Genomic DNA, 69,453 nt, shown 5'->3' on the forward strand with positions numbered 1-69,453 from the left:
GGCTGGTTCTGACTGCAGAGGTGGGGAGGGCATGCCCCCACCTCCTGACTCACAGCACCTTACTTTCTGGCAGCACTCCCTGGTGCTACCTTGACATTCTTAAGGGTTTTAAAAAGATATTTATTTATTGATTTGGTTGCTCTGGGTCTTGGTTGCAGAATGCCAGATCTTCGATCTTTATTTCACCATGAGGGATCTAGTTCCCTGACCAGAGGATCAAACCTGGTCTCCCTGCTTTGGGGGTGTGGAGTCTTAGTCACTGTACCAACAGGGAAGTCCCAACATTCTTAAGTATTTTAATCATCTCCTGAACTATAAATTCTGGGTTGGGATCAGGGGTGAGGAGGGCAGACAGGAGACCCCTCAGTTCCAAGCCGCCTCCCCAGGGGTATCACAGAGGAGATTAAATGGGGCTGGGTTACATGTCCCCATGGGAAACACGTTGCTTCGATCTCACTCCAGCCCATGCACTCAACTATAATCCTGTGAGCAGGATCGGGATTTGAATCCTAGGTTCCGACCCTAGAACCATGACAGACTCCAGACAGCATCACTTTCATTCTAGTTCTGCTCAGATTGGCCAAATGCTCAAGTCACATGGCCTGTCTGAGCTTATCTTTTCTTCACTGAAATGTTAGGATCCGTCCTGTTCGGTGGGCGGTGGCTGGAGGGAGCGGTGTGCCCCGAGGCAGGAGCGGATGAAAGGTAGCTCTCCGCACCTGGCCTGCCCTGCGGACTAGTCTCCTCTCCCTGGGCCCTGCTGCCCTCTGCTGGTCGAGGTCCAGCTGCCTGGCCAGTGCCCAAGGGGTGGTCAGGAGCCAGGGCTGGGAGTTCCCATTCTATCCTGCCCCGTGTCCAACTGCCCAGCTCTGCCACTCACTGCTGTGGGTCCCTCTTTCCAACTTCCTGAAACTGTTTCCTCAGCTGCAAAGCGTGGGCTTGGAAGTGCTGACCGGGGGAGGACGTGCGGTATGTCACGTACAGCGCCTGGCCAGACAGGACTCTGTGATGCTGATCTGGTGGGCAGACAGGAGCAGGAGTTCCAGAACAACAGCGCGGCAGAGGCGTGGGTGCAAGAGGTGAGCTCTAGTGTCTTTCGTTCATTGATGCCCCACCCCCGCCCTGGAATCCCCAGCTCCCTTCCTGTTTATCTCAATGGCAGGTGCACTCTGCTCGGCAAACTTGGGACACTCCCCTCCCCTGCTGCTTGTTCCCGTATCCCGCTCACTCCCTCACCCTCCTCTTGGTGTGCAATGGCTGGAACAGGGCCTCACGTAGTAGACAACCAGTATTTCCTAATCCAGAAAAGCTATGACAAACCTAGACAGCGTATTCAAAAGCAGAGACATCCATTTGCTGACAAAGGTCCATAGAGTCAAAACCATGGTTTTTCCAGTAATGTATGGATGTGAGAGTTGGACCATATGGAAGGCTGAGTGCCAAAGAATTGATGCTTTTGTATTGTGGTGCTAGAGAAGACACTTGAGAGTCCCTTGGACTGCAAGGAGATCAAACCAGTCAATCCTAAAGGAAATCAACCCTGAATATTCATTGGAGGGACTGATACTGATGCTGAAGCTCCAGTACTTTGGGCACCTGATGTGAAGAGCTGACTCATTGGAAAAGACCCTGATGCTGGGAAAGATTGAGGGCAAGAGAAAGGGGCGGCAGAGGATGAGATGGTTGGATGGATGGCATCATCAACTACTCAACAGACATAAGTTCGAGCCAACTCTGTGAGATAGTGAAGGAGAGGGAAGCCTGGTGTGCCACAGGTCGCAAAGACGGAACATGACTTTGCAACTGAACAGCAACAATCCAACACATGGAGCGTGTGCCCTGCCCTCAGTCCTGGACCAGGCTCAGTGTCCCCTCAGCAAACAGGAGCCGAGGAGGAAATTCTAACCTATCTTCGGGGCTCCCCTCCGAGGGTCCAGCCTGCCCTGCCGAGAGCCGTCTGCCGCGTACACCACGTCCACTCCCCTCTGAGGCTGCCTGTCCTTGGCATCGGGATCCCTCTCAGGCCTGGGATCACATTGAGAAGAGGGGACAGACACCCATCTAACACTTCCATGCTTGCCCCTGCTTTACAGCCTCTGCAACAATGTTGTATAGCAAATAACCCCCATGAGTGCGTGCTAAGTCGCTTCAGTTGTGTCTGACTCTTCGTGACGTCATGGATGGTAGTCCACCAGGCTCCTCTGTCCACGGGTGGGTTTTCATTTCTTTCTCCAGGGGATCTTCCCAACCCAGGGGTTGAACCCATGTCTGTCATGTCCCCTGCGTTGGCAGGCAGATTCTTTACCACGAGTGCCACCGATCACTCTAGTTAGTAGTTAACACTGACTACTGAGTGAGTAGGCAACAGCTGAGCGACTTCACTTTCACTTTTCACTTTCCTGCATTGGAGAAGGAAATGGCAACCCACTCCAGTGTTCTTGCCTGGAGAATCCCAGGGACAGAGGAGCCTAGTGGGCTGCTGTCTATGGGGTCGCACAGAGTCGGACACAACTGAAGCGACTTAGCAGCAGCAGCAGCAACATTAACTCATATAATCCACCTCCCGGGGGGAGGACCTCCTCTGCCCTTCATTTTGTTCTTCACTTGTCTAGTCGTGTCTGATTCTGTGGGACCCCATGGACTGCAGATGGCAGCTGGCCCTGTCCTTCACTATCTCCCGGAGTTTGCATAAACTCCTTTTACAGATAAGGAAACTGACACAGAGACAGCCCTGGTGACTCCTCCAAGGTCACAGAACTGGTAAATCACAGAATCAGAATTGAAAACAAGGGAAATCCCTGGCTTTCCACAATCTGACCGATTTATCAGAGGCATGGAGCTTGGAGATCAAGCCCAGGAATGTAGGGTGGGTGGTCAGCTCTTCCACTCTGCTTTGGATCTCTCTGCCCCTCTGTCTGGTCTCAGGCTCTGTTGGAGCCCTAGCTAGTGGCTTCGGGGTGACTCCCGGGGAACTGTGAGTTTTCGATCCTCCAAAGGAGGGGCCCCCAAGAGCAGGAGGCAGGAGAGAGCAAAGAGGGTGGCCTGAAGTGGCTGATCAGCCAGCCACCAACCCCCTCCCACGCCCAGATGTGGGGCCCCGGGGGCGTGTCTTGGGGGGGAGCGGAGAGTAAAGCTACGTGACTCAGAGAGTGTGCCCCACCCTCCCTGCCCAGGGATGCCAGGGAGTGGCCCCTCCCGGGGAATATGACTTGGGGTCCCCACCCCTTCCCCTCGCCTTCCCGGCAGACACCCCCAAGGCTGGGTGGAGGCAGGGTAGAAAAATGAAGACACTTGATTGTCTATGGCTCCTGGCCCCAGCTGGCCTCCGGGCTGCACCTTCCCCAGGCTCCCACTCGTCTGGCCGCGCCCACCCTGCCAGGCGGGTTGGGAGGAATTGAAAGCCTGGCTTGATGGGTGAGGAGGAGAAAGAGGCGGACAACCCACAACAACAACCCCGGCTCCAGGGATGCCCCGCACCCTGCCCCCACCCCGGGACCCCTGAGACGGCTGGCGGGCTGAAGCTAGAAACCAGCCGCCCGATGGTTCCCACCTCTGGTGGTTCCCACCTCTGGCAGCCGCGCAGGTGTCTCAAGCTGAGGGTGAGGCCTGCATTCTTCCCTAGCTCTCAGCATCCCCACCCTCCCCGTGGTCCACCCTCCTGGCAGCCATGGCTTCCCAGCCCAAAAGTCCCCCGGCCTTGACTTGTGGTGGCTTGTTCCTCGTGTCTGGGTGTCTGCAGCTGCCCAACTGGGTCCTGCTCCCGCCTCCGCCCTCCCGGCCACCCTGCCTGGTCCCGCCACCAACTGCAGGATCCTAAGGCATCCAATCTGGCCTCTCCCACTGCATGGGGAATGAAAACCCAGTTCCTTCACCCAGGGGCCCACGCACAGACAGCACACGCTCTGGTGTGCAGGCGGGTTCGTTTGAGTGCAGTGAAGCAGGAGCCGGGAAGCCAGCAGGTCCACCGGTGTTCTGCAGAAGGTGGCCTCTGAGCCGGACTCTGAAGGATCTGGGGGTAGAGGGGGGCTTGGAACAAGCAGTGACCGGGAAGAAGGGTGGGCCAGGGTGGGGAAAGCGCTCCAGCAGGAGACTTCGAGGCTGGGCCAGCTATCGGGGTGCGACTGGAGCATCAGGTGTGCTAGGCATAAGGTGGGGAGGGTGGGCTTCGGTCGGGTGCAAGCAACCTCCCACGTCCCCACCTAGGAAGTTAGACCTCCTCTGGGCAGGGGTGTGCAGAAGGCTCAAGCGACTGGATCCATGCTTTGGAAGGTGTGTGGTGGTGAGGAGGATGAAGGAGGCTGAGAGGCTGGAGGCTGGGAGATGGGAGAGGTCCAGGCAGGAGCAGCTGAGGTCCCGAAGTGGGGCATTGCTTCGCGGCATCCGTCCATTCATTCATCATAGATTTCTTCAGTGCTTCCTCTATGTGAGCGCTGGTGTTTTTTACTTTTTTTGAAGTTTCTTGGCTGTCGCTGGGTCTTTGTTGCCGCGGGAGGGCTTCTTGGGGGTCTCTCATTGCAGGGTGCAGGCTTAGTTACAGGCTTAGGATCTTGAGGGCTTCCGAGGTGGTGCTAGTGGTAAAGAACCTGCCTGCCAAGGGAGGAGACAAGAGACGTGGGTTTGATCCTTGGGTGGGGAAGATCCCCTGGAGGAGGGCATGGCAACCCACTCCAATATTTGCACCTGGAAAATCCCCATGGGCAGAGAAGCCTGGTAGGCTCACAGTCCATAGGGTTAAAGAGATTTGGACATGACTGAAGCGACTTAACACACACACAAACACGTGGGATCTTAGTTCACTGACCAGGGATGGAATTCACGTCCCCTGCACTGGAAGGTGGATTCTTAACCACCTGACCTCCAGCAAAGTCTCCTTGTAAGGCATTGTTTGAGGCACTGCATTGTGCTGAGTCGTTCAGTCGTGTCCAGCTCTTTGCGACACCATGGATTGTAACCTGCCAGGCTCCTCTGAACCGTGAACTTCCTGATGTGCAAGCTGGTTTTAGAAAAGGCAGAGGAACCAGAGATCAAATTGCCAACATCCGCTGGATCATGGAAAAAGCAAGAGAGTTCCAGAAAAACATCTACTTATGGTTTATTGACTATGCCAAAGCCTTTGACTGTGTGGATCACAATAAACTGTGGGAAATTCTTCAAGAGATGGGAATACCAGACCACCTGACCTGCCTCTTGAGAAATTTGTATGCAGGTCAGGAAGCAACAGTTAGAACTGGACATGGAACAACAGACTGGTTCCAAATAGGAAAAGGAATATGTCAAGGCTGTATATTGTCACCCTGTTTATTTAACTTATATGCAGAGTACATCATGAGAAACGCTGGGCTGGAGGAAGCACAGGCTGGAATCAAGATTGCCGGGAGAAATATCAATAACCTCAGATATGCAGATGACACCACCCTTATGGCAGAAAGTGAAGAGGAACTATAAAGCCTCTTGATAAAAGTGAAAGTGGAGAGTGAAAAAGTTGGCTTAAAGCTCAACATTCAGAAAACGAAGATCATGGCATCCCGTCCCACCACTTCATGGGAAATAGATGGGGAAACAATGGAAACAGTGTCAGACTTTATTTTTCTGGGCTCCAAAATCACTGCAGATGGTGACTGCAGCCATGAAATTAAAAGACGCTTACTCCTTGGAAGGAAAGTTAGGACCAACCTAGGTAGCATATTCAAAAGCAGAGACATTACTTTGCCAACAAAGGTCCAGACGTCTAGTCAAGGCTATGGTTTTTCCTGTGGTCATGTATGGATGTGAGAGTTGGACTGTGAAGAAGGCTGAGCGCCGAAGAATTGATGCTTTTGAAATGTGGTGTTGGAGAAGACTCTTGAAGAGTCCCTTGGACTGCAAGGAGATCCAACCAGTCCATTCTGAAGGAGATCAGCCCTGGGATTTCTTTGGAAGGAATGATGCTAAAGCTGAAACTCCAATACTTTGGCCACCTCATGCAAAGAGTTGACTCATTGGAAAAGACACTGATGCTGGGAGAGACTTGGGGCAAGAGGAGAAGGGGACGACAGAGGATGAGACGGCTGGATGGTATCACTGACTTGATGGATGTGAGTCTCAGTGAACTCCGGGAATTGGTGTTGGACAGGGAGGCCTGGCGTGCTGCGATTCATGGGGTTGCAAAGAGTTGGACACGACTGAGCAACTGATCTGATCTGAGGCTCCTCTGTCCATGGAGTTCTCCAGGCAAGAATACTGGAATGGGTTGCCATGCCCTCCTTCAGGGGATCTTCCCAACCCAGGGATTGAGCCCATGCATTGCAGGTAGATTCGGTACCATCTGAGTCAGCAGGGAAGCCCATTGGAGGCACAGAGGATCCCAACAAATCCAGCCTGCGCTCTCAAGGAGCTGGCAATTCAGTGAGAGACCCGATTGCATCAGTGACGAGCTCTCCAAGAACACAAGGGAGTGCAACCCAGGGTAGGGGGCTGGGGTCTGGCTGGAGAGAAGTGGGTATATGAGCTCTGGACCAAACTGCTCCCTGGCAGGGACCCTCCTCCCCAGTGGCCCCATCAGACCAGGCACGTGCCCTCTCCCCTCTCTCATCAGGCCAGGAATGTGCCCGCTCCCCCCCTCTCATCAGGCCAGGTACGTGCCCACTCCCCACTCTCATCAGACCAGGCACGTGCCCGCTCCCCCTCTCATTAGGCCAGGAACGTGCCTGCTCTCCCCCCCATCAGGCCAGGTACGTGCCCACTCCCCCCTTTCATCAGGCCCGGCACGTGCCCGCTCCCGCTTTCATCAGGCCAGGCACGTGCCCGCTCCCCACTCTGTGTGGTGTGGCCCCAGGAGCCCTTCCCCTGCCTCTGCACACCTGTGGCTCTCCCACCTCCTTGACCCCATTCTGCTTCTGCTCTGCCTACGGAAAGCAGTTCTTCCCAGACCTTGGCCTCCCAGCCCATGTCCTGGGCGAAGTGCAGCAATGGTCTGAGATGAACTTCAGTCCTCTTCTGGCCATGTGACCCTTTTCTTCAGGAAACCTCAACGTTTGAAGGCCTTCCACTGATTGGATGAGGCCCACACAGGTTATGCAAAGTAATCTATTTTACTCAAAATCTACTAACTGAAAAGTAATCACATTGAATAAATACCTTCACAGCCTCTAGACTGGCATCAGCCCTGTTAACCTCATCAAGTGGACATTTAAATTTTTGCTTTCTGGGTGCACCGAGCAACATGCGAGATCTTCATCCCCTGACAAGGGGTCACGCCCGGGACCACAGCAGTGAAAGCGCCGAGTCCTAACCACTGGACCGCCAGGGAAGTCCCAACACTGATTATTTAAAACGTTTTGTAAATTGTATTAATTTTCGACTGTGCTGGGTGTTCGTCGTTGCTCAGAGTGAATCTCTACGCTGGGTCTTAGCTGTGGCCTGAGGGGTCTATTCTCCTGACCAGAGATCGAACCCAGGCCCCTGCATTGCGAGCGCTGAGTCTTATCCACTGGGCCACCAAGGATGTCCTAACAAGGCAGAATTTATTCTTCCTATTTATCAGGTGAGAAGGTTGACTCTCCAGGACCAAGCCCATCAGTCCATCATCTTCTTTTTAATACTCTCAGCCTCCTTGTCCTGAGTCTCTTGTCTGCCTTGTAAAACTTCACACAGCATCTGATGGACTCTCAAGGGACCACGAGGCACTCATTGCCTCCATGCTCACTGGGCAGTCTCTCTTTCCAGGGAAGTGCCTTCTCTCTCTTGGTAGCTTCCCAACCACCCTGCATGCTGGAGTTAAGATGCCGTTCTCCATGGCATTGCACACAGACTTGGCTTTAAGGGCACAAACTGTGGGTTCCCTGTTACACCCGTAGTTCTTGTCATGGTGCTGGGTACCTCATAGAGCTCCCTGGACACCAGGCTGTTGAAGGCATGGATGATGGAGCCTCTGGTTATCCGAGGGAGGGAGCATGATCCAGACATCTTGTTCAGTATCTCGCTGTCCCGTAAAGAATATACTGGGCAGCCCCACCCTACTCCACACGATCAGTCCATGTTTCCTCATTCCTCCTTTATTCCTGGCACTGTGCTAGGCATCTGACAAGCATTTTGCCACTTCACCCCCACAGCAACCCTCTAGGGTGGGCAGGATGCTCTCTGGCTGCCAGATGGAATTGTTAAGGCTGGAGGAGTGTCACGCTTATAAAATCACCTGGCTCTGGAAAATGATGGAACTAGGATTCGAACCCAGATCTGAGACTGACTCCAGAGACAGAGCACTCTGCCCGTCTGCAATGCCAAGGGGCCAAGCCACATCCCCAAGAAAGGGATGAGGGAGACAGACAGCCTTCTTCAGGGATGCCCAGGTCTGGTGCAAAAAGTCAGTGTGACAAGCTTCTTTGCAAAATAACTACCAAGGGTTGCAGGGACTCACATTTCGGGAAATCAGAAATGTGCGAGCTGGGCTTAGCTCACTGGGTTGGGGAGGGCAGGAAGGGGAGAAGAGAAAGAACATTCTGGGCTGGAGTGGGCTTGGGGGAGGAGCAACCAGGCCAGAAATCTAGGCCAGGAACAGTTGTTTCCTACTCCTGAGCAGCTTATGTTAAGACCCTGGAGTAGAGCCTGTAATCCAGGTGGGGTTTTCTGAGCAGATCCCTAACATCACTCCCCCTGTCTCAGCTCAGCTCTGTAACCTGAGCCAGGAGCCCTCACCTGGAGGAAGCAGTCCCACCCCTGGAGCTGTTTCTAATGAAACTGAGCGGGTGGGCTGTTAGTGGCTGGTTCTGTGTGGGTGGACCGCACACAATCAGTCAAAGGTCTTAGAAGGTCTTAAGAGAAGAGACTGAGGTTTCCCAAGGAAGAAGGAATTCTGCCTCAGGTCAGCAACACAGAAACCCTGCCTGAAATTTCCAGCCTGCTGCCCTTCAGAATTCAGACTCAGGACAGCAACATCCAACATCGACCTCCAACCTGTCCTACAGGTTTCGGACTTGTCAGTCCTCAAAATTGTGTTTTTAAGCCGATTCCTTAAAATCACTCTCTGAATATATATCCCATTGGTTCTGTTTCTCTGGAGAACTCTGTACAATATTATAGACTGTACTATGTACATTACACCCATGGAATAATATCTATTGTATTTATCATAAATAAAAGCGATACTTGTGAACCTTTTGTGAGCACCCTCTGTGTGCCAGGCACCCGCCTCTTTCACAGGCAAGAGGCCCAGGTAACTTGCCCAAGGTCCTAAAGTGATAGCCTGGTTTGGATCCAGGTAGTCATACTGGACCCAGTGCCTACACAGGGTGTGCTTTTATCCCCCACATGGAACACGTGTGTAAAGGCATTTCAAAACAAGAGGCATGATGCAACGGACAAGTGATGTCATCTGAACGTGTTTACCGCTGGGATGGGCAGGGTGAAGGAGGGGGTGGGTGGGGTGGGTACAGCCCTAAGAAGAGCCACAAGGTGGCGCCAGGGCACACAGGCGGCTCCAGGATGTGTGGTCCAGGGCTGGGAGATGGGAGTGAGTCAGGGGTCTCCAGGACCAGCCCTCCATAGGACTGGTGAGCCTCGGACCCCCCTTCCTCAGGCCTCAGAGGGGTTTTGCTGCAATCCAGGATCCCAGCCCCAGGGTCAGGGGGGCTGGCCTCAGGGGTGCCCATCTGTTTGAGGTATAGTTCGGTGGTCACAGCCTGGGGACTGGGTCCGGCCCAGCCAACTGGGCAGAAGGTCAGCAACCAGCTCCTTCCTGTGCTGCCAGGGCAGTCGGGCGGGGAGGGCCCCAGGCCCTCAGGTCACCACACAAAAGCTCCGGGTGATCCGCCTCCAGAAGTTGCGACCGCGGCTGCTGAGGGCCACCTCGGCTGCCTCCTGGAAGACGGCGTGGACGTTCTCCTGGAGTAGAGCCGAGCATTCGAGGTAGGCCACGGCGCCCACGGCCCGCGCCATCTCCTGGCCCTAGCAGAGAGCGCGACAGGGCTGCTGTCAGCTGGCCACTGCCGGGGGCCTCGCGTCCAGCCGCCCCCTCCCCCACCGGGCCCCTTGCCACCCTAGACGTGCTCTCCTAGGGCGCCCTCAGCTCCTGCCCCCTGGCCTGACCAAGCACCCTGATGGGTTCACACAGTTTCCTGCCTCAGTTCTCGGCCAGGTCTCTGCCTCTCCAGGTACCAACTAATTACCTTCCCAGCCTGACCCAGGCGCGCCACAGAGAGGGGCCTGCAGACTAAAGAGTTGGAGGGGTCCCCCTGGCTGTGAAGTAGGGGGGCAGGACCATCTGATGTGCACTCCACTTGCTCTCCATCCTCACTGGAAACTTCTAAGCCTGGCAGTTCTTGACCACGTCTGCTTCCCAAACACCCCCCACCCTGCTCCACATCCTGTGTGTGCTGAGAGGCTGGGCCAGAGTGGCATCCTCCCAGGGGTGCCCTCTCCTGCCCCCCACCCCACCCCACCCTAGGCTGCGTCTCCTACCCTGTGGTAGGTCACAGGTTCCAACCCGTTTTTCCGCAGCTTCTTCACCAGCATCTTGTCCTTGCGCAGGTCGGTCTTGCAGCCCACGACGATGATGGGCACCTCCTTGCAGAAGTGATTCACCTCTGGGTACCACTGTGGGGAGAGGGGTGGTGAGGACACGTGTGTGAGCCATCAGGGGAGTGGGCTGCTGTCCTGAACTCCGGGTAAACTCTGACAACGATACTTAGCACAGCCAGCTTAGGGAGCACTCTTGGCGCTAGTGGTAATGCAGTGCCGATGCAGGAGACATGGGTTCAATCCCTGGGTCAGGGAAGATCCCCTGAAGAAGGAAATGGCAACCTGCTTCAGTATTCTTGCCTGGAGAATTCCATGGACAGAGGACACTGGCGGGTTACAGTCCATGGGGCTGCAAAGAGTCAGACATGACTGAGCGACTGAGTAAGGGAACAACTCACTGGCACTAAGAAGACAAGGTACTCCAAGCCAGGCTAAGACTTTACACATAATGAGCACACGAAGCCTCTGTCTCTGTGAGGCAAGTTCTATCATCAGTCCCACTGCACAGATGCACTCACTGAGGCGCAGAGAGGCTCTGTAACTTGGCCTTGGTCACAAGACCGGAAGTGTTAGAATTTGAACCCAGAGGTTAGCGCCCAGAGCCCTGTCCCCACCTACTCTAGAATCCTACCTCTGCAAGGTAAGGGGTCCCAGGACCGTCTCCCCAGTGGGGCAACATTCATAAATAAATAGTGAGGCTCTAAAACTAAAGCAGCTCACGAAATGCTTGCAGCAGCTGTTGGCCTTTCGGAGGGGGCACTCCTGTCCTGCCAGCTGCTCTCTGGAATGCGAGGCCTCACGGCTGGGTTATTTCAGTCTGGACTATAACCCAGGAGCCTGGAACCAGCAGCGCACGCCAGCTCAGTTTCGGGGAAAACCGGCATCAAACTGTCTGGCTTCTGGAGACATATGGGGCCTGTTTGGGGTCCCAGCGACCCTTCCATCCGCAAAACTGCCCTTGACAAGGGTCTTCTCTCTGACGCTGCTTTGCTAAGTCCAACAGGGCATCTCATCAGACCTCGTCCTAGCTAAGCCCTGGCATCAGCGATCATGCCATCCTCCGAAAGCTGGTTGGCATGGTGCCCCAGGGCCCCACACTCCTGGTTGTCCTCAGGTCTCCAGGTGACAGCTCCCCTCCGCCTCCCACCCCCAATCCACAGCTCTTCCCCACCAGCAGCTCCTAAATGGATCTGCCCAGCCCTGTCCTCTCTCAGGAACCGCAGACTCAGACTTCTGCCTGCCCCTCCACCGGGATGTCCAAGGGGCCTCCACTGCCCACCTCCCTGCCCTCAGCCTGCTCCTCCTCGTCTTGGGAAACGGCAAGTCTACCTTCCAGGTGCTCTGAGCAAGTGTCTCTCTCCCACCCATGTCCAATCCATCTGCAAACCCTGGTGGTTTGGTTCTACCTTCCAGATTTGGTACCCACTCACCTCTCACCATCCCCTCTGCCGGTACCCTGGTCCCAGCCTTGGTGCCTAGAACAGTCCTGGCACATAGAGGTACCTTCCAAATGCATACCAGTCTGCATGGAGCAGACTGGTTCAAGTCCCAGGGTTACCACCTTAATAGATGCGTATCTTGGAGCAAGGGCCCCAATCTGGGAACGATAGTATCTGCTCCATAAATTGTTTGTTTTTGTTTTTTTCCACTTTTTGGTTATACTGTGGGGTATGCAGGATCTAAGTTCCCCAACCAGGGATTGAACCTGCGCCCCCTGCAGTAGAAGTGCAGAGTGTTAATCACTAGACCACCAGGGAAGTTCCTTTGTAACATTTCTAGGTTAGCTGAGTAAGTATGTCAGTGCCCAGAACTGCACCTGCCCGTATTAAGTCCTCAGTAAACACTGCCATCGTTGTGGTTATTGTTACTACAGCTGTCACTGGTTGTGCTCTGATGGACCCTGGAGCACGCCCTTCACACACGCCTGGAGGCGCTGGCGGTAGGAGCTGCTGGCTGGAACAGAGCAACTCCAGGGACCATGTCCCCACCACCTGTGAGCAGCCCTGGGGACCTCTACCGTGATCAGCGGATGTCCTGGGCGGCCACTGGGAGCCAGCGGTCACGTTGCGGGAGGCTGGCAGTTCCTGTGACCTCGGACAGGCCGGGGCTGGGGAGAGGCAGGGGTCTCTGGGTTGCCCTGCATCCTTAGGCAGAGTCATGGTGGAAAGGCCTCAGCATTTTGAGTCTGCAGCATGGGCAGGCAGGAAGTACTGGATGGGGAGTCAGAGTCTCGTCCAGACCCTGCCACCAGATCCCCGTGGGACCTTGGGTAAGCCGCTCTGGACCTCCGTTTCCCCACGGTTACGCCAAACACATTGGACCACACATCATCCAGGGCCTGCCAGGTTCTGACAGTCAGCTGGGTCCAGGGCAGGGGCGGAGCGGAGTGGCCTGGCTATGGGGCTTTGCCTCCCTGTCCATCCCCACCTCCACCCCGCTGCCACCTACCCGGTTAGAGATGTTGTCGAAGCTGTGTGGACTGGTGACGTCAAAGCAGAGGAGCAGGACGCTGGCATCAGGGTAGAACAGGGGCCGCAGGCGGTCATAGTCCACTTGCCCTGGTAGGGTGGGGGCCGGTCACTCCCTCCAGATCTCCTGCCCACTGTCAGCACGTCCCCAACATCAGAGCGGTCACCCCAACCAAGACCAGGGGAGGGTGTGAGCTGAGCGGGTGAATTAGACCAGGGCCTAGTTCGTGCCTCGGAGTCCAGCCCGTGAATGATCCCCTTGGGGCCGTGTCCCCCTGGCTGGCCTGTGGGATGTGCCAGCCCCCGCCTGGGTGAGACCACTTGCTGAGAGAGCCCTGCTCTGGCAGAAGTAGGGGGTTTCTGAGGCCCCCACTCAGAACCTGCTTTGCCCTAGGCTTGGGGGAACTGGGGGAGGAGAAGAAAGAGGCAGGCGGGACCTGGGCCAAGATGTCACAGCCCAACAAGGTAAGGGGGTTGTGGGATTCCCTGAGTTTGGCTTTGAATTCTTTTTTTTTTTTGACCTGTGGGATCTTAGTTCCCTGACCAGGGATCAAACCCAGGCCCTGCAGTGGAAGGCACAGTCGTTAACTACTGGCCTGCCAGGGAAGTCTCCTAGCTTTGAGTTCTGATGTACTTGACTCTGAACCTTCTTGTGGGCAAGGTCAGGAGGCTGGGGGTCAGAAGTCAAGGTCGAACAATCTTATAGGAGCTAAAGCCAGGGTGGAACGCTCAGGAGGCCAGAAACAGTCTGCCTCTTGAGAGCCAAGAGTTCCGCCTTGTCTCCAGGACCCCGTTGGCTGCTCTGGGTCAGGGGGCTACAGTGAGGAGGGTTCAGGCCAACACCCGTCCCCTGGAGACTGCTTGGCCTCCCTGGTTCAGAAGGAAGGGGGTGGGGTCCCTCCTGCCACCCTGCCCCTCCCCCAGCCCTGCACCCACCTGCCGTGTCCCAGATTTGGAGGTGGACGGGTTTGCCCTTCACCTGCAGATTCACGCCGAGCCGCTCAAACACCGTGGGGGTGTAGCTCTGGGGAAGAAGGGGTTGGGGGTGGTTAAGAGGGCAGCTTCTGAAGGGCGGTGGTCCTGGCAACCAGGTCAGAGCCCACGAATGCGCGCGGCACAGCCCCTTTGGCAGTCAGCAGAGCGGATGGTTTCTGGGAGGGAGCTGGCTGGTGGCGTTGCGGCCACTTTGCAGCTGAGTGCCCCCTGCCCCGTCGAGGCACTGAACCTCCCTGGGCCCCTCCGAGACTGTAGAGTGGGTCTCCTGGAGCACCCACCGCAGGTGCTGCTGTAAGGAGCTTCACATGGAGCCCCGAGCCCAGGGCCTGGTACAGACTAACATTCTACAGGTGCCAGGACCGCTATTTTTATCTTTGTCCTTGTCCAGACTGTCCCATTTCCGAGCCTTCCTTCCTGCTGTCCCCGCCTCCTAGAATGACATTAACCTACGTTTGTTCATTCACTTATTCATTCATTCATTCACAAGCACCTTCTCCGGGTCTGATTCTGGACATTCAGGAACAAGTAATAGAGACTCACTGCCTAGCCTGGGGAGCTCCTAGCTTTCGGGGGTGGGGGAGTCCCCTCTTTTGCCTCTCAACCTCTCATAATCCAACCAGGATGCTCCCATTTCTGTCTCTCTTACCTGCCCTGCCTGGCCCCAGGTGGAGGTCACCCGCCAGGGGCCCCTCCACCCCAGGCCCGCTAAGCCTGAGCTCGCCCCCTCCCCACAAAGGCCAGATGAGTGGGAGCAGGAGGGGCTTTTACACAAGTGCAGGAAGGAAGAGGGGAGCTTGTGCAGAGGGGAGCCGAGCAACAGGGGGCAGGTTTTCACACCACAAGCCCTCTGCACCAAGCGGCATGCTGGCCCCCTTGCCTTCTGGGTAGCCAAGTCTTGCCCCCTTGCTCAGGGCTGGGCAGTGGGACCATAGCCCGGGGGGACCCTGTTTTTCCCTCTTCCCATGCCAGGTGGGGCCCCCACCTGCCCGTGACTCAGGAGGACTTCAAGGCTGCCTGCGTGCTGGTCCTCTGAGTCAGGGCCTGGCCACTGGGAAGGGCAGTCCCCTAGCAGAGGGTCAGCAACGTCCTTCAAGGGCACTTAGGAAGCGGTGGTGGGGAGGGTGGGAAGAAAGGTGGGTCACAGAGCAGGCAACCAGGCAGGATGGAGAAGTCAAGGATGGCCCTGGGGTCAGCCACCCTGGACTCTAGTCACTGGCACTTCCTCTACTCAGATTAGGGCTGCCCCCTCCTTCCCATGCCCCCTCCTTGCCCCCTCCTCTCAGGCCTGGTAGGGGACAGTGTGACATGTGCCATGGTGGCTATGAACGCTGGCTTTCTTTTTTTTTGGCTGTGCCACACAGCATGTAGGATCTTAGCTCCCCAACGAGGGATCGAACCTGCACCTCCTGTGATGGAAGAGGAGAGTCTTAACCACTGGACCACGAGAGAAGTCCAAGGAGCACAGGCTTTGGAATGAGATGCACCTGGCTTAGGACGGGCTCTGGCACTCACTGTGTGACCTTGGGCCAGTGCCCTCGCTGGTTAAAGGAGGCGAGTATCTGTGTGTGACAGCGAAGGCCGGCTGGCAGGCGAGGTCAAACGCCCACCGCTTAGGAAACTGGGCGCCAGGGGCAGCATCCACCCCTCCAGGAGGTGCCCCTTCCCCAGCCCCTCCCCAGCCTGTCACCGTGGAGGTGCTGACATCTGTAGAGCTCCCAGCTGGGCTGCCCACCGTGGCAGGACCCCTCCTGATCTGAGGCGCAGGGCGACCTGCCGTGAAGTTCTTGGGAGCCACGCTTCTGGACTCTGCAAGTGTCTGTGGAGATAACACCGTCACCCACATTCTCGAGGGATCTGCTCTGCGAGGCTCTTTACCTGCACCATCTCTGATCCTGGTAACCTTAGAAAGTCGACACTATCCCCATTTTCTCTTTTTTGGCCTCACTCCACATGTGGGATCTTAGTTCCTTGACCAAGGATTGAACCTGCGTCTCCCACAGTGACAGCGTGTGGTTCTAACCACTGGACCGCCAGGGAAGTTCCCCTCACCGCGTTTTCCTGTTGAAGACACTGAGGCCCAGAGAGGGGAAGTGACTGGCCCACGGTAACATACTAGACAGATGGCTGAGGATGGGGCCAGGTCTCTCAGGCTCCAGGAGCTAGGCTCTGACCCTCCTTACCTGTCTCTCCTGAGGTCACCCACTCTAGCCCCTGGCACCAGAGCTGAGCAGGAAAGCCCCATTCACGGAGTGGGACTGGGTTCTCCCCTCTGGAATGTCATCCCGCAGACTCCATCGACACCTTCTGTCTTGTTCTTTGGACCCCCCCAGGCAGGGTCACTCTCTGCCTGCAGGACCAATAAGCACCTAATCTTATCTGCGGCGTCCTCCTGCAGAAAGACAGGGCTGGACCCAGCTAGACCAGGGCAGATGACTCATGCTTGGGTCTGACCGCACAGCGTTCACAGACAGACAGATGGACCATTATAGCATGGGAGACACAGCTCCAGAGAGGAGACCCAGGAGTTTCCCCGGGGAAGCACACTCATGGGAGTCCCTGCCGGGGGCCAGGAAGAACTCGGCTGGCCCTGGAAGGTCAGCTGGTGTGCCCTGCCCTGTTCCACCCTGACCCTGCTGTGGGGGCCCTGGGCTTCTGGCCCTGTGGTTGTGGTTGTTGCCCTAAGTGTCAGGGGCCAGTGCCCAGCTAGGAGTCCCCCTGCCTCGGGAGCTTTCTCTCTACTCTCCAGCCCTGAACTCAAGGTCAGGCCACAGCCAGACAAGGCTCACTGAAGCCCTCCAGACCCCCGAGGCCCTCCAGATCCCAGCCTGCTCTTCACTGCAGGCAGGAAGCCTGGCACGTGGGATCCCAAGTCTCCTAGCTGTTGGCTCCCCGGGCTTGCAGGGCTGTCAAGAGGAGGCGTCCAAGGCCAGGACAGGAGGAGGCTGCTCTGGCTCGCAAAGCTCTGGGCTGCGGAGGATATCCTGATCACGGCCAGGAAGACCTGGGTTCTAGGCCAGGGCTCTCACAGGCGGGCCCTGTGCCCCGAGGCCAGACTCTTCTCTCCGGCCACTGTCTTTCCAGCTATAAACTGAAGGCCTTTTCCGCTCTCAGATCTTGTGCTTCTTTAAATGAAGTGTTTCTCTTGTGCCTGGAGGCAGACGGGTCCCTGGGAATGCGGGTCTCCAAACGGGAGGACCGGTGGCAGGCCGGCCCCCTGGTGACAGGCGTGTGCTCCCTTTCCCTGGCCACCCCGAGTGTCCTTCACCCTTCAACACACACTTCGTTCACATCAGCCAGAAATGCCTATTTCCACACTGCAGCCTCTGCAGTCGGGATGGGTCTCACCCTTGAGGATGTCTCAGAGCCCAGGACAGTGGCAGTGAGGTACCCCCACCCCCTCACCCCCATCCATCCAGGCCCCTCTCACAGGCCCCTTTCCCAGGCCTCAGGTCGCCCAGCTTCTCTGTGGAGCTCCCCGCAACTCTGCCATAATTGTTGGGTTTGGGTTCTCACAGGCAGCATCTGGGGGCCCGGAAACACATCCCTCCCCCCAACTAAAAAAAAAAAGTGAGTGGCCAAAGGACATGACGTCAGCTCCCAAAACCACACAGCAAGAGTTGGCTTGATGCTGCCACAGTGGAAAGAAAGGCTGACTCCGTTAGCAGGCCCGGTCTCCTCAGCCTCCCCCATCCAACTCCCACCCCCCTCCCCGTCCCCCCGGGTCGGAGGGTGCAGGGATCCACTGGAGGGGGCGGTGGTGCTGCAAGGGGACCCATGGGCTCCAGGGGAACTGGGCTGAGGGGGCGCACAGTGGGTGGGTCTCACCCTGCCCTGGGGCTGACAAATCCGCCTGGACAGGCAGTGGGCATGCTGGTGGGGGAAAGACAGTCCACGTGCCCAGGCATCGACGACATGCCAGGTACCACCCGGGGCCATGTCTTAGCCTTGCCTTAATGCTACCTCACCACCACCCTTGGGTCTCTCCACCCAGGGAGGTCTCATGAGGGATTGGAGGCTCACAGAGGCTGAGCAAGGCACGGTGGCCCCCAGCTGGGGGAGACTGAGGTGCCAACCCAGCTGTCTGACGAGGTGGTTGTGTTCTGACCCTCTAAGGCTGAGCCCACAGGACAGCCATCGTAGGGGCAAGAGCTGGGTGAAGACGTGATGTCTCCCAAGAAGAACGTTTGCCACTTTTCAGTGGGTCCTTCCTGCTGCAGCTCAGCCCCTGACTTGTGTGAACTCACTCATCGCTGCGACCCTGAGAGCTGGGCACCACAGCTATTCCTATTATGCAGTTGAGCCAACAGGCACAGAGAGGGTAAGGGGCCTGCCTGAGGGCACACAGCTGTGAGTCCCGAAGCCAGGATTTGAAGCCAGGAGATCTAGCTTCACCACCCCAGAGTGGTCAGTCCTCTTAGCCAAGGGGTGCCACCGAGGGTTCTCTTAGGACCCACAACGTCCCCAGGCCGCCCAAGTCATTCCCCCCGCACACCTCCCCCGGGTAGGTGCCGTTCTTGGCACTTTACAGACGATGCCACTGAGTCACTCCTGGGGCCACGGTGAGAGCTGCCTTGGACCCCAGGCTCTGCGGGGAGGCAGGATGGGCGCCTGTCCCTCCCTCCTCGGGGGGCAGGAGGCGCCGGGGGCCGCACTCACCTCGGGGAAGGCCCCCTCCGCGAAGACCATCAGCAGTGACGTCTTCCCGCAGCCGCCGTCGCCCACGAGGACCACCTTGACCGACCGCGCGCCGCCCGGCGCCTCCTCGCTCGGGGCCTGGGCCGCCTTCATCGCGGGGCGCGGAGGGACGGAGGGAGGGAGGGAGGCAGGGCCGGGGCGCGCGGAGCGGCGGCCGCGGGGCCGGCGGGGCAGGAATGTGGAAGGGGCGGGGCGGCGGGAGGAAGTGCGGGCGGCGGGCGGCCCAGGTGAGGGGCCGGCCGGGCACATTCCGCGGCCCTGCCCCTCCCGTCCCACGGCCCGGGACCCAGGCGGCCCGAGACAAACTCTTCTTGAATCTCTGCTCTGTGGGGCCCTCAGGGTGCAGGAAGTGGAGGACCCAGATCGGCCTAGGTCCCTCAGGAGCGCACCCCGGTCTGATGCGGAGAAGACTCGTAGTTGGGCAGTGACCCCATGGACGGGGACAGACGAGGCTCCTGGCCCACTTCTCGCCGAGCAGGGAGGTGGGGGTCAGCCCTGTTGGCCCACCAGCTTGGTGGGGGGCAGGGACGGGGTCCCTAGTGCCTAGTCTCTGCGGGCCCGGAGCAGGAACTGGTGACTTTTGGTGGATGAATGAATGAGTGAATGAATGAATATGCATCCCTTCCCCCCATCTCCCTGGAGACAGAACACCCCACAGCCCTCCTGCAGGTGTTCCAGGAAAGGTGGGAAGGGGGTGACCCGGGCAGGCCCTTATGGGCGAGTCCGTGGCACTGCCAGCTGGACCTCCCCTCCCCCAGCCAGTACCAGGAAGTCTCACTAGCAGTGGGTCTCCCCTCTGCCTGGGGCATGGCCTGGTGAAAGCGATGGAACCTTCCATCTGTAAAGTGCTTAGAGCAGGGTCCGGTACATGGTGGTGATGCCATGTATAATTCTTGCTATTTCCTGTGCTCAAGGGCTTGGGGACCCTGAACTGCAGAAGCTCAAGTCTCTCACAGGGACTTCCCTGGTGGTTCAGTGATTGAGAATCTGCCTTCCAATGCTAGGGATGTGAGTTCAATCCCTGGGTGGGGAACTTAAGATCCCACATGTGGGGCGACTAAGCCCCTCGCGCCACAACGAAAGACCCTGCATGCTGCAACTAAGACGTGATGCAGACAAAAAAAAAACGTCTCTCACAGCCTAGAACGGGAGACAAGCGGGACATATTAGTGTGATGAGAGCTCCAGCCGTGGCAGGGACAGGCAGTGGACGAGAGGAAGAGGGGCCCCACACTCAGGCTGGGGGTGGTTTGAGAGAGGGGCCAGAGTCTTGAGGAAAAAGCGAAACGCAGTTAGATGGGGGAAGAGAAGAGGGTTCCAAACTGAGGGGACAGCATGTGTAAGGTATAGAGGTGTGTGTGGGGGGTTGTTTGCAGTGGCCGGGGCGGGGGGCAGGGGGTGCTGCAGTTCTTCCCTATGATGAAGGGTGAGGTTGGATGAGGGAGCTGGTCCTGGGGGTGAATCTGAGGATTAAATGGGGCCTGGATAGTGGAGCACTTTGGGTGCCAGGAATTAATACCGAATTGAACTGGAAACTCCCTGTCACCTGACCGCCTACTCCAGTTACGCGTGCTCAGTCACTCGATCGTGTGAACCCATGGACTGTGGCCCGCCAGGCTCCTCTGTCCATGGAATTTTTCAGGCAAGAATACTGGAGTGGGTTGCCATTTTCCTCCTCTGAGGGACCTTTCTGACCCAGGAATCCAACTGCGTCGTCTTCTGGATTGGCAGGTAGATTCTTTACCACTAGTGACATCTGGGAAGGCCTCCTACTCCTATTAGCAGCCAGAATTGAAATATATATTTATAAGATGGGCACAAAGGCCGCCCCAGATCATGGACTGTTTCCACTGAAGCTCAGAGAAACAGAGGGCAGGAGTCTCGGGGTTTTTCACCTTCCCCCACACAGGTCATGACATCATTCCTCAAGCAGTTCAAAGCCAGGAGGTGAAAAACCACTCTCAGCCCCCTTAAACCTCACCATGGCCCAAAGAGGCAGCTAGGTCAAGAGTCACCACCCCTCTGCTGAGCAGCAGAGTCCAGGCCGCTGACTCCTGTTCCAGGCTCAGCCAGGGCCACAGTCAGCAGGCCAAATGAAGCCTCACCTGGATGGAGCGAGCACCCCAGGACATCCCCTCCCACCTGTCAGTTGCCCCTTCCTCCCCGAAACTGCCAAAGGGCTGGGCAGTGACTTGGCACCGGACTGGGTGTGTAGCCACTGATCAGGGCTCCCCGCCCCAAGGAGTGGTGGGGAGGAACCCCACCCCCAACAATCAGCTGTTGGCCTCGTCATCCCCTAGGCTCCCCTGATGACTGCTGTCATCAGGCGTTGGGTGGCAAGGCTGGGAGGCAGGTGGGGCCAGACTAGGGGTGGAGGGAGCTAAGAGTCAGGCAGAGGTGTTTGGCCTTTGTTGCTATGGGGATAATCACTCTAATGACACTCTTGATGTGTGTCATGCTTTAGAGTTTCACTGAACATTTCCTAATAGTAACAGCGCCCATCAATGGACTGCCAACCGTGTGGAGGCTCTTCTGTCCCCTAGCAGGTGGGGAGTGTTAGCCCCATTTTACAGATGGGGCACTTGAGGCCCAAAGAAGTTTAAGCTCTTGTCTAAGATCCACAGCCAGTGTGAGGCAGGGCTCTAACAAGAACCCGGTTCTGACTGCAGAGCCGGGCTTTCTCCCAACATCACACCTCATATGCATCATTTCCTCTAGCGCTCAGACTGTGAGCGGGGCAGAGTGAGGGATTGGATTCCCCCATTCTGCAGATCTGGGAACTGAAGCTCAGAGAAAGGCAGTGGCTTGTGTCAGGCTAGCACGATCCTGAGCCAAGATTTCAACCCACGTCCCCTGATGTTAAACCCAGGGGTTCACTCTCACTCTATGCTCCTGCTTCTGCCAGAGGGAGATTTAGTCACTGGCCAGAGAGTCTGCCCTGCTGCCAGGGAATTTCCCCAAATCTCAGACATTGCTGGACCCAGGATGGTGCTGTTTTCTTGGGGCTTGTTTTGGATGAAGAGGTGGCCCAGGTCACAGTTGGCCTGAAAAGGGTACTGTTTGCTGTTTTACAGTTTTCTGTGGCTGCTGTTCACCACCAGCTTGTGGGTGACAGCCCTTTGAGGCCCAGCAGTCCCAGGCCCAGAATCCTCCAGCACCCTGCTCAGTGGGTCATTGACCTGCAGACCCCAGGTCCTCGGCCTGAGGCGGAAGTCCTTCCTTCAAATGTAATAGCCAAGCAGGCTCTCCCAGCCGAGCCCTGAGCACCTCAGTGGCAGGGACTGAGGCCCACCCACCTCTGTCCCCTAGATGGGAGTCCTGCCCCAGACTGGAACCTAGCCGTGGCTCAGGATGTTATGTCCAGTTGACTGGCTGGACAAACAGGGAAAAGGAAGGCAGGTGAAGGAGCAAGGGAGAGACAAGGAAAGGAAGATGGGCTGATGCAAAAGAATAAACCAAAGAAATAAATGAAGGAACAACAGTTGCTTGGCTGAGTGAATTCAGAACATGACCTGAGCGCGGGGTCAGCAGACAGGTGACTACCCTCCGGCCCCCATCTGCTCCAAGGACCCCCATGGCCCTGGCCCATCTGCCCCATTTTCCGACGTCCCACCCCCATCCTCAGTGAGACCGGAACTCCCTGCTGTCGGGGCCGAGTCTCTGCTGCCCCCGTGTGGCCACTCTGCTCCCTGCACCGACAATACGCAGGGCTGCGGGCACTGCTTGGTGTTCCTGGCTTGCAGTGTGGGGCGTTCATGGAGCCGGGTGGAGGCACCTGGAGTGGGTGCCAGAGGAGGTGGAACTTCAGAGGCGTGGTCCTGCGTCCTGCCCTTTGGGATGTCTTGGCAGGGGACACAGATGCTTTGCTCTTCAAACCTCCCAATGTACCCCCCGCAAGTCCTTTTCATCCCAAACACCAGATCCCAGAGCTCCAGGACCCCTTCACCCAAAGCCTTGGTCTCAATGTTTACTGAGCATCCACTGTGTGCCAGACACTTGACCTGTCGCATTTCATGAGCTTCCTATGTGGCTCAGCTGGTAAAGAATCCTCCTGCAACGCAGGAGACCTGGATTCGATCCCTGGGTTGGGAAGATCCCCTGGAGAAAGGAAAGGCTATCCACTCTAGTATTCTGGCTTGGAGAATTCCTATGAAATGTGTTTAATTCCTATCCTCCTTTGATGAATGAGGAAACTGAGGCCCAAAGGAGACAGATAATTTGCCCAAGATCCCACAACTGGTATGTGGGGGTGCGGGTGCCTTCAGAGACCTTCTTGACCAATATGCCCATTCTTCAGATGGGGTAATTGAGGCTCTTGAGGGGAAGGAATTTGTCTCACAACAAGTAAGCAGCAGACTCAGTCTGTGGCACGTGGAACCCAGAAGGGCTTCTTGTCCTAAGTTTCCTTGGGTCTGGCCTCCCCAGACCCACACAATTCCGGTCGCCATTTAACTGAAGCTCAGGGCTGGAGGCACAGGCCTCTCGTCCCTGCTTTGCTATTACTGATCCCTCTGGCTGGGACGGGAAGGTTGATAGTGGGGTGGGAGGGGTGGAGAGTGAGGCAGCCCTGTGGCCCAGCCCGAGTGTGCATTTGGCTTTTTGGTCTGCCCTTCAGGTGTCTGCAGGCGTAGGCGACAGGGCGGAGAGAGGAAGGGAGAGTCTGAGCCGCTGTCACCCGTGGCTGCTGCCGGCTCCTCCCGCCCCTCCCACGTGCAGGCCTGGCCCCCCACTGCCGCTGTCAGGCAGGCGACCTGCACACCTGGCCTCTTGGGTGGGGCTCGGCCTATCCCTGAGGGCTCCCAGACAGAGGGGGCTTGGCACCCTTGAGGCCTGGGGCTGGAGGAGCAGGGGAAGGCGGGGTGGGAGGGGAGGAAGGGGCAGGAAGAGACAGGAGGATCGTGGTTTGGGCCCTGCTGAATGACCTAAAAGCAGTGGGGAGAGCAGGGCTTGCTCACATTCCTCTTCATGACCCCCAAAGCTGCTTAGGGTGCCCCGCCCCCGCCCCTGGTCTCCCTCCCTCTGGCCCGCTCCCGCCCAGGACCTCACTGCCAGCTGGCCAAGGACATTCAGACTCACCCTGGACAGGAAGCCTCCCCAGCTCAGCCCCACCTGGCCTTTCCAGCCCCAGCTGGCCGTCTGGCTCCCCAGACACCTGCGCAGGTGGTTTCCCTGCCTTGAGGCTCTCTCCCTCCTCCACGCGCTCAGTCCTTCCCACTCTGCCGTCTCCTCCAGGAAGTCTTCCCTGATTTCACTCTTTCTGAGCTCCTGCAGGGCCTGTTACCACTGTCTACTGGGCGTGGGGGGGTGGGGGGCAGGAATTCTACAGAAGCTCTTCACTTAGGCCCTGAGGTGGGCAGGCCTCCTGGGAACCCTCCCCCAGTGCCCCCCTTCTGCTCCCTGGCCCAGATTCTCCTTCTCCCATGCTTGCTGTGATCTTCCAGGACAGGAGAGGGGGAAACCAGAGCAGCCTGGGATCCGGAGGGGCGTCTCTGCTGCCCCTCAACCCCGCCCTTGAGAAGCTGGGGAAGGAGGCAGTGTGGTTTAGTAGTTGAGTCCTAAGTTCAAGAGCCAGAGAGCTTGAGCTCGAACCCCAGCTCTGAGATGCTCTGGCTGTGTGACCTTGGGCTAGTTACCTAACCTCTCTGAGTTTCAGTTTCCACATCTGCAAAAAAAAAAAGAAGAAGAAGAAGCAGACAACAGTCCCTGCCTCTTAAGTCTGCAGGGTTGCAGGCCGGGCACCGGCGCTCACTGAATGCACCTGGCCCATCTCCCCTCCAAGCCCTTGCTCTGGTTCCCTTCTCCCCATTCTCCCTGAGTTTGCTCTAGCAAGGCTGATAAGTTGACCAAGGTTTTTCCACTCCTGCCCTTTTCCACATGCTGTTTCTACTACCAGGAAGGCTCTTTGGGTCTTATCCACCTTTTTTTGGCCTTATTTCTCTTGCCAGGTGGTGCTGGTGGTAAAGAAGAACTCGCCGGCCAGTGCAGGAGACATAAGAGATGTAAGCTTGATTCCTGGGTCAGGAAGATCCTGTGGAGAAGAAAATGGCAACCCACTCCAGAATCCTTGTCTGGAGAATCCCATGGACAGAGGAGCTTGGCAGGCTACAGTCCATGGGGTCGCAAAGAGTCAGACACGAGTGGAGTGACTTGTCCCTCTTGCCCTGAGGGACTTGTGCCCTCTTGCCTTGATCTTGCTGAGACAGCTTAGCGACACTCCTGAGTGGCCTTCCTTGAGACTCCTGACGGCCATTCTCCCGGCCAGGGGGGCTCAGGGCCCCTTCTCAGAGCCGCCCTGACAGCCTGAGGGCATTGGTCCTTGGGATGACCTCCCCATGGGGGAGCCTCCTGCTCCTCTGGCGTCCAAGCAGCAGGGGAAGGCGTGCTTTCAGCAACCCTCACGGAGGCCTGAGTGCCTGATTTCCGGAGACAAAGGTGATTTGGGGCGAGCGGGGCTCCCTGGCAGCCCCCTCCTTCCTGCCCCAGCTTTATTTTGGTTCTAGAATCATTCCAGTCAACATACTTGGTCCCCACCACGCCCATCCAGGTGCAGAGTCAGCATTTCATGCAGTTAGGGGAGGGGCGGAGGGGGTCCAGAAGGGGGGGTACATGACACGGCCTGCAAGGCAGAGCCACTGGGTTGAATAATGGAGGGTCTCCCAGGCTGCAGGGGCTGGCCAGCTGCGTGTCCCCAGGCCCTGGGCTGGCCTGGGGCACGCAGACCTCCACCCAGTGGACGGCCTGGCCCCAGGGCTGGGCCACAGCCGTGTCAGGTGGGGAGAGACACTGTCTGGCCTCCAGTCCTGTGACCACCCCGGGGCCCCCCAGCCTCACTGGGGGCCCCTCAACCTACTTGGGTGAGCCTGGGTCTCCAGAGGCAGCCAGCCGGAGAACCCACCTCTCACCCGAGGGTGGGCCCGGGGGCATGTTTCCTCCCCCTCCATCCCTGTGGCCTGGGGGCCCCTCCCCACCCCTCAGGGCAAGAGGCGCACCCCCCGCCTGCTTCTCTGGGGCTGCCTTGGTGACGCCTGGAAGGCACGCCTCCCCTCCAGCTAGGGTAGGGTAGGGTAGGAGCTAAAGACTCCTGTGAGCCTGTAACAGCCCCACCCTGGCATCCAGGCTGGAGCCCCCTGGGGTGCCATCCACACAGCAGAGCACCCCCTCCCCACAGGGCTGAAGCTGGGCTCCCCTGAAGCCACAGCCTGCCGGCCTCTTCTCTTGCCCCAGAGCTCCGTCCTGGCCTTAAATGTTTCTCCTGATGGCTCTCCCCCTGTCAACCCCTTGCCTGAGAATCTCAGGGTCTGCTTCTGGAGCTCAGCCTTGGACATCTGGTGTTCTGATGGTTTGAACTGGGCTCCAGAGCCACCTCCTTCCTTCCCTGGGCTTCAAACCTGTCCCCCCACTCCATCCTGACCCCCTTCAACGTCCTCCCCGACCACCGCTCCTGCCACCCCTTCTCCAAGGTCCCGCCCCGGGGACTCCACCTCGTCCTCCCAGGAACCTGTGCCCACAGAGGCCTCGCCCAGGCCCCCAGCAGTCTGTATTTTGTCCACCCCATTGCCCCCCAGCCCCTCTCAGCCGAGGCGTCTCTTTTCCCCACAGGGCCTGGCCTGGAGGGACGCCAACCAACATGGTGGAGCCGGTGCCTGATTTGTGTGGGGCTAGACACAGATCTTGGGTTGCAAAGAGTCAGACACGACTGAGCGACTGATCTGATCTGATCTGAAACACAGATCTGGGTTGAAAAGAGTGGAGGGTGTCCCAGGCTGCAGGGGCTGGCCAGCTGCATGTCCCCTGGCCCTGGGCTGGCCTGGGCTGGGGCTGGGCCTCTTTGGATCCCTGGGCCTTATGAGGGTTATGGTTATAGGGATTAGATTTCACAGAGGATGAGGCTGGAGGCGCTGTGCCAGGTGGCCTGCGGGCCACCGCTTGGCCTGGTCCCTCGGTCCCTCCTCCTGCCCAGAGAGAGGCCCTTGTGTCCACGGCAGCAGGTGGAGGACTGCGTTTGTGGCGCGGTCACAATCCTACCCAGCTAGGCCAAGGCTGGGCTGTGGCCCGGGACTCAGCTCTCTCCCTGCCCCTCCCAGTGCAGCTCCCATGTTGCCCCCCACTCCCCCCGGTCCCTCTGAGCCCTCCACAGGTCCTGGTGGCAGGGCCGCCATCTGCACCGAGCAGATCACCGGGGCAGGGGGATCTCGTTCACGTCACCCCAGCCTGTGCCTCGCACAGCATCTGGCCCCCAAGACTCACAGGGTCCCTGTGCATGGCTTCCCAGCAGGGGTGGGGTGTGGGGAGCTCTGAGAGGCCAAGGCCCCTGCAGGCCGAGGGACAGACCTGCTGGGGATCTGAAAATGGGAGCACAGGAGGCCGATGCCTGGCTGTGCTCCCAGGGTCCCTGCCCAGCCACAGCCGGTCCTCAGTGGGAGACAGCCCTGGGTCCCCTGACATCCAGCCAGGCCAGTTCCTCCACCGCAGCCTGCACAGAGGGATCATGATGGCTCACGGGGACTCCACCAGGGACCCCAGCGTTCATAGTTCCAGCCGGATGACAGAGAAGGGTGTCAGAGCTCGGCTCGTGCCGGTCTCCAGTGCCCGCCCTGGCCCTGCCTGGCTGTTAGTTTCGCCGGACGGGGTGCCACATGGACACGGGCCTGCGCAGCGTGGCCAGCATCTGGTTCCAGTGGGTGGTGCCCATGCCACTGGCTGACGGCCCGATGATGACATGGCCCACGTTGTCCCCACGGCCGTCACTGCCGCTCTCAGCCACCGTCACACGGAGAGACAGGTCCTGGGGAGGAAGTGACATGGGTGTTGGGGACCAGGGGCGATGCCAGAGGTCCCCCATGGCCCCCAGACCCCAGCCAGGTGCCAGGCACGGCTCCCCTGAATCTTCACCTCTGACCTGTCTGACCCCACAGCCCCGCCCCAATGCCTGCTTGGTGGGTGACCTTGGGTAATGACTTGGGCTCTTTCTACCTCAGTTTCCCCATCTCTAAAACGGTGGTAATCATAGTTCCTATCCGTTCCAGGAACAAAACGAGTTAAAAGTGTACAGTCAGAGCGTTATGGATGTCTGATGTTGTGCCTGAGATAATATGTTGGACTCATAATTTAGGAAGGGAGGAAAGAAGTTGCTTGAGATCAAAGTAGTGAAGCTGAGACTGGAACCCAGCCGGACTTCTCTCCTTCCTCTCCCCCAGCCCTCAGCACCCCCTCACCCCGCTTTGTCCCAAGAGTCAGCCCGCTCCAAGAGGCTGTGAAGCAGGAGAAGTGTCAGGATGACCTCCCAGGGGAAGCAGGGGGCAGAGGGGTGGCCTGCCCCAGGAGAGTGGAGGGGAGGACCAGCCAGGGACACTGAGATGTCTGCCTGGATTTGAAACACCCAGAGTGAGGCAGAGTTCTGGGTTTTCAAATTCAGACAGTGTCCCAGGAAGGGAGACCAGGGGATTTCTGTATAGCCCCAGGGCCAAGGGGCAGGTTTGGGCTTAAGGCACAAAAAAAGACGGATGGAAGGAAAGAGTAAGAGAAGGTGATGAGCTCCCCGTCCTCTGCGGCAGGCAAGCCAGCTTACCAGCATGGCCCAGGCCACATCCTCTGCAGTCCTCCCACCCTTGGTCTGGGATATCTGTGCTGGGAAGGGGGTCTCCCTGGAGAATATTGCCTTCTGAAGGCCAAGGGCCTCTGGGGAGGTCAGCCAGGCCTCGGTAGGCAGAACCTCAGGAGACTGGGGGCCTGACCTCCGGGCCTTGGCCCAGCCCTGGCTCATCCCTAGGGCTCCCTGGGAACTGTCTTCCCCCAGATCTCAGCTTAGCTATCCCCACCTGCCAAGCCGAGCCTGACTGCCAAGGTCTGGGTGTTCCTTGTGGGCTGGCACTGTCTGGGGACTTCCCTGCTTATCCGCTGTGAGCTCCCAGGAAGCTGTGCCCGTATCCCCGGCACCCACCAGAGGGCAGGTACCTAGCGGGTGCTCAGTACATGCTGCTCGACTAGAAAGGGGATGACTTAGGGCCAACCATCACCGCCTGCAAGAGGCCTGAGGATCGAGGCTGGAGGGAGTGGAGGGCCCCTCCCCTGTGCTATCCCCCCTCACCTGGAGCACAATGGCTGGCACAGAGAAGATCATGGCTTCATTGAACACTGGGTTAGGGTCGTCCCTCTTCACAGCTGTCTTCTTTTTGCTCATCTTCCTCCCATCCTGCAGCAGGTACACCTTGACAAAGGGATCTGTGGGTAGGGAGGGGGTGGGGTGAGGGCCAGTGGCACACTCACTTGGCATAGACCTGCCCATTCACGGCAATGCACTGGTTCCAAACTCCCCAAGCATTCACCATTTTTTTTTAAACAAAGCTCTTTGGCTGTGCCAGATCTTAGTTGCAGCAGGCACGATCTTCAATTTTCTTTGTGGCCTGTGAACTCTGAGTTGCGACATGTAGGACCTAGTTCCCTGACCAGGGATCGAACCTAGACCGCCTGGATTGGGAATTCAGAATAGTAGCTGCTGGACCACCAGGGGAGTCCCCCCAAACCTTCACCATCACCATTCTCTCCTGAAGTTCTGCCATCAGTCCTTGATTTCTTTCCTATTTTACAGATGAGAAAACTGAGGCTCACACGCACGTCAAGAGAGGAGCTGAGCTTTGGACTCTGGCAGCCTGCATCCCAGCCCATGTGCACGCTCCCCTCGCATGATGCTGGGGGAGCTCCTCAGAGCCATCATTTTTCACTCTATAAATGGCCCAAACGCAAACGTCAGCTCTGAGTCACCCGGCGCCCAATCAGTGGAGCCTGACTCAAGGACGTGCGGCTCTGGAATAACGAGTCGCTATCTGCTTGTCACTTACCACCCACTGGGTGTCCTTGCTACACCTGCCGGGACCAAGGGTCCCCCAGGCTCCCAGTCAGGCTCCTGCAGCCCCTAGAGACGTCAGGCCCCGCCTGATACCCACACCGACTCAGTGGCCCTGGTCCCCGTTTGGGATCTGGGATGCAGTCCAGCCTCTGGGATTGCCCACTGTGGTTTCACAACCAGTGCCCCAGCCTCCTGCTCTCAGAGTCACATCCCTCCCCCAGGAGCTCCCTGTCCCCGTCCATGGGTCCCATGTTTCCTCAGCTAGATTAATCTTCCCACCATGCAGAGCTCCTGAGCCCAGCCTAGGCCAGAGATGGTGAGCCTGGCGCTGGGCCCTACACCTGCTGATGCCCCCAGGTGCCCAGGGCTTAGCAGCTAGGGTGCAGCTCCCACCTGCCACACAGAGGAGGAGCCAGGCAGCCAGCGGGGCCTTACCTGCCGTGGTCTTGTCGTTGGCCCAGATGAGATTCTTGGCTTTCACCACGACCACGGTAAGGCGCTCGGCTGTTGGGAGGTAGCTGAGGGACAACAGGATCTCGCCCACAGCGTCAGCAGCCTGAGGACGAGTGTGTGGCTCAGAGGGCTTCCGCCCTTCCTTCTCCATTGAGAAGTTGCTGCTCTTGGGGCTCTTTACCCCAGGGCACCAAGCTGGTGGGATTGAGAGAGGGACCCCTCCCCTACTGCATGGCACCCTCCCCACCTCCCACAGGGTGTGGTCCGGCCTTGGAAGGAGGACCAGAGGTTGCCTGTCAAATGTAGCAACAAACGCATTCCCTCATTCCAGACCGAAGAAATCATTCTGTGGTGGTAGCGCTTAGAGGGTCCCAGTGGACTGGAATGAGCAGATCCTTTGCTTCAATATTGGCTCAGATGGTAAAGAATCTGCCTGCAAGGCAGGAGGCCTGGGTTCGATCCGTGGGTCAGGAAGACCCCCTGGAGAAGGGAGTGGCAACCCACACCAGTATTCTTGTCTGGAGAATTTCATGGACAGAGGAGCCTGGCGGGCTACAGTCGATGGGGTCGCAAAAACTGAGCGACGAACGCTATCACATTCACTTGCTTGAATAACAGTGATGCTCACCAAGCACTACTACACTTAGGAAGTTGAACTTCAGCTTGGCCTGCGTCTGAAATAACTCACTGGAGGGCCAGAGAGCTACTTCCCAAACAGAACCTCTACACGAGTAGAGCTTCTTAAGGTTTGGTGGTAGGAGCAGCAGAAGAGCTGTAAGCAGTGGTCAGGGAGCCATTCATTTGCACGCAGTAACCTGAGTTTCTTTGAATGTTGCTCTCTTTCTCTAATCTCCTAAAAGTGAAAGTCTCTCAGTCGTGTCCAACTCTTTCCGATCCCATGGACTATAGTCCATGGAATTCTCTCAGCCAGAATACTGGAGTGGGTAGCCTTTCCCTTCTGCAGGGGATCTTCCCAACCCAGGGATCGAATCCAGGTCTCCCGCACTGCAGGCAAATTCTTTACCAGCTGAGCCACAAGGGAAGCCCAAGAATACTGGAGTGGGTAACCTTCTCCAGCGGATCTTCCTGACCTAGGAATTGAACTGGGGTCTCCTGTGTTGCAGGCAGATTCTTTACCAACTGACCTAATCTCCTAAAGATGCTGGCACTCAGGCTGTTTTGAGGACAGTGGATTCCCTCATCTAAAGTATACACCCGTGAGGCCATCCTGGCACATGCAGGTGGGCAGACCAACCTTGTTCTGGTCCTGCAGGTAGAGCCAGCCGCTGAAGGGCTGTAGCGGGAGGTCGAGGACAGACAGCTTCAGCTCCACCACCCCCGTGCTCACATTCCTCTCATCTTCATCGATGCCAAACACCGAAAACCGCAGGCTCTTCTCCTCCAGGGCTGCGGGGTCCAACGGGATGGAGAACTTCTCATCGAAGAAGATGGAGTAGGCATTCCTCTGGATCTGCAGAGAGGAAGGGTGGTGGAAGGAGGTCTGATGCTGGGGAAGAGGCGGCAGAAGATGCCAGAGGGGCCATGGTAGGGAGAGAGCACTGGATGGGGGAGTCCGGAGACCTGGGCTACCATCAGGCTCTGTTGACCCCACACCTCATTGTCAATCCTTTCTTTGGTGGCTCAGCCCTGATGATATAAAAGCCCCCTGTCTTCCTCTCAGAGGTGGGCATCTCGTGGGCTTGCATTCAAAGCTTGACAAGCTGACCCCAACTAATTCCCCTCCTCAGTGCCCATGGCTCCACAGAACCCTTGCCAAGTGCCAGCTGAGATGGCCATCTTTTTGGCACATGTTCAAGTCCAGCCCTGGGGCCAGGCATACAGTGAGGAGGGATAACTGTGAAGCTGAGAGCCTTAGATGTCCAGCCCCCATGGGGCCTGGCCCAGGATGGTCTGAATGTCATGGGGCAGATGGATGGATGGAATGATGAGGCCAGGCTGGGAAGACTCTGTTTCTAAGCCTAGTCCTGCCTGGTGGGCGCCACTGGCCTCCTCCCAGGAAGCCGTGGGAAGTCCCCCGGGCAGGTGCATGAGCAGGCCCTGCTCCCCACTCCGTGGGGGGCTGCCTTAGTCACTGCCTGGCGATATTTTAAGAGAGGAGCTGTCATCCCTGGTACCTCGCCTGAAGCCGGGGAGCTGCTCCTCTATTCACTGGGATTGGCTGGGCTGGGGTGCTAAGGCGCCTGCATTTCTGGGAATAAACCTGTCGGCACCTCCAAGTGTCCTAAGCCACACTCTCTGGTCACGCTCTGGGCTGAGGATAGGCTCTTACACCACCCTGGGAGCTACATCCTGACCCGGTCACCTGCTCAAGCATCAAGGGCTCCTCCCCAGTCAGACAAAGCCCACCTCCTGATCCTGACCCTGGCATTCAGGCTCTCCATGATCTTCAGCCCTAAATTCCTTCCTCTGGCCAAACCAGCCTCTTGATTGTCCCCTGCCCATAGGAGTGCAGGCTCCCTGATCACCCATGTACTCTATGGGAATGTAGATGGAGAACTCTGGGGTCGAGTTCTGGATCTCCAGCTCACTTGCTGGGGTTCTCGTGGGCAAAGGACTTCCATGAGCCTCAGTTTCCTCATCTGTAAGATGCCCTCAATCCATCCCCCATCCCTGGGGCTAATGAGAGGGATGCAGATGGGCCGGGTGCTGTGGACTAGGTTCTCAGTGCACATCAGGCTGTGGCGGCAGCTGTCAACCTGTCCCCTCAAGGGATGGACCCAGAACCACCCAGGGTCCTCCAGGCAGCTGAGGCCACAGGCAGCATGGCTCTGGGCTCAAGAGAAACACTTCACGGTCCTGACAGACAATCCATGGAGAGCTGACCAAGGAAGGAAATGACAACCCACTCCAGTATTCTTGCTTGGAAAATCCCATGGACAGAGGAGCCTGGCAGGCTATAGTCCATGGGGTCGAAAAGAGTCGGACATGACTAAGCACTGTATATATTTGGCTGTGCTGGGTCTTAGTTGCAGCGTGTGGGATCTAGTTCCCTGCTGTCAAACCCAGGCCCCTGCTTTGGGAGCACAATCGTAGCTGCTGGACCACCAGGGAAGTCCCAGGACTTTGCAGATATTAATGCATTCCTTCCTCAAACATGATGATGCCCATCTGACAGATGGGGAAACTGAGTCACAGAGTGTTGAAGTGACTCACTCCAAGTCACACTTCAAGGAAGCAGAGAAGCAGGATTTGAACCTAGGCAGTCAGGCTCCAGGGCGCTGCTCCTAACCATCCCCTGGACTGCCTCTTTGAAGCCGGCCTCCCCTTCTCAGCCCTACGTTGGTTCTAGACCCTGCTGGAGTGAGGGGGCAGGGTGGGACAGGAGGGGAACGACAGTCTTCACCGCTGAGCACAGGAAGCAGGACTGGACACTGGGCCCTGGACCTCAGACTCCTGCTGTGGTCAGAGGCCGTGCTGGGCTGACCTTGTCCGCTGGTGCCAGGCAGTATGGCGGCTCGTGTAGACCTCGCTCTCTCTTGACAAGGCAGGGTGCCATCTGGAGCGGAAGCCTGGAGCAGGTTGCTGGGCCCCTCTTCGTGCCCTTTCCAGCTTACTCTGCACCCTCCCCCCCACTGCTTTCAGCCCCAGGAGCTGACCTCCCAGGGCTACATCGGCAGGCTCCCTTGGGGTTGGCCAGGAGGGGTCACTGGAGGGAAAACAGAAGCTGGAGGGAGGTCAGGGTGCTTATTCCCCCAGTCCTTCTCGGCAGGATGGCTACGAGTTGGCCACGCCCCTTAACCAAAGGACATAGTCCTTATCCAGATGGCCCTCGGCACACAGTGGTCTCTGGGTAACTTCCCCTGCCCCCATCCCCTCGGACCAGGGTACCACGCCATCCGGGGTCGCCCTACATACCACCACAGCTTTATAACAGTCCTGTTACCAAACCCTCCCCAAATGAGCCAGCATGAACCTGTCATCCCTTCCCTGCCAGGACCTGAAGCTGACACAATTGACAAATGGACAATTACACTGGATTCCTGTGGTAGGTTTGCTGGAGGCCCCAGACTCTCCGGTCTGTCCTCCCTATAGCCAGCACCTTCCACTCTGGGATCAGCGTCCAAACTCTCTAGCGCCCTCCTCAGATCCTGCCTGGACCAGCAGCCCTGCCAGCCTGGGCCCGACTCCTGCGAGCCCGGGGGCACACCCAGCCCCGCCCCCACCCTTTGCCCCGCCCCCAAGCCTCCACTCACCCGGGAAATGCCCACGATCTGCTCGTCCGGCAGCAGGCTGACTCGCATGAAACAAGACTCGAAGCTGGCTTCCTCCCGCTCCAGGAGGTCCTTGCCTTGCAGCACAGCCACGTGGAGGGTGTGGGAGGCGGCGTCGTAGTCCATGCTCACCTCCACCTGGCCCAGCGTGAAGTCCTGCCCGAAGTTGTTGCTCACGGAGGAGACGGAGTTCAGGGAGTCGGCCGACTGGGATTTCCGGAGGGTGCCGTAGGGGGCCAGGTCCAGCTCCCGGCCCATCAGCTCCAGGGGCCCCAGCTCGCTGATGCTTTCAAAGGTGTCCTCGATGCTGAGGCTGCCTTTGCGACTGGGGGGCCCCCTAGAGCTGGCGCGCTGCGCGTTCCAGGCCGGCACTCTCTAGGGCGAGAACGGGCATGGGAGCATCGGGGGGCAATAGGCTTGGTCTTGAAGACATGTGGTTAGTCCCATTCACGCAAGACACCTCCTAGCTCTCCTTTTGCAAAAACGGGGCATGCCTTAGAAACATCCTTCTTTAATATTATTTCATGTTACTTAGTTTTCTCTCTCTATCCAAGATACAAGAGAGCCTTTTCTCAAAATGTTTATTTATTATATGAACTGAATTTCATTAATAAAGATGTTCACTGAGATGATGTGTATGAAAAGGAAAAATAATTAGCAATCTAAGTGTCCAGCAGAGGGGAATGGAGAAGAAAACTAGACACAGACACTCAACAGACAATGGAGCAGCCTCCAAGGAAGCTGAGAAAAAGTCCACCATAAGAGAAAGCTTTCATGCTGGATAACACTAACTCTAATAGACAAATTTTTCTTTTCTCTAAATTGATCTTGGGATTTGAGAAAACAAAAGCTTGTGTACAGTAAGTATGTCCCTTGGTGGTGGTCCTCGTTACCGTATTTTTTAATGGCTCCATTAATTTGCTGTTAAGTGGGTAGCCATAGTTTATGTTACTATTCCCCTACTGCTGGACATTTATCTTGTGTTTCACAGACGTAAACCAGGAAGCACTGAATAGCTTTCTTAAAATCTCAACTTAAAGGACACAGTCCCTTTGACAGCTTTTGACACATGTTTCCAAAACGCTCTTTGAAAAAGTTGTGCCAATTTACAGTCCTCCCAACAGAGTAAGAGAACATTCCTTCCAAAACCTCAAATGAGTGAAGCATGAGGGGCCCTTGTCTGGTAACAGGTTCTGGCTGTGCTTTCTGGAACTCTCCATGATGTTAGCAAAATCCTCTGCCAAGTGTCAAGTGATGAAATGTTTAGCAATATGTAGAGAGCCCTAAAAATGTTTACACTCCCTGATACAGTAATTTCACATCTGGGCATCTTTTCAAAGTACATAATTCCACACGAAGACAAAGTTTTACATATAAACCACTTACTGTATTATTTATGGTGGCATTTAGTAAATCATGGCACATACATAAAAAAGAATCTTATGCAGTCATTAAAATGATGTTTTTGATCAACAATATGAGAAAGTGCTTCAACTTTAAGTGAGATGAAAAGAGTAGGGTGTTAAATTCTACGGGGAAATGACATCCATTGTATAAAAACTATGCATGGAAAAAAGATTGGGGCGGGGCCTAGATTTAAAATATTGGAAAATAATTCACAGTAGCCTGCCTCTGGGTTGCGGCTTTTGGGGAGGTTTTTCTTGTTTTTATTTTCCTGTATTTTTCACAGGATGGTGGGGAGGATTTGTTTGGGGGTTTTTTGCTTTGCTTTTAAAATTTGGCCACACCGCATCACTTGCGGGATCCCAGATTACCCAGTTTACGCAGGCACGCAGGCCGGGGGAGTGAAGGCACAAACTCCTAACCCCTGGCCCACAAGGGAATTCCCAGGGGTGTTTTAAATGGAAAGCATTCATTCATTCACCAAGTATTCATTGATTACCTAGCTGGGCTCTGTTGGAGATGTGGAGGAGGACAAAGGACCCTGTCACAGGAGGAAATTAACCAGCAGCGAGTTGGGGAGGGAGTGAGGTCAATCCTGAGAGTGGATGGTGGAGGCGGGGGCGGGGGCTGTGCACCCACGAGCACAGAAGCCTCACCTTCTGCCTGGCCTCCGCGTAGGTCTCGCCATACTTCTGCTGAAGGTATCTGTAGTCATAGTTTGGGAACGGGGAGGGGCTGGGGAAGCTCCCCGACGTCCAGAGCTTCCACAGGCTCACGGCTGCAATTCCCAGCAGAGCCAGTGCCCCAGCGGCGTAGACACCCACCTCCCAGTCAGGGGGGCTCTTGATGACTGAAGGCAAGAGCAGAGTAGTCTCTCATTAATGGGCCTTGGGGCCTCTCAATCATTATACATCCCCACCAGGGAGTCCCCAGTTCAGCACCGACTTGCTTATTCATTGAATATATATATATATATATATATATATATATATATATTTAGTCTTTATTGAATTTGTTATGATGTTACTTCTGTTTTATGGTTTGGTTTTTTGGCTTTGAGGCATGTAGGATCTTTGCTCCCCAGTCAGGGATTGAACCTGAACCCCTGCAGGTGAAGTCTTAACCACCAGGAAAGTCCCTGAATAAATATTTATTTATTCAGGTTTCGTGCTGGCTGCTGGGGGTCCAGTGTTGAACGAGATATACACTTTCTAATTCCTGCTTTTGGCCACTCTCCACAAAAACATGTTTCTAGCAGGAGCGACACTTGGTTAGAGCAGGTGAAGAGCTGCGAACAATAGTTAAATATTCCTTAGGCTTTACACGGATAGGGTTGTTCTTGCCTCTCTGAGTTCTCTCAACCTTCAGAGGACTGCTGCTTCTGGATAATCAAAGCAGAGTTTTGGGATCTGGGGGGAAGCGGAAGGGGGCTTGGGGGAGAAAAAGAAATGATTCCCCTTTATGCCTCAACCTTCATCAAGAAGAACCCAATGTCTATCAGTCGATGAATGGAAAAATAAAATGTAGTACCTTCTTACAGTGGAATATTATTCATCAATAAACAGGAATGAAGTACTGATACATGCTACAACATGGATGAACCTTGAAAACATGCTGAGTGAAGGGAGCTAGTCCCAAAAGACCTATGTTGTATGATTCTATTTCTATGAAATGTCCAAAATAGGGAAATCTCTACAGACAGAGAGTAAATTAGTGTCAGGGGCTGGTGGGGGACGGTGGGGGGTGTGGAGTATGGGGATTCTTTTTGGGGTGATGAATATATTCTAAAAATTGATTGTGCTCATGCTTGCACAATAGACTACAGCCCACTGAACTGTACCTTTTAAGTGAGTGAGTGTACGGCATGTGAGTTTCATCTCCATAAAACTATTACTGGAAAACAAACAACATACAAATACAAACACTCCAGCCAGAAGTGAGAGGTGGCTGTAGGCTGTGCAGGGCTCGGGGACAAATCTAGATGCTCAGATGCTTTTTGTGCACTGGTGAGTCAATAACTTTCCTTATCTGAGCCTCACTGTCCCCAAATGGTAATTAACCACCCCCTCAGCTGTGCTGGGCAGGTCCTCACCTAGCACAGTGCTTGGCCCATGGCAGAACCATAAATGTTAAGTCACTCTACTGGGAAACCTGGCTCTTCAATCCCCCAGAGAAGTCAACGAGATAGTAAGGTTCATTTTGCAAAAGACTGAACTGTTGGCAAACACAATCCTCTAAAGCATTCTCAGTGTTGCCTCTACACTGGATTCAACTGGGGACACCCAGGCACACAAGAACTTGCCCAAGGTCACAGAACCAGGAAGGGGTGATGCTGGGACTCCAGTTCTGGCAGCCAGACTCCAGAGCAAGCATGGGTAACCATTGCCCACCCGGCCTCTGCCCGCACAGGTCCCCAGCAGCAGGGTGCAGAGACGTGAGGAGGGTGTTTCAGGAGTGGAGGTTTCTCATCACACAGCTGTTGAGCACTTACTATGTGCGAGCACCCCCTGGAGCCCCAGGCTCAGTCCCTTAAGTGGGTCACAGTCCCCGGGGTGGGCAAATCCATACAGGACAGTGCTGGGTGTCATGATGAGAACAGCCCAGGAGGGTTTTGCAAAGAGGGACGCCCAAGCTGGGACATGCAGGAGCAGCAAGGAGTGTGCAGCCAAGGGACTTCCCTGGTGCTCCAGTGGCTAAGCCTCTCCGCTCTCAATGCAGGGTGCCGGGGTTCGATCCCTGGTTGGGCAGGAGGCCCGTGTGCAAAGCTCAGAGAGTTCAGAGCACCGGGTTAACAGTGAGGGAAGGGGGCGTTTGGGGCGGAATCATGCAGCGCTGGGAGGCCCCAGCCCACCCTCGCTGTGCTGAACCCAGCCAGCTCCACCAGAATTTACAACACTCACTCCAGAGAAGGGCAGGGCCCAGCCTTCAGCCCTGGCATTTATCCAGCTCTCAGCACCCTACAGGGTCCCTTCCTCCACTTTGGGGATCTTCCTGACCCAGGGATTGAACCCAGGTCTCCTGCACTGCGGTCTGATTCTTTACCATCTGAGCCACCTGGGAAGTCTCTAGAGGGGAACTGAGGCTAACAGAAGCTAAAGAACACATCTATTAATATTTCTGGGCTCAAGGCCACTGGGGTGAGAAATGGAGAGTCTGGTGTAGGTGCCTCGGCTCCCGGAGGCCACCTCGCCTCCCTGGCTCCTGTCTCCTCATCCAGAAAGAGGGCATGACACCAAAATCACCCACCATCTGGTGCATCCGGTGGTCCCCCTTGGGGGTGGGGGCATGGTTATTCTAAGGGAAAAATCTCAACAAGTTTCCTGTCTGCAGTGAGTCAGCGAGTCTGTATTTATAACAGCAGAAATCTGAAAACAGCCCCAAGGTCTGACCGAGGGGGCCAGTGGGGGCCGGTGGCGCTGTCTCAGGAGGGACTGTCAGTGGGCTTTGAGAATGACAATTGAGGTCATCAGGACATCGCCGTGGCAATGCAGAGAACTGTCTCAGGCATTGTTAAGAGAAGAAAAAAAAATCAATCCCCGACACGGTATAACCACATGATTTTGATGTAAAAATCACACAGCGTGTAGGCAAGGGCTGGGCAGACCAGAGAGAGGACAGAAGAGGCAGAAGAAACGCAGATGGAGAGACAGCGAGCAAGCCTGTGTGCTCCTGACTTCTGTTGTGAGAATGCAATTTGTGGGATAAATAAAACCACAACAAGGAGCTACGGAGGGCCCAGAGCAGGCCAGGCTCTCAGGGAGTCCAGTGAATGGGGGAAGGGAAGGGGCCGGACCTGGTGACTGGAGGGTGAGGGGTGTGTGTGTGTGTTGGGGTGGGTAGCGGGGGGCGGGTCTCCCACGCAGACGCACAGGCAGCCCAGCAGGCTCACTGGGGCCTGGGTGCTGGCAGGGGGCGGACACAGTCCACACAGGCAGTGGACACGGCAAGGGGGCTAAGCATCACCAGGCTCCCCTGAGAGTGAGGATCCCGGGGGCTGAGGGCCTGAAGCCAGCACCCTGGTTGGCACAAATGGAGGGCAGGACAGACAAATCCCCAGGAAGCTGACATGAAACTATGACAGTTAATGCTCATTTATTTATTAATTTTATTGCGTACCAGGACCGTATGGGAAGAATTCCCCTGGTGAAGTGAGGTCTGAGCTGAGACCAGGAATGAAGAGAAGCAGCCTTAGGAATAATTGTTCCCTCACTTTGCCAGGCTCTGTTCCAAATACTTTCTGTATATTAAACCACTGAGTCCTCAGAACAACCCTGAGAGGATGGTTCTATTATTATCCCTATTTTACAGACTGGGAAGCTGAGAGATAGACAACCTGGCTCCAGCTCTGTGCTCGTAATCTCATACGGGTCTTGAGCACTCAGCCAGGCAGAAGCAGCGAGCGCTCCAGGTGAAGGCACAGCATGTGGGGCGAGAGCTGTGTTTGCACAGTTGGGCACTTCACACATGTTAGCTCACAGAGGCTGGCAGCATCACCCCCAGTTTACAGATGAGTAAGTAGAGGCTCAGAGAGGTTTCATCACTCACCGAAGGCCACTCCAGGGCCTGGGCCAAGGCCTGTGAGCCTGCAGGTGGAAAGTGAAAATTCCTGGCTGGGAGTTGGGAGAGGTGGTCTGCCCTTCAGCTCTGCCCTGGGCTGGCTGGGGACTGAGCTAGGGGCTGAGCTAGGGAAGGAGGTGGAGGGATAGGGAGCTGTGGCCTGGGAGACCTGGGTCCATGTCCTGGGTCTGTTACTTGGTCACTGTCCCTTTCCTTAGCCTCCCTTCTCCCATCTGTAAACGGGCAGGGGAACAGAAGGAGAAAATATGGCGAGTGCATTTCCGCTGTGACACCATCCGCCATCAGCCTGAGTGCGTCTGGTGTCTTGAGGCTGTTCCCAAGGGAGCTGCCTTTGCTCGACAGCAGACTAGACTGGACGACCACTGAGTTCAGTATCCTATGCATCTAATATCAGCCTTCCTGGTTTTCCCTGCATTTGGCTCCAGAAACGGCCCTAGGGCAGTGGGTTCCACACGGCAGGCTCAACCTTAGGGAGCAGCAGGACAGGGGCCTCCTGGGGGATGCCCTCAAGTCCTTCCACAGGAAGGCAAGCGACTGGAACAGACAGAAGAGACCTCAGACTGGTCCCAATCCAGTGTGAAAGCGATAGTGTCAGTTGCTCTGTCGTGTCTGACTCTTTGCAACCCCATCGACTGTAGCCTGTTAGGCCCCTCCATCCATGGAATTCTCCAGGCAAGAATATTGGAGTGGGTGGCCCTTTCCCTTCTCCAGGGCATCTTCCCGACTCAGGGATCGAACCCAGGTCTCCCACATGGTGGGCAGATTCTTTACCATCTGAGCCCCCAGGGCTGTGTGACCTCGGGCAACTCTCTGACTATCCTTGTCAGTAGAACGGGGCTGTTACTGGGGTCCCACTGACACCCCTACCCCTGGCCTGGCGGGAGGGTCCTGTGAGATGGCTCACTGGCCGCTGGGACTCACCGCTCAAGTGATACTCTGCCACGTCCACGGCCATGCCGCCTGCCGCCGGGGGTGAGACTGGAAGGGAGAAGAGAGTCAGTGGAGGGGGCTTCAGAGGGTCACCACCCCCCCGCCACGCCACACATGCCCAGCATCCAGTGCTCACACTCAGGTGGAGGGGGCCTGGGCAAATGTAGTGGGCTTTTATTTATTTTCAACTTTTATTTTGTATTGGGGTATAGCTGATGAGCAAACAATGTTGTAATAGATGCAGGTGAACAATGAGGGGACTCAGCCATACATGTACATGGATCCATTCTCCCCCAAACCTCTGTCCTATCCAGGCTGCCACATCACACTGAGCAGAGTTCCATGTGCTATACAGTAAGACCTTGTTTGTTATCCATTTAAAATACAGCAGTGTGTACATGCCCATCCCAAACTCCCTAACTATCCCTTCCCCCGATCCTTCCACCCCCTGGCAACAATAAGCTCCTTCTCAGCAATGGCAACCCACTCCAGTACTCTTGCCTGGAGAATCCCACGGATGGGGGAGCCTGGTGGGCTGCTGTCTCTGGGGTTGCACAGAGTCGGACACAACTGAAGTGACTTAGCAGCAGCAAAGTCTATGAGTCTGTTTCTCTTTTGTAAATAAGTTCATTTGTATCATTTAAAAGTAGCAGCTTTTTAAAATAGCATTTTATTTCTTTTTGGCCACTCCGTGTGGCTTTTCAGATCTTAGTTTCCAGACCATGGACGGAACCTGGGCCCTCCTCAGTGAAAATGTGGAGTCCTAACAAACCACTGGACTTCCAAGGATGTCTCTAACAAATAGCATAGAAAATGTACCTTAAAAAAAAAAAAAAAAAAAAAAGTAGTGTTTAAAGCACTTTTCAAGCACTCTGAAACCTCATTTCAGAGTTCTTGTTGTTCAGTCGCTAAGTTGTGTCTGACTCTGCGATCCCATGGACTGCAGCACACCAGGCTTCCCTGTCCCTCACTATCTCTTGGAGTTTGCCCAAGTTCATGTCCATTGAATCGGTGATGCTCTCCAACCATCTCATCTTCTACCACCCTCTTCTCCATTTCAGGGCTGCCAGACGCAAAAAATGTAAGATGCCCAGGGACATGTCAATTTCTGATTGATTGTTGGTAAAAGTATGTCTAAATAGTGCATGGGACATGCTTATACTAAAAAAAAAAAAAAAATTCCCTATTTATCTGAAACTCAAAAGCCACCAACATCCCATATTTGTATTTGCTAAATCTGGCAACCCTATTTCATTTCCATCCTACCAACAACAGGCTGACCATCAGCGACTTGGTTACTCATTACAGCGGCCCCCTCAGGTGTTCCCCAGGACTGAGTTCAAATGCTTTTGTTTAAATTGAACCGGAAATACTACATTTCTGCAATATTCTGTTATCAGTCCTTTCTCTGCTTAGGACAGTTTCCTCCCCATCCTTTACTCTCAAGTTTTACGAACCACTGAAGGTTTGATTAAGTTATTCTAGAAAGGTCTAGAAGCTCATACAACCCATTACCTGAAGCCAGGCGACTGATCATGGTTTTATTACTGTGTTTGCTAACAAGTAAACTGGCTCGCAGACAGGTTCTAAATGGGGTGGGGGTTTGGTAAAGGAAGGCTGGGGTGATCTGTAAGGATCTCAGCTCAAGGGACACGGAGGACAGGATAGTTTCCACCCTCTGCGTTCCTTTGGGGTTCTGAGAGGTGGTTACAAGCAGGTGAGTTGGGGTGCCTGCGGGTCGGGGGGTGCGGATGAGGTGGGTGGTCAGACCTTCAGAGTGTCTGTCTACCCAAGGGCAGCTGCTTTTCTGTTCCCACAGGAAAGCCAATCTAGCCTGGCTAGATCTTCTGAAAAGCCAGATAATGGTATTTGTTTAACGTGCAGTTTCTTGATTTTTAAATGTTGCAAACAATTCACAAAAAATCTAAACACCATTCAGTAGAAAGTAAAAGCTCCTGGGTGGTAACCTGTTTACAACTCCTCAAGGATGCTGTGGGCTCCCATTGGGACTGGGGTCCAATCAGGGAGTGAGCATTTTCTAGAATCCTAGGGTTCTCCCCAATTTGTAGCTTTGAAGTCAAGAAGCGGGGTGCCTTGATCCAGACAGGGTATTCCAGCACATGTAGAAGTGCAATGGGTCCCAGGGCAGGAGGCCTAGAGAAGTCGGGGAGGATAGGGCTCTGGGGCGAAGCCTGCCCAGGTCCACAGACAGCTCCTTGGTCCCTCCCAGTTCCCTGACGATGTCCCTACTCCCATGGTGAGATGTAAGTTGTCATGGTGATGGGAGGGCCATAGTAACCAGGAAGGGCTTCACCCATGCCAGTTCAAGTGGAAGCTCATTCCTGGAACCTGGGCTGGAGATGGTGATAAGGACCTTGCCAAGTACTTCTTATACTCAAGCGGTAAGCACTTTGCATATACATTACCTCATTTAATCCTCTAACAACCCCTTGAGGTAAGTACTATTATTATCTCTGGTTTGCAGAAGAGAGCCCTGAGGTAGGGAAGTGAAGTCATTTGCCTAGGCAACACAGCTAGGAAACTGTTCAGTGCAGGCCATTCTGTTCCGCACTTGCTCCCTAACCCCTGTGCCTTGCTGCAGGGGGCATATTCTTTCAAAAGGTGTCTGAGAACCTGCCGGCCAAACCCGGCACTGTGTACACGCCCGAGGTACACAAGAATTAGGTACACGCCCTAATTCCTGGCAGAAGGGGTTCTGGGTATGTTGAAACACACATGTTAATATGAACACTCATGTCCCGGCCTGCCTCTGTCTTGCTGGGAATCTGATCATATTATCGGCTTTAGTTCCCGCTTACCTGGCCCAAGCTGACTTCCTGCACTGGGACAGCCCATGCCAGCAGCATATTAGAGTGAGCTGAGGACATCTTAGTGGCAAGTTCCTATAGTTGGGGACAGAACCCTGTATCTGCCATATTGGGCGTCTGACTGTCAAGAAGAAGTCTTTCTGAGGCTCCCACATGGCCCACCCTTCCCCCTCCCCTAATCACAACACCCCGGGAGCTGTGCATTCACTGAAGGCACCAATGACTCTAGGCTCAGCCAGGCCAGAAGGTCACACACAGAACCCCTGTGAAGGGGCGGAGGCCAAAGCACCTCTGCCTGAGAGGAGGGAGGAGAGGAAACAGAGAGGCTGAGGTTCTTGGGAGGAGGGCAGCCTGAGAAAGCTTTGAACCCCAGATTTTCCCCCTCACTAGCTCTGAGCCTCAGTTGTCCCATCTATAAAATGGGGTTTATGACTGCCTTATCAGGGTGTCAAGAGGGAGGAAGGAGAAGGAAGTGAGGTGGGGTCTGGCAAACCTTAGCTGCTGTGATTATTAGCCTGTAAATCGTCCAGTGAAAGTGAAAGTGTTAGTTGCTCAGTTGCGTCCGACTCTTTGCGACCTCGTGGACTGTAGCCCACCAGGCTCCTCTGTCCATGGCATTCTCCAGGTAAGAATACTGGCCTGGGTAGCCTTTCCTTTCCTCAGGGGATTGAACCCGGGTCTCCTGCACTGCAGGCAGATTCTTTACCATCTGAGCCACCAGGGTCCAAAAGGCCCCCAAGCCCCCTACTTTGAGCAGTGGAATCGTGTGGGCAGCACTGCCAGCCTGCAGATGGGGTATGTTTGTCTCAAAGTGAGTTGGCAGCATTCAAACACTGGGGAGAGTTCCCATTGAAAAATGGGTTTGTTTACAAGAAAATAGATTTTCAGCTTCCCTTTAAAAGTTAGATTTAGGAATAATGGGTCTCAGCCTCCCCCACCCCAGAGCCAGAGCCGGAGCTGAGTAGGCTGCGCCCTTCAGATGGGGCATCTGCTCTTTGGACCTGGCATCTTCTACCCTCGCATTCACTTCCAGAACCTGCTGGCCCCTGGAAGCATCTCAGTTCATGAGCGTGGTAAGCAGGCTTTTGGATGAGTTAGGGAAGGTTCAGAAAGGTTAAGTGACTTGCCCAAAGCTGCACAGCCAAGAGGGATGGAGCTGTGCCTGCCATGCCGTCCAGCACCTTGTCTATTAGTAGCCACAGCCCCGTATGGACTTCAAAGATGCCCTCCCCATGGCCTTGCTCAAAACCCCTAGGGAGCAGAGCCTGTCCTCATTCCCACTCCACAGAGGATGAAAGTGAGGCTCAGAGAAGGTCAGTGACTCTGCCCAAGGTCACCAACCAGTAAGCAGAGAGCTGAGACCGAGCCAAAGCTGGCTCTGCAGCCAGCGCCCTTCTTAGTGGCTTTACTTACCACTCCCAAGACCCTCTGACCCCATCCCACCCACTACGACAACCTCAGCAGACTCCTGCTGGCAGCCTGGAGGTTTGTCAGGCAGAGGGGCTGCGGCTCCAGCTTGGAACAAGATGCTGACACGGCACACCCGAGGCCAGGGCAGCCCGTGACTAGAGCTGCCCTGAGTTCTGACACGCAGGAAATGGGGCACAGCGGGGTGGGTCAGAGCCATTCCAAACCCTCATTTGAACCTCGTTCTGACACCCTTCGTCACTCCATCCATTCATTCTGGCCCCAACTCTCCAAAACCTAAATTGCAGGGAGCTTGCTCACTGAAAACCCCTCTAAGTTCAAATGCAGTCTTAATTATACCTACCCAGCAACACCTACCTTTTGCTGTAAGAATCAGACATAGTCCATGCTAACTGCCTCCCATGGTGCCTGGCTCGTCGTATGCAAGTGATATAAACCTGACCACTGAATGGGTAAACGGATCTCCCTTTGACAGATGAGGAAGCCAGGCTGGAGTCACTCAGCCTATGAGTAGCAACACTGGGACTGACTCCAAGGTGCGATGGATCTGGGCCTGGGCTCCTGGCCACCATGCCACCTCCTAAGCAGGCCTTTCAGGGGTGGAGATGGGTGGGAAGACCTACCACGAGACTTACTGGAATCTGACCACTAGTTGAGGACCCCTCCTGGGCTTATCAAGATGTGGCTTTCCAGGAATTTGGTGACTCTGGCAGGGGAGGGGCTCCCCCTCACCCCATGTCCTTGCTCAGTGCCCTGAGCTAGCAAGCTTTTGGCTCCCTTCACCCGGAAGCCAGCAGGCAATGGGAAGGATCAGGGGGTGGGGACAGGGGAGCCCTCAATCTCTAAGACTGGGAGCCTCTTTAGGAGCTCCAGGCTTGAGATTCTTTTCAGGGGCTCCCTCCCACTTTCTGGAATAACCATATCCTGCCACCGTCCCCTCCCTAAAGCCCACAAAACCACAGTACAAACAGGAGAGGGTGGTGGGAGCTGGCATTTCCTGGGCACATTTGTGTGCTGAGTTCTGTACCAAGGGCTCACCAGGTGTTATTTCAGCACACCCTCCCTGCTGCCCTCTGAGAGGGCTGCTCCTCTGCCCAAGGCACTGGTAAGAGCACTGAAGGGCAGGACGCTACTTGCCCGTCGTCACGAGCGCTGACGAGAAGCAGGGTCCAAGCTGGAACCCCAGGCTGGGAGACCCCACTCTCCCCAAGTTGCTTGGGGAAGGCTTCAGATTTCAGGATGGGGAGGCCGGGGACTTGGGTCTTGACCCTTCTCCAGACTGGCTGTGTTTCTTTTGGTGAGTCTCATGCCCTCTCTGAGCCTCAGTTTCCCTACTTCCAGTAAGAGGCATAGCTGCTGCTGCTGCGGCTGTCCAACCTGTTACCCACTCCCTAGCTTCGGGAAGAGGTGCACATTCCAGGGTACAGGCTTGCCAGGTGCTTTGTGGGGAGGGTAGCCTCATTGGCTGAGGGGGGGGGCACCCAGTCCCTCTGCAGCCCATGGAAGAGGGGTCACTAGGATGGCTGGCTAAGGGATCCTCCACCCACAGGCCTGGCTCCAGGTACCCCTGTTTGGCCCCAGCTCGCCCCCACCTTCAGCCCAAATCTACAGCCCCAGGACCTCGAGACTGGCAGGCTTCCTCTCCCAAAATGCAATGGCATCAAAGGTTGGCAGAGAGACCCTGGACAGCTCCTCACCCAGGCTGGTGATAGCAGACAGAGGCCGAGGATCCTCTTGGTTCCCCGGGGGCCTCCTGGCAATGGGGTGCGACATGGGGCATTTCCTGAAAACCCAGCACCTATGCTGCGGGGACCCCCAGGATATTTGGGGACCGAAGTGTTGGGGGGGGTGACCCTGGAGCTGGGAAGGAGGTGCGAGGCGGGGCCGGGGCAGCGGGGGCAGGCAAGGCGCTGGGAGCGTGAGAGGTGTGCGTGCAGCGCGGGCGCCGGGGAGGCGTGTAAATGGCCGAGAGAGCCGCGTGTGTGCACACGCGGGGCGGGCGTGCGGGGCGCGAGGCGATGCGCAGTGCGCGGAGTGGCCGGGCCGGGGAAGGGCGCCCGGCGTGCGCTGTGCCGGCCGTGTGTGTGCAAGCGCGGCGCGGGTGTGCGATCCGCGCAAGTGTGCAGATGACCGGGGCGCGCGGAGCCCGGGGGGTCCCCGGCGCTGCGAGGGGGCACTGCGTTCATCCGCGCTCGGGGCGCGTACTCACCCGGGCTCTGCGGAGGGGCCGCCGCTCCGGTTCGGGTTCAGGCTCGGGCTCCGGGCTCCGGGCTCCCGGCTCCCGCCGGCCTCCCGCAGCGCGCACGCACCGGCGCCAAGCCCGGCGGTCGCCGGCGGAGCCACCCCTGCAGTGTCGCCCCGCGCCCGCCTGGGAGGAGCGCGGCGCGGGCCGGGGGCTCGGCCGGGCCGGGGCGGCAGTCGGGAACTGCGCCGCAGTCCGGGCACGCTCCCAGGAGCCCGTCGCGCGCTCCCTGGCGCTCGCCCGCCCGCTCTCTCTTTAATTTAAAGTGACAACCCCGAGCGCTCTCTCCGCTCCCGGGAGCTGCGCGGCGCTTCCGGGGTCTGAGCCGAAGATCCCCAAGCGCTCCCCGGATCCCAGGGGTCGTGCGAGGCCGAGACCAGCCCCGCGCTCCCAGGCCCAGGATGAGTCGGAGTGGGGGCTGGGGATGTGCTGACCGTGAGCTCCGGGAGCACTGGGCTCCGAGTCCACAGGCCCCGGTTCTAGCCCGAGCGGCCGCACCCCCAGTTATCCTGTTCCCTTTCTAGGGCCTCAGTTTCTTTTTATGTAAATAGGACTTGATACTGTGCGCCTCCTAAGTACCGGTCAGAAAACAGGAAGCTGCAGGTGGCCCCTTCTCTGAATGGTAAAACGTCATCTCACTCCTCACAATGACCTAATGGGGTCGTGGTCATTCCTCTCTCTCTCTCTCTTTTTCCCCTTTTTTAGCAGAAAGAAACAGCCTCAGAGAGGTGAGATGACCTTCCCAAGGTCACAGAGCCAAGAGTCAGCTAAGATTTGAACCTAGGTGGATGTGACTTCAAAGTCCATACTCTTAGGACATACCACTTAGGGGTCTGTGCTTTCTTTCCAAAGGAATGAATGAATCATTCAGGAGATATTTAGGACGCCCCCGCTGGATGCTAGGCACAGTGCCAGGTGTGGGCGATCTTCCATCTTCCGGGAACAGGGGGACAGGTCCCTCTCTGCCGGCGCAGTCTGGCAGGGAGGCGCACACGCATTAGAAAGGGCTGGGATGTGCGCTGGAAGGTGCCACGTGCTGTGGGTGCAGTAACCCTGAGAGCAGGCTGGGTGCGTCACTGGTGGGGCTTCTCAGGGGATCTGTAGGATCTGGGGTGGGATGGGGTGGGGAGGGGCAAGGTTCTCAGGTGGCAAGCCAGAGTGCTAAGGCAGGAGTGGTTTCTGGATCATCTACCCTCTGGGACTTAGAGACTGAGAGCAACCTGTGGGGTCCAGGAGCTGGGTCTGTGCTGGTTTTGGGGCAGGGAGGGGACACCCTTGATCTAGAAGGCAGGAGGACCCCGGGAAGCCAGGGAGGCAGTTTCACTCTCACTCACAGGGGGCACCCTCTTTTCAGTTCATTTTATGGATTCTGAAGAAAAAGGAGACAAAGGGCATTCATTATGCTCCTTGGAAGGAGGAAGGGCCATGGGCTCTCACTGACATTTCTCATTTAACTTAATCTTCATAGCCAGCCACCTGCAGTTCGGGATGACTGACCCATTTTCCACATGAGGACACTGAGCCACTAAAGGGTTCCCGATTCAGGAGGGAGCATTGAATTAAACACACCATCAGCACAGAAAATGGCATACCCTGATACTAGCTTCTGTTGGAGCAGCAAAAAGGTGAGATTGGTCAACAACAACAACAAAAAATCCAAATAACCCAATTGAAAAATGGGCAGAAGACATTATTAGACATTTCTCCAAAGAAAACATACAGATGGTGACCAGTAGACACATGAAAAGATGCTCAACATCGCTAATTATTAGAGAAATGCAAGTCAAAACTACAGTGAGGTACTACCAATACCTCACACCAGTCAGAATGGCCATCATTAAAATAAGTCTACAAATAACAGATGCTGGAGAAGGTGTAGAGAAAAGGGACCCTCCTACACTGTTGGTAGGGAGTGCAAGTTGGTACAGCTACTATGAAAAGCAGTATGGAGGTTCCTCAGAAAACTAAAAATAAAACTACCATATGACCCTGAAGTCTTACTCCTGAGCATATACCTGAACAAAACTATAACTCAAAAAGATGCAGGCACCCCTATGTTCATAGCAACATTATTCACAATAGCCAAGACAGGGAAACACCTAAAAGTCCATTGACAGACAAATGGATGAAAAAGCCATGGTACGTATATACAATGGAATACTATTCAGCCTTAAAAAAGAATGAAATAATGGTATTTGCAGCAATATGGATGCAACTGGAGATTATCATATTGAATGAAGTAAGTCATAAAGAGAAAGACAAATACCCTATGATATGACTTATCTGTGGAATCTGAAATACGGCAGAAATGAACCTATCTAAGAAACAGGAACAGACTCACAGACACAGAGAACAGACTTGTGGGTTGCAAAGAGAGTGGGGAGGGAGAAGGATGGACTGAGAGTTTGGGCTTAGGAGATGAAAATTATTACATTTAGAATGGATAAACAACAAGATCCTACTGTATAGCACAGGGAACTATATCTAATCTCCTGGGATAAACCATAGCAGCCAAGAATGTTAAAAAAGAATGTATACATGTGTATATCTGAGTCACTTTGCTGTAGAGCAGAAATTAGCGCAACATTGTAAATCAACTACACTTCAATAAAAAGAAAATGTTTGAAAAAGATGAAGGGGCTTCCCTGGTGGTAGAGTGGTTAAGAATTCGCCTTGCCATGCCTGGGACACCGGCTCAATCCCTGGTACAGGAAGATCCCACGTGCTTCCAGGCAACTGAGCCCGTGCTTCACAGCTACTGAAGTCCGAGTGCCCTAGGGCCCGTGCTCCGAAACAAGAGAAGCCACCGCGACGAGAAGCCTGCACACCACACCTAGAGAGTAGCCTCCACTCACCAAAAGTATGCACGCAGTAATGAAGACCCAGCACAGCCAAAAATTTAAAAAATAACAAAAGGTGAGGTTGAAGCTGGTCTGCTTCTGGTGTCAGTGTGGCGGGCTGATGTGGGAACTGGAGTCTGGAGTGAAGTTGAAAGAAGGTCTTGTCAATTTCATGTTAAAAAAAACCTTTCAGTGACCAGAAAAAAACAGAAGTACAGGCACCAAAGACAGGGGTTACAGGTGCCTGCCCACAGGTGAGCATCTAAGTGTGCGGTGGGACAGCCACGGCGATGCACTGCACAGCAAAGAGAGCCACCACCATCTGCAATGGGTGGATGAGTGTTACTTGTAATGTTGAGCGAAAGCAACCAGTCATGGGAGATCACATAGTGTATGGTTCCATTCACAGAGAGCTCAAAAAGCAGGCAGAACTACCCTCTGCTGTTAAAAGTCAGCATGGAGGTTACCCCGGGGGTGGTGGTGCCTGGACGGGGGATTCCAGGGTGCTGCTCATGTTCTGGTTTTGATCTCAGAGCTGGTTCCACACCCCCATCCCCCACTCCTGCTCTGTTGTGTGTGTTTGTGTGTGTGAAAATTTGTGGCACTGCACACTTCTGATTAGTATGCATTTCTTTCTTTTTAAAAATATTTATTTGTCTGGCTTTGCCAGGCCTTAGTTGCGGCCTGCAGGATTTCTCTGGGGCATGAGGTGTCTTTAGTTGCAGCGTGTGGGACCTAGTTCCCTGACCAGTGATCAACCCAAACCCCCTGAATTGGGAACACGGAGTCTTCGACACTGGACCACCAGGGAAGTCCCTGATCCATGTACTTTTCGACATGTGTGATACACTCCAGTACGACTTACAGAAACACCCGAAAACCTTGTGTGGCTGCCCATCACACTGGAATAAAAGCCAAACTCCTTTCTGGGGTTTACAAGGACCTGCCACGCTCTCCTCGCCCTCCGATCTCCTGCCTCTCCGCCTTCTGCTGCTCCCAACACCTGCCAAGCCGTTGCCACCTCAGGGATTCTCACTTGCTGGCCTCTCTGCCTGGAAAGCACTTTCCTTGCTCTTGCCAAGACTGTTTCCTCCTCCGTTGGCACCCCAAAGAAATCACCTCCTCAGAGAGACCCTCCTGACCACCCCACCTACTCCTCCACCCACAGCACACCGTTTATTCCCTGCAGAACACCAGCCATAATTGGCAATTATTTTATTTGTTTACAGTTCATTTTATGCATCTACCATGAGACTAATAACCACAAACACGCAGCACACTTACCATGAGCCAAGTGCTTTTCGAGCGTTGTATTAAGGCATCGAATCTTCACCCCAACTCCATGGGGAGATACTATTCTTAGCCCTATTTTACAGTTGAGGCAATTGGGGTTTGTAATACTTGTTCATGGTCACACAGCTGGAAAGTAGCAGAGCCAGGGCTTGAACCCCCTGGCTCCAGAGTCCTTTCTTTTAACTCTACACTTTGACAGATCTGTTTTATTCCCCTGTAGTATATCTGATACAGTACCTGGCACACAGTAGGTACTTAATAAATGTGTGGAGTGGTCCAGTGGTTAATGATCCGCCTTCTAATGCAGGGGACATGGGTTCGATCCCTGGTCAGGGAAGATTCCACATGCCTCAGAGCAACAAGCCTGTGTTTGTTGGAGCCCACATATGCTGAAACAGGAGAAGCCTGCGTGCCACAACGAACACCCAGCAGCAGCCAAAAGAAGATGTTCTGTGCATGAATGAGTGAATGGAGTGCTAGGGAGAGGCGGTGGCGGAGGGACGGGTGGATTCCGGCGTGGGTGTTGAGGGGAGGGGTCGTGTCACAGAATCCGGAGTCCCAGTAGCAAGATAACCGGGGAACTGACAGCAGGCGGAGGTTCCCAGACAGCTGGAATTAACTGCAAGCAGCAGTCAGGGCCCACGTCTTACCTGGGTCTGGACACATCTCCTGCTCAAGGGCAGCCCACCTTCAGCCCCCACTATAAACCCTACGAGACATATAGTCATTCATGGAGCGGGGTCTGCCTTGAGGGCATACACCTTATCTGGGGTCCCTTGCAAGATGTAAGCCCCCCAGTGAGTGATGACCCACCAGGTGCCCGGGCTGGGGTGGCCCTGGGGAGAGGGACACAGCTCACATAAATCACCTGCCTCTGGCTGGAAACTCTCTGGACCTTAGAACCTCCCCAGGAATGAGAAGGTCCCGTGTGACTCAGAGTCTAAGGTATGGCTACGGGGCCAGTTGGTGAAGGCCACATCCTGCTTCATCCTCCCTTTGCACATCACCCTAAAGAGGTCACCTCCCTTGAGCCTGTCATGAAGTCCCTGCACCCTAGTAACTGGAGCCAGCTGCATCACTGGTTCCCCACCATCTTCTCCACTACCGGGTCCTGAAGGAACTGCCATGGCTGTGGGCTTGCTCACCCTGTCTCCCAGCAGGGACCCTCCACATTCTTCATCAGCCCCTCGGACAATTGTGACCACTTCCTGAAGATCCAAGGGCGTCTTAGTTGAGGAATCACCCTGAGGTCGGTTTGGCCCAAAGGATGCTGCACCTCTGGGATGTTGTGTGTGGAGTCAGCCCGTCTACAGATCAAAGAGCTAAGACCCAGAGAAAGGAAGGACTGGCCCAGGCTGCCCGGTGGGGGAGCTTCGGAGACAAGTTGGAAACCTGGGCCCCGAGGCCAGTGCTCCGGCGGCAACTCCACATTCTCCAGGCCCTGGCCAGGAGCTTGTCTGCTCTGCGTCTTGAGGCTTGTTCCACCTGCAGGCCCAACTCTTCTGTGTTTGGAGGCTCAGCCTAAGTCTCGTAGGCATGAGCTCTGAGGTCAGGCAGAATTGAACCTGAATTTCCATCCCTGACAAGTGGTTTCACATCTCTGAGCAAAATGTCCTGGTCAGTAAAATAGGGATGAAGCTGCTCTCAGCTCACAAGCTTTGTTGTTGTTCAGTCGTTCAGTCATGTCTGACACTTTGCGACCCCATGGACTGCAGCACACCAGGCTTCCTTCACGATCTCCTGGAGCTTACTCAAACTCATGTCCATTGAGTCGATGATGCCATCCAACCATCTCATCCTCTGTTGCCCCCTTCTCCTCCTACCTTCAATCTTTCCCAGCATCAGGGTCTTTTTCAGCTCTTTGTATCAGGTGGCCAAAGTATTGGAGCTCCAGCGTTAGCCCCAGTCCTTCCAATGAATATTCAGGGTTGATTTCCTTTAGGAGGGACTGGTTTGTTCTCCTTGGTCTCCAAGGGACTCTCAAGAGTCTTCTCCAGCACCACTATTTGAAAGCATCAACTCTTCGGCGCTCAGCCTTCTTTATGGTCCAACTCTCACATCCAGACATGACAACTCACAAGCTTGGAGGAGTATTAAAGGAGCTGGTGGCCGGTGCACAGCAAGTCCTCAGCGAACGGGAGCTGCCTCTACTACCCACTCTTTCTCGAGCTCTCTGTTCAGGCCTTCCCTCTTCTGCCTTCACACCGTTGTTCTCCAGCCATGAGCTCTCTGGCCTCCCTTTGGTCTGTCCCACCCAGCTCCCTTCTCCTCCCACCCTCTAGAGGTCCAGAGCCCTTCTTGCCAGCAAAGGAGGTCGGGACCACTGGACACTTCTGTGTTCACAGTTCTTTTTTTTCCTGGTGACGTACAGGAAGGGACTTTTTAAAGATCAGAACATTAGACACAAAGGGATTCTAGCAGCAAAGCCACACAGCTGAGATCTGTCAGGCGTGTTCCAAAACCTCTTTATATTCATTATCCCCGTTGATCCTGCCAGGCTGCTGCTGCTATTGTTTTGCTGATGAGGAAATTCAAGTCCAGGAGAGCTGAAATCACGGGCCATGTCGAGCCCACGAGTCCTGGCCCCAAATCCCAAGCTCTTTCTGTCTCCAAGGAGCCCTTTAACTTCTCTTTGCTTCCAGTGGGGACTCCCATCACCCCATCACCTGAGGGCACCCACGTTGCCTCATCCTACCTGCCTCCCTGATCTATGCCAGGTAAGGAAGTGGCCCCTTGAGCAATTGCTACCAACACAGTTCCTTGGAGAGTTGTCAACTGAGATGCGGAGAGCAAGAGGCAAGAGGCTGGGCAAGTGTTGATGAGGGTGATCTTGTGGGGTGCCTCGTTGTTCAGCCACTAAGTCATGTTCAACTCTTTGTGACCCCATGGACTGTAGCATGTCAGGCTCTCCTGTCCTTCACCATCTCCCAGAGTTTGCTCAGATTCATGTCCATTGATCAGTGATGCTATCTAACCACCTCATCCTCTGTCGTCCCCTTTTCCTCCTGCCTTCAATCTTTCCTAGCATCAGGGGGTTTTCCAATGAGTCAGTTCTTTGCATCCGATGGCAGAAATATTGGAACTTCAGCTTCAGCTTCAGTCCTTTCAGTGAATATTCAGGGTTGATTCCCTTTAGGATTGACTGGTTTGATCTCCTTGCTGTCCAAGGGACTCGTAAGAGTTTTCTCTAGCACCACAATTTGAAAGCATCAATTCTTCGGGGCTCAACCTTCTCTATGGTCCAGCTGGGCTGCCTCCTTCCCCTGCAACTAAGAGCTCCTTGCTTGCGGAGGAAGCTGCCACTGGCATTAGGGCAGAGGAAACCTCAGAAGGAGCTGTAGCTCTGGATGGAGGGGCCCCCGCCCAGCACATGCTCAGGGCGACCTGTCTGCCAGCCCCTTCTCTGCTTCTGGGTCTCAACCTGTCCACCTACCCCTGAGGCTCAGACGCCCAGGGGTGCTGGGATTGTCCCCACCTGACTGTCAGGCCCATCAGCTCTCCGGGTCCACATTCAAGGGCTGAGACGGTCCCTCCATTGCTCCCATCACTGCCTTTGGCAGTCCCAGCCTCCAGGGAATGCCGGGAGGCCACGAGGATCCCAGCTGCCTGTGGGGGCCAGGAGAGGACACTACCCGCATCCGCGTCCTGAGACTCCCAGGTCAAAAGCCTTGTTGCTGCCGCCCCCCATCCTCTCCCCTCCCCCACCCCCTGCTGTAATTCTCCAGCCTGGGTGCTGCCCACAAGGCCCCAGGTTCTCACCAGGTCCCAGTTGCTGGGGGCCAGGCTGAGCTCACAGCTCAGCCTCAGTGCTTAGACACAGGGCAGCCAGGCCTTTCCTCAGTCCTCTCCAGAGAGGCTGGTGCTGCGGGAGGCAGGGATGCTGGCCTGCGGTATCTGTGGTCCCCTTTCATCCACTCCATCCGCCGAGCCCCCCAGGCATCTGTTCTGGGCATACTGTTTGTACCCCCAGTCACTGAGTCCTGTAACCAACACCTTTTCTGTTTCAATGAGTATTTTCTGTGGAGATGTGTAGGTGAGCTTGACACCGTCGCTGACCCCTGATGGGATGATGTGGTGGGATGAATTGTGTCCCCTCCAAAGAATACCCAAAATATATCCAAGTCCTTATCCTGGTACCTGTGACGGCAACCTTATTTGGAAAAATAAGGAAATATATTTTCTGAGGTAATTAAGGACCTCAAGGTGAGATCACATTGGATACAGTTACTGTTGTCCAGTGGCTCAGTCCTGTCTGACTCTTTGTGACCCCAGGGACTGCAACACGCCAGGCTTCCCTGTCCTTCACCGTCTCCCGGAGTTTGCCCAAACTCATATCCACTGAATCAATGATACCATCCAACTCTCTTATCCTCTACCACCCCTTCTCCTCCTGCCCTCAATCTTTCCCAGCATCAGGGTCTTTTCCAACAAGTCGGCTCTTGGCATCAGGTGGCCAAAAAATTGGAGCTTCAGCATCAGTCCTTCCAATGACTATTAAGGGTTGATTTCCTTGAGGAAATCACAGTCTTGTAGAGGAGGTCGACTTATGACCAACTTACAAGATGATGTGATGAAGGGAGTACAGAGCACTGTAGGAACTCAAAAGAAGAGTGGCTCATCCAGTCTAAGTAGGGAGGGCTTCCTGGAGGAGGTGACCTTTTAAGTCAAAACCTGAAAGATGACCAGGTATAGGCTAGGCAAAGGGGGCTAGAGAAGGCATCCCAAGCGGGAGAAACCGAAGATACCAAGGAGCTGCAGCTTGGTAGGCGGTAAACTCCGGAAAAGCAGGGAGGGCATCTGATCTGACCAACCTTGCATGTCCAGCACCCGGGAGGTGCCCATAAATACTTGCTGAGGGAATGAAATTCACTTGGGGAGGGAAAGGAGCCACGTGGGTTTGCGGAGGAGGGGAAGGGCCAAGCAGGGTCTTGTGGGTCCCAGAGTTCGGACTTTATCTCGAGGGCTTAAATGCAAGTCGGAAGTGTTTCTTCTGCTGGGGTGAGACGGTGGAAGCAGAGGGGTGTGGGAAGGAGATCTGGGGGCTTTGCCACCCGCATGGGTCCCTGGGCCTCAGGTCCACGCTCCTAGCCTGCTGACCTGTCCAGCCCTGGGGCCTCCTTCCCGGGGCCCAGGCTTCCCCCCAGCCCGTTCTGTCCCTGAAACTCTGTGCCCTTCCGGTGCTGCGCCCACCCCTCAGCACAACCCCAGACCCCGAGCCTCTGTCCCTACTGTCAGCCCTGCTGCTGAGGCAGTGCGGGCTCCCTCTGTCTTTTGCAATAGGTTTCTTTCTTCTTCTTCTTCAATATTTTTTGTTTGTTTGCTTTTGCTATTGTCACTCTCTGTAAATCCATGAAAGTGTTTATAAGCAATTATTTATTTACGTATCTTTGTGCTGAACTTCGTTGCTTCACACGGGCTTTCTCGAGTTGGGCCGAGTGGGGGCTACTCTTCACCGCGGTGCACCGGCTTTCCATCGCGGTGGCTTCTCTTGTAGTGAAGCACAGGCTCTAGGCGTATGGACTCTGGTAGTCATTAATGCTCGGGTTCTAGAACTCAAACAGTGGTTGCAGCCCACAGGCTTTAGTTACTCAGAGGCATGTGGGATCTTCCTGGACCAGGGATTGAACCCGTGTCCTCTGCATTGGCAGGCAGATTCTTATCCACTGTACTGCCAGGGAAGTCCTGTAATAAATGTCTTGTCACTAGGGATCTGACGTAAGAACCTCAGTGTTCCCATCTGTACAATGGGTGTTCCCCGTCCTGTCTCTCTCACAGGCTCAGCACGAGGAGCAGTGAGACGGTGCATCTGAAATGAACGGAAGCACAGACTACACAAGGTTTTCATTTTTCCCCTCTCACCATTGGAGCAGTCAGACATGTTCATGAGAGAAAAATCCTAAAACACTAGTAAACACGAAAACAAAACCAAACGTGATTCCCTGAAGTCCTGTTACCCAAGCGGAACATCTTGGTTTCTGCCTCGAGTGTGTGTTGTGACCATTCTGAAGGGGGACCCAGCCCCGGGAAAGCACGGGGCAGGTCAGGCCAGCCCTCCCAGCCCCGGGTCAGGTTCTCCCCATCTCTAGACCTTCTTCCAGGAGGAAAGGGTACAGGGAAGCCAGGCAAAGTGCATGTACTAAGCACCCACTGTGTGCTGCGTTAGACTGGGAGACAAGTCCCTCATTTTTAGTGAGAATGTTGACTTCCCAGGTTTGTCACTAAGGGTGGGATCGTGCCAGGGGCCACTGGGAAGCTCAGAGCGGGAGGCTCCAGAAGGCTGAGGGGTTGGGAGCTTCTTTGAGAGGCTCTTCAAAAACAGCCTGGGTTGGTCCTTCCCTGGAGGGGCAGTGGTTAAGACTCTGTGTTTCCACTGCAGGAGGCATGGGTTCAGTCCCTGGTCAGGGGACTAAGATCTGGCATGCTGCACAGAGAAACCAAAAAGATAGGGGAAAAAAAAAAGCCTATTGCCTCCAACCTAGTTTGGCAAGGGCCCTACAACATCTGACACCTGGGAAAATTACTGCCTTCAAAATAAGGAAAGAAAATCAAAGCTAATATTTGATCTCACAGAAATATTTTGTCAACTAGTAAACTGCAGGTCAATATAACATGATAAAGAATTCTATTTACTGTCAAGAGTAGACCCATTTTGTATGATGTGTTGGTATGTGGCCTTCAGGAGAAACAGGCCCTGGGGCCTAAAGTCTTAAATGGGCCTGGTCCTCAAACTCCTTCCCACTGCCCCAGGCCTGGAATTGTCTTGGCTCAGCCTCTTCTGAGGCTTCCCTCATAGCTTCTTCCCTCATAGCTCAGCTGGTAAAGAATCCGCCTGCAATGCAGGAGACCTGGGTTCGATCCCTGGGTTGGGAAGATCCCCTGGAGAAGGGAAAGGCTACCCACTCCAGTATTCTGGCCTGGAGAATTCCATGGACTGTATAATCCATGGGTTGCAAAGAGTCAGACAGACTGAGTGACTTTCACTTTCACAGCCTCTTCTAGGGATTGAGACCAGAAAAACATGGGCACCATTGCCAAGAAGTCCCTGCTAATGCAGGGCAAAAGAGGAAATTCTCTGGCGGTCCACTGGTTAGGGCTCTGCACTTTCAGTGCAGGGGGCATGGGTTCGATCCCAAGTCCTGGAACTCAGATCCCACAAGCTGTGCAGCAGAGCCAAAAAAGAAAAGAAAAGAAAAAATAGGGCAGAAGAACCACAGGAATGCATCTCTTGATCACTGCTCCCCCCACCCCCAGGGCCCTGAGATGCAGCCAAGGCTGCCCTCCCCAGGGAACACCCGGTGAGGGGCATAGGGGCCTTATGGAAGTGAGCAGGGTGTGGGGTAGCTGCGGAAAGCCTTTGGAGGTGGTGGCAGGTGTCACCAGGGGGATACTGGGCAGAAGCCAACAGAGAACTGGAACCGCCCTGGTGAGACGAAAGGGGATGAGCTCAGTGTTGGGCACGGAGCCCAGGAAGGGCTGGACACTCACTGTCCACCTCCAGCTCCATCACAAAACCTCCTGTCTTGACACTGGCTCCCACTCCCCACTTTGCTATAACCTGTCCTGCCCACCCCTCAGAGACCAGCAGTCAGAGCTCCAAAACTATGCCATGCCCTCCCCCTCAAGGCAGCCTGGGATAGAGCTGGCATGGATGCTTCCATGGAGGAGGAATGAATGACTGAAGATTCTTCCTCAGGGTAATTCTTAAGACTTTGCTCTTTCTTTTTTTAGCCTGGGAGGTGGCGGAGTATTTTCTCTAAATATCTCAGTAAGGCAGAAATCAGGTCAGATATTTTCATTGTATTTTCTCACCCATCATTTCAGCCTCTTGTCTAGTCCTCATCATCCCCTCAGGCCACACACTAAGCTTCATCCATGATGCCCTACTATTTCCCAAACACACCAAGGCCTTTCTTGATTCCAAGCTTTTGCTCAATCCAATTCCTTTTCCCTGAAATGCCCTCTATTTGCTTTGCTCCATGTGAACTCCTCTTCATCCTTCAAAACCCTGTCCTGTGAAGCCTTCTATGATTGTGCCAGCAGGTCAGTCAGTCTCCTTGCCCACAGTGCCTGGACCCTCCCTCTACCACATCACATAGAGTGCCTTTCCTGGAAGTATCTCTTTCCATGCCTGTCCCTGCTGGATGCTGGCCACTGTAAGAGTAGAAGCCATTTCTTAGTCATCTCTCAATCCTTCAGGCCCAGCCTATAACCCTAACCCTAACTCTTGTCAATATTTAAAAATCAAGAACTCATATTTTCTAAAACATGTTTTGATGTGGACCATTTTTAAGGTCGTTATTGATTTTGTTAAACAATATTGCTTTCTATTTATGTTTTGTTGTTGTTGTTGTTGTTTTGGCTGCAAGGCATATCCATATCTTAGCTCCCCCAACAGGGATCTAACTCACACTCCTTGCATTACAAGGTGAAGCCTTAACCAGTGGGCCACCAGGAAGTCCCAAGAACCCACATTAAAGAAGGTCTCCAGCGCCAGGCACAGGTTTTGGAGCATTACACGTGTCTACTCATTTAAGCTTCCAGCACCCCTACAGGGTGCTTCCCGGGTGGTGTTAGTGGTAAAGAATCCACCTGCCAATACAGGAGGTGCAAGAGACATGGGTTCTGTCCTTGGGCCTAGAAGACCCCTTGGAAGTAGGCATAAGGAGTGGGAGCGACCACTCCAGTATTCCTGCCTGGAAAATTCCATGGACAGAAAATCCTGGTAGGCTACAGTCCATGGGGTCGCAAAGAGTTGGACACAACTGAGTGACTGAGCACAGAACTCCCCTACAATAAGGACTGCTTTAGCAGTCCCAACTCAGTGTATTCAGAAACACAGGCATAGAGAGGTTAAGAAATGTGGCCAGCAAGATATGGAAATAAGCTAAGTGTTTGCCAAGGGATAAATGATTAAAAATGTGATAGCTATATACAATGGAATGTTATTCAACCATGAAAAGGAAGGAAATCCTGCCATTTGTGACAACACGTATGAAATCCAAGGGCATTATGCTAAGTGAAATGAGTCAGACAGAGAAAGACAAATACTTTATGGTACCACCACGTGTGGAATTAAAATAGTCAGACTCATAGAAGCAGAGAATACAGTGCTGATTACCAGGGCCTGGGGGAAGGTGGGGATGAGCGGGAGATGTTGGTCAAAGGGTACACACTTTTGGTTACAGATGAGTAAGTTCTGGGGAGTCTAATGCACAACATGGTGATTATAGCTAATACTACTGTATTCTATACTTGAAAGCTGCTGTGAGAATAAATCTTCAACATTCTCACCACAAAAAAGAAATGGTAATTACCTGATGTGATGGAGTTGTCAGCTAACTTTGTGGATCACTGGCAATACATGAGTGTATTAAATCAACACCTTAAATTTACACAATGTTATATGTCAATTATACTTCAGTAAAGCTGGGGAAAAGCTATTTTTAAAGAAACAGAATGGTTTCTGACAAATATAAATGAGACCTGATGAAGGCGTTCATGTATTTGATGCTCCTATAATTAGATTCTACTTTTATCTGGTGGGGGGTGCTAATACAATAATTTTTCTACCAAAAGAAAGAAAGGAAGGAAGAAAGAAGAAATATGACCAAGAACAAACACTAGCAAGAGGCAGAGGTGGGATTTCAAAGAGTAACAAGTTGCAATAATATTACAATAAGTCACGAGTTGATGAATGAACACACGGAGTAAACGGACTGAAAGCAGGAGAAAATCAAACAGGAGGCTGACCTCAGGATCGGGCGAAGCAGTCCCCTTCAGATATGCAGAGAAACCTTCTGATCCAAATCCTTTAATAAAGAAATATATTCTTCCTTCTCTGACTCCCTCCTATTATTGCCTCCCACTCCGGAACTGAGAACTCTCATGTAAAAATAGCAAACCTGAAGGAGTGTGAAGGAACTGCTCAGCAGAACACCCCACCAGGAACTCCACTCTCCTATCATGTCATCCACTCCCTACTTCTTGCTCAACCTTCAGGGCTGAGCTGAATACCTCCCCCTCCTCTGTGAACCCTTTCCCAGAAAGTAACAGAAACTCAAGAAAACTACTGGAAAGCAAAAGAGGGTAATTTAAGAAAAAGATCCAGTGTTTCAAGGCATCTCAGGGCATCAGTGGTACCAGAAGTCCATAAAGAACAAGAATCAGAGACTGAAACACTTCTCACAAGCCCTAATGGCTCCCCTCTGTGGCTCAGCATCTGTCTTCCTCTTCTTTCTTTTCTCAGCCTATTTATGGGTGAGAAGACCCACCCACACCTACCTGGTTAACAGAATCTTTAGAATTTCTATCTGGGCCACAGTCTCAGGGAAGAGCTCTGATTGGCTGTTGTGGATCAGGTGATCAGCCCTACTCCAATCCCTTTGGCCAGGAGTGCCGTCACATGGTACAAATATGGCGGCTGGAGGCCTGCCCTCAGAGACTGAGGGGAGGAGCCAAGGGTGTTGAGGACATCTCATGGAGGTGTCTCTGCTGCCTGCTCACTCATCACCCTCACTCTTCCTGAGGAATTACTCTCTCTCTGACTGTGCTTCCTGCACTTCCTCTGTAATTCCATTTAAGCTCTGATCACGTTCTTCTGCTTGCTGAGTTGGTGCGTGTGTAGCTGTCTCTGTGTAAAAACCCACAGGAAGGTGCCAGCATGCAGTGTAGGCTGATCCTCCACCCCTGTGTTACTTTAAGGCCTCCATGCTGATCCTCTCTTCAGGCCCAACTTCATGGGTGTATAACCTGTGCCTGGTATAATATCCAGCTTTTGCCCTCTTGAAATGCTCAATAACTTTTTTTTTTTTTTTTGCACGATAATTTTTGAATTGAGTCCAGGGTTTTCGTGTTGCATAAGGCCCTGCAAATTAAGTTGCTGGGACTGTGTCTCTTCTTGCCCCACCTTGAGCTCTTGCTCCCAATCCATCTAAGTCTCCTTGGGCTGCAATAATAAAATGCCACAGACTGGGTGACTTAAACAACAAAAATTGACTTTGTCATATGTCTGGAGATGTTAAGTTCAAACCGAAGTGTTGGCAGGGTTGGTTTCTGGTGAAACTCCTCTTTCTAGCATGTTTAGAGCTGCCTTCTAGCTATGTCCTTAGTGGCCTTGTGCCTATAGAGAGACAGTATGTGCTAGTGTCTTATAAAGGTGCCAGAGACTTTCCTGGCAGTCAAGTGGCTAAGACTCCACACTCCCAATTCAGGGGTTCATGGTTGACCCCCGCCCCAATCAGGGAACTAGATTCCACATGCTGCAACTGAGTTTGCATGCTGCAAGTAAAGATCCTGTATGCTGCCAATAAGACCTAGCACAGCCAAATAAATAAGTAGATATTAAATATTAGCTACTATATTGAAGGTTTCCAGCCTCTCGGATTAGAGTCCACCCTAGTGACCTCATTTAACTTTAGTTACCTCGGAATACAGTCACACTGGGGGATTAGAGCTTCTGCATATGACTTGTTGGGAGACCCCGTTTTCTAACACAACCTTCTGACGCGTCTAACACGGAGCTTCTTGCGTCCTGGTCCCTTTGCCCGAGCACAGCCTCATGCCTGTTCCTTGGACCTGCTTAGTGACACTGTCCCTTGGAGTTGGCTCTGGCTTTCCTCTTTAGTGATGACCCACCTTCTCTTGGATTCCTCACCCTGGGACAGCACTGTGCCCTATCCAGTCTATTCCTTTTTTTGGACCTACCAAGTAGGCTCTTAGTTCCCCAACCAGGGATGGCACCCATGCCACCCTGCATTGGAAGTGTGGAGTCCTACCCACTGGATCTCCAGGAAGGTCCCTTTATTTTCAGCCTACTCCTGATCTTGTCTGTTACCACCCTTTAGGGCCAGGGGATTCCCCAGGCCTGGAGGAAGGTGGAGTCAGACAGTCTACTCCACCAGGTGGGGGGCACACACACCCTTCAGAGACTTAGTCAACTGCCTGGATGGTGCTTTCCTACTTGCCTAACTCATGCGCAACCTTCAGAATGTGCCGAGAGCCCTCCTGTTCTTGCATGCTATTTCTGCCCACCTCCCTCGGTCCCCATGGCTGGGATCTGATTGGAGTTCAGACCCCATTGGAGTTCCCACCATGTCGCATCACAGTGGTCAATACCTATCAGTCCCTTTCAGGTGTCTTGGCAATGACAGGGACTCTTGTCATCATCTTCACCCTGGTGCCTTGCACAGGTTGGCACAGAGCGGGTACAATAAATGATAAGCTCCACTGAAGGCAAGGCTTAGGCTTGTCACCTTGGATGGTTTCCCCCCAGATCCTTTCTGACTGTACCCAGGAGGTGTGTAGGAAGGATCACGTGCTGGAACAGAGAGGCAGTTGGCCACTTCTAGGTCAGATGAGAGACTGATCTTTTGGATTCTCAATCATTTGGCTTTTAAAAAACTCAATCAGTCAAAACCCCAGATAATCTAAAGACTTTGGTCCTTTTTTCTTTTTATTTCCAGTCATGATAGCCTTTAAGAAATACATGCGTTGTTTTTTTTTAATTAAGGAAGACATATAATCAAATCCTCCCTGTACAAAAATCAAACAAATGGCTGTAGTTTAAGATCTGAAGGGACTTCTCTGGTGGTCCAGTGGCTAAGACTTCACAATGCAGATCCCAATGCAGGGGCCCCAGGTTTGATCCCTGGTCAGAGAACTAGAGCCTGCATGCTTCAATTAAGAGTTTGCCAGCTACAACTAAAGCTCCTACGTGCTGCAATGAAGCTTGAAGATCTCACATGCCTCAACTAAGACCTCTGGTGCGGTTAAATAAATAAATATATATTTTAAAAAATATTTGAAAATTGGAATTTGGAAAATTTGTACCAGTTGAAAATTGGTACAAAAAAACTCTGCAATAACTGAACTCAGTTCCCTAGCCCACAATTCTGATCAGTAGCAGCAAAATCCCCAATAGTGTCAAGTTTACCACTGGGCACTTTCCATGTACACAAGTTTGTCATCTTTGAGAAAAGTTTCTCTACTATCTTTGACCTTGGTCAACAGTAGGAAACTCATTGCAATTTGGAACCCAGTGCAACGTTGGATCAATAATCAGGAGCAAAAGTTTCATAAGATAAAACCTGATCAGAGGGATGGTATGGGGAGGGAGAAGGGAGGAGGGTTCAGAATGGGGAACACATGTATACCTGTGGCGGATTCATTTTGATATATGGCAAAACCAATACAATATTGTAAAGTTAAAATAAAATAAAATTAAATTAAAAAAAAAAACCTGATTTGGTACTCTCTGATATTTTCTATCCTGTTTCTATTTTCTATTCCATTCTGTGTTGTTTTATTTGATTCTAGTCTGTTGTCTGACTTACTGAATTTTAAGAACCACTGATGAGTAATAAGCCAGTTTCTCCCCCTGTCTTTTTCCTCTTCTTCTAGTGTTTCCTGAAAACCAAGTTTGCCTCTTGATGGGGATTGAATCAAAAGACACAGCCAAGCCAAAGATCAGGAGAAGGAAGGATTTATCACTTGCACCAAATGATGAGAACAGGAGAGATCTTTTCCAAAGCAGTATCTCCCTGAACAGCAAAATTAGGGAAGTTGTAAGCTAAGCATATATACATATTCATGAAGGGGGCTTGAATGATGTATGCATATTCATGAAAGTATTTGAATAGAGGAGAATTCAATACAGAATTGAGGCAAAGGTTGACAGAGTCCAAGTCTTAGTTGACTGTTGGAAGGTCAATGTCATCATTCTTTAGGTTCCCAACAGTCTGGTGTCTGGGGTATTAGCGTGTAGTTCACAACTCGAAGATGTGTATCAGAGTGTTGCTTTTCTTTCTTTTTTGTTTTGATTAAAGTACGATTGATCTACAATGTTGTGTTAATTTCTGCTGTACAGCAAAGTGATTGAGTTTTATAAATAAACATATAATCTTTTATATATTCTTTCCCAGTACGGTTTATCACAGGATATTGTATATAGTTCCCTGCGCTATACAGGAGTATGTATTGAGGAAGGAGACAGACGCCCCCCATCCCCCAGGGTAAAGGGATTGGAGGTTCGTTCCCTGTGGATTGAAACTCCAAGATGAGAATGCTGCTGCTGCTGCTAAGTCGATTCAGTCGTGTCCGACTCTCTGCGACCCCATAGACCGCAGCCCACCAGGCTCCCCCGTCCCTGGGATTCTCCAGGCAAGATCACTGGAGTGGGTTGCCATTTCCTTCTCCAAGATGAGAATAGCAGAACAATTAAGACAGGAGGCTAGGCCTTGCCCAAACCACATATTTTTCATTCCTGAAGTCAGGAGAACTCCCCGACTACACATGCACAGAAAGGCTTCTTGAGGGTCAAAGGGCAGTGATGTTAACTAATGCCAGGCTACCCACAGGCCTCTTCCGTAGAATCCATCTTGGCTAAGAGATGCCTGTGCACCATGGGAGGATCCTGAGTTATACCAAGTATGGACTGTGAACCAGGCAAATCAAAATTATTGGCCAAAGGAAACAGGGAAGAAATATCTCATAAAAGTAGTTCAAACTGCCATGAAGGCGCGACTCAGCAACTCTCTCTCCCCGAGTCTTCGTGTGTCTATACACACGTACTGTACTTTTTTCCTTATAACAAATACTTCACTTGTCTCACTACTTTCCATCTTTGTGGGAACTCTTTTCCACAAAGCCAAAGGGCCAGGATCTTTGTCACTGACCACTGGCCTAGTGGCTAGGATCTGGTGTTCTCACAGCCACCACCTGGCCTCAATGGCTGGCTGGAAGCCCAAGTCCCGCTCCAAGCTGCTGCAGGCCCAGGTCACCTGAGGTCAGTGTCAGATTGTTCTGTGTAGCCCTTAGGAAGGAGCTGCTGCTGCTAAGTCGCTTCAGTTGTGTCTGACTCTGTGCGACCCCATAGACGGCGGCCCACCAGGCTCCCCCGTCCCTGGGATTCTCCAGGCAAGAACACTGGAGTGAGTTGCCATTTCCTTCTCCAATGCATGAAAGGGAAAAGTGAAAGTGAAGTCGCTCAGTCGTGTCCGACTCTTCGAGACCCCATGGTCTGCAGCCTACCAGGCTCCTCCATCCATGGGATTTTCCAGGCAAGAGTACTGGAGTGGGGTGCTATTGCCTTCTCCAAGGAAGGAACTGGGACCCTTTAATCGCTGAACTGTTGTTTCTTGACTGCTTTGACTGCTTTTCCTCCGTTTCTGCATTCCTTGGTTCCCGTAAGATCAGTAATTACTGAGAGTTGCTCAAGGGCAAGCACTGTGGCCAGGTTTAGACTGCAAAATGTCTTAGGCCAAAATTGGCTTCTCTTATGTCAAGAAAGCCATGACTGGTTCTCTTTCCCTGGGGACCCTCTGTCCTATCTGCTTACACCAGGGCAGAGCGAAGCTCTGGGTTTGGGTATGGCGCCAAAGCCAGGAAAAGTATGCCAGGTCCCCACTTGGCACCCTTCTGTCTCCACCTGAGGGAGGCTTGCCCCGCATCTCCTGGACCTCGGCCGCTGTCTACTGTTAGCTGCCGCTGACCAGGGCCTGACCAGGCCTCTGTCAAGGGGCCCAGGGGCTCAGGGCAACCTCCTTGCTGGTCTCGTGCATGTGTGCATGCTAAGTGGCTTCATTCATGTCTGATTCTTTGAGACCCTATGGACCGCAACCCGCCAGGCTCCTCTGTCCATGGAATTCTCCAGGCAAGAATACTGGAGTGGGTTGCCATGCCCTCCCTCAGGGGATCTTCCTGACCCAGGGGTCCAACCTGAGTTTCTTTTGTCTTCTGCGTTGGCAGGTGGGTTCTTTACCACTTGCACCACCTGGGAAACCTGGGAAGCCCCCTGGTCTCACCTGAGGCCTCACAGCTCTCCTGGGAGGCGGGGATGGGGGCAGGTGGAAGCCCCCTGGTCTCACCTGAGGCCTCACAGCTCTCCTGGGAGGAGGGGATGGGGGGCAGGTGCTGGGGAGGTGGGCAGCAATGGAGGTGTGTGTGGGGTTGGGGCCTGTCTCAGGCCCCTAGATCTGCTCTTTCTACCTGCTGGGCACATGGAACACCCCCAGGCCCCTCTTTCCCACTGCAGAAAACTTTACTGTGAGTCCTCCAAGGCCTGAAGCCCTTCTTTTCTCAACAAACCTCTTCTCCCACAGAAAGCTCCACAATAGAAAGCCCCTTCGGGGAGATGCTTGTATTATTTCTGTTGTGAGTTTTGAAAAGTCTAATTTGAAACCTAAAGCTGATCGAGGATTTCTTTGTTCCTCTGCACCCACCTCCCACCCCCCACCCCCACCCCCACCAGGAATCGGTGCCAAGGAGCCAATTCCAGAGGTCAGTGTGGAGGTGGTGGGAGGGGGGAGGGAAGAGTTAAATGAAAGGGAAAACAAAAACCACTGCAGGATCAAATACACTCTACTACACAGATGGAGTGGATGCCTCCCCCACCCATCCCCCATGCTGCTGTCTGAAGGTAAGTATCTCCATCAAGTGTTGTTTATATGTTTGCATATACATATATGCACAGGCTTCCCAGGTGGCTCTAGTGGTAGAGAACCTGCCTGCCAGTGCAGAAGACATAAGAGGCACGGCTTCCATCCCTGGAGGAGGGTGTGGCAACCCACTCCAGAATTCTTGCCTGGAGAGTCCCACAGACAGATGAGCCTGGTGGGCTATAGTCTATGGGTTGCAAAGAGTCAAAATGACTTAGCATGCACACATGCACTTATGCACACAGATTTGTGACTGTACATGTATATTTTGCTGTTATTTTTGTCATTTAGAGCCAGCCTGCTTGGATGCAAATCCTCATTCTGCTATTTCCTCAAGTGTTACCTTGAGGAAGTTACTTAATCTCTCTGTGACTCAATTTCCTCATCTGTAAAATGGGAATAGCATTATAATTAACCCAGATGACATTTAAGAGAGTCAAATATGCGATGAACTACACAGTGACTATTACACTCAATGTGCAATTGGTCTACTTCATGCTTTTTCTTTAAAAAAAAAAAAAAAACAAACATTTATTTATTTGTCTGGCTGCGCTGGGTTCTTAGTTGTGGCTTGTGGGATCTTAGTTATCTGATCAGGGATCCAACCCAAGCCCCCTGCACTAGAAGTGAAGAGTCTTAACCATTGGCCCACCAGGGAAATTCCCACACTTTTTCTTTATTGCAGAATATTCCATTGTGTGGGTGCACCATGTTGCTGTTGCTTCTAAGTTGCTTCAGTCGTGTCCGACTCTGTGCACCATAGTCTCCTATTAAAGGGTCAAATTTATTCTTAAGTTTCGTTATTACGAATAATGTTACAGTGAACCCACTCAGCACTGGCATTTTTATTTTAAAAGTTACAGCCCGAGGGACTTCCCTGGTGGTCCAGCGGTTGAGACTGTGCTTCCAGTGAAGGGGGCCCAGGTTTGATCCCTGGTCAGAAAACTAAGATCCCACATGCCTCAAGTAAATGTGCGTGCTGCAAGTAGAGAGCATGTGTACTGCAGAGAAGAGCCCTCACTCTGCAATGAAGATCCAGTGCAGCCAAATCAATAAATAAAAAGTTACAGCCCAATTGCCTGCACCAAAGCTTGTACCAATTTATACTCTGGCCAGCACCACGAGTTTCCCTACACTCTCATCAACACCGGGCACCATCTGTTTGATAGGTGAGAGGATGACGTGGTATTGGGCAGGCTTCTCCACTGCCGAGTTACTTTTTGTTTCCACATCTCTTGTGGCATCTCTTGTAGCACTGGAGGTAAAGAGCCCACCTGCCAATGCAGGAGATGTA

General features: G+C 54.0%; 2 protein-coding genes across 4 annotated transcripts; both read right to left on the reverse strand.

The window, feature by feature from the left end:
- Positions 1-1,241: 1,241 nt before the first annotated feature.
- Positions 1,242-18,845, reverse strand: RHOD (ras homolog family member D). Of its 2 annotated transcripts, none has more exons than XM_070359628.1 (5): positions 18,615-18,845; positions 13,899-13,986; positions 12,943-13,052; positions 10,435-10,569; positions 1,242-4,587 (listed from the first exon to the last, which is right to left on the reverse strand). In XM_070359628.1, exons 1-5 carry the CDS (start codon positions 18,744-18,746, stop codon positions 4,540-4,542), a joined length of 513 nt encoding a protein of 170 aa, XP_070215729.1. In that variant the 5' UTR covers positions 18,747-18,845; the 3' UTR covers positions 1,242-4,539. The 2 variants fall into 2 exon arrangements, with proteins under 2 accessions (XP_070215729.1, XP_005903611.1); XM_005903549.3 differs by lacking the exon at positions 1,242-4,587 and adding an exon at positions 9,326-9,921 and having other exon boundaries at positions 18,615-18,844.
- A 6,309-nt stretch (positions 18,846-25,154) lies between these two features.
- SYT12 (synaptotagmin 12) lies at positions 25,155-47,768 on the reverse strand. Of its 2 annotated transcripts, none has more exons than XM_070359115.1 (8): positions 47,561-47,768; positions 41,087-41,143; positions 36,244-36,437; positions 34,166-34,558; positions 31,207-31,422; positions 29,934-30,054; positions 28,740-28,873; positions 25,155-27,437 (listed from the first exon to the last, which is right to left on the reverse strand). In XM_070359115.1, the coding sequence occupies exons 2-8, from the start codon at positions 41,118-41,120 to the stop codon at positions 27,264-27,266; spliced, it is 1,266 nt and encodes a 421-aa protein (XP_070215216.1). In that variant the 5' UTR covers positions 41,121-41,143; positions 47,561-47,768; the 3' UTR covers positions 25,155-27,263. The 2 variants fall into 2 exon arrangements, with proteins under 2 accessions (XP_070215216.1, XP_070215217.1); XM_070359116.1 differs by lacking the exon at positions 47,561-47,768 and adding an exon at positions 45,709-45,814.
- Between the last annotated feature and the right edge of the window lie 21,685 nt (positions 47,769-69,453).

This window comes from Bos mutus, chromosome 22 (genome assembly GCF_027580195.1).
Source record: "Bos mutus isolate GX-2022 chromosome 22, NWIPB_WYAK_1.1, whole genome shotgun sequence".
NCBI classification, from domain to species: Eukaryota; Metazoa; Chordata; class Mammalia; order Artiodactyla; family Bovidae; genus Bos; species Bos mutus.

Bases quoted from the DNA above. Each gene is read 5' to 3' on its own strand.
- RHOD (XM_005903549.3), bottom strand. From the start codon at position 18,746: ATGAAGGCGGCCCAGGCCCCGAGCGAGGAGGCGCCGGGCGGCGCGCGG. The intron at 10,570-12,942 runs GTAGGTGGCAGC...CTCTCCCCACAG, and splicing joins TCGACAACATCTCTAACCGG to TGGTACCCAGAGGTGAATCA. The intron at 9,922-10,434 runs GTAGGAGACGCA...GCTCTCTGCTAG, and splicing joins AACCTGTGACCTACCACAGG to GGCCAGGAGATGGCGCGGGC.
- SYT12 (XM_070359115.1), bottom strand. From the start codon at position 41,120: ATGGCCGTGGACGTGGCAGAGTATCACTTGAGCG. The intron at 34,559-36,243 runs GTGAGGCTTCTG...TTCTCGCCCTAG, and splicing joins ACGCGGAGGCCAGGCAGAAG to AGAGTGCCGGCCTGGAACGC. The intron at 28,874-29,933 runs GTAAGGCCCCGC...CCCTACCCACAG, and splicing joins CAACGACAAGACCACGGCAG to ATCCCTTTGTCAAGGTGTAC.